The sequence below is a fragment of the Narcine bancroftii genome, chromosome 8, assembly GCF_036971445.1.
Source record: "Narcine bancroftii isolate sNarBan1 chromosome 8, sNarBan1.hap1, whole genome shotgun sequence".
NCBI lineage: Eukaryota > Metazoa > Chordata > Chondrichthyes > Torpediniformes > Narcinidae > Narcine > Narcine bancroftii.
The window spans coordinates 135,508,635-135,580,723 of record NC_091476.1 but is presented as its reverse complement, the minus strand read 5'-3'; the positions used below and the strand labels follow the sequence as shown (position 1 = coordinate 135,580,723).

The window sequence follows — 72,089 nt, the reverse complement described above, 5'->3', positions numbered from 1 at the left end:
AATCCAAAGGGGACCAATATCCTGGCAGGAAGGTTAATATAGCTGAAAGGAAGGGGTTAAACTAATTTGGTAGGGGGATAGGAACTAGTGTGTCAGGGCTAAAGAAGGGAGATACAGCAGTAAAGTGAAGATAGTGTGCAGTAAGGATGACAGGCAGGTGACAAGACAAAATAATAGCAGGAGGAATGACAGAGACACAGACATTCAATAACTAGTCTAAAGGTTTTATATTTAAATGATCTTGGTATACAGCTACAAGTTGGAAGCTACGATGCTGTGGCCATTACTGAGTCATGGCTAAAGGATGGGGTCATTGGGAGCTGAATGTCCAAGGATACACAGGGTATTGTAAGGATAGGCAGGAATGTAGAGGGAGTGGTATGGCTCTGCTGGTAAGCAACAATATTAAATAATTGGAAAGAAGGGACCAGAAGAGGTAGAGTTCTGATAGGATGAGTTAAGAAATGGTAAAGGTAAAAGCAGTTATATACAGGCCCCCAAACAGCAGGTTGGATCACAAAATGCAACTGAAAATAGATCAGGCATGTCAGAAAGACAGCGTTACGATAATCATGGGGGATTTCATCATGAAAGTAGATTGAGAAAGTCAGGTCGTAACAGGATCTCAGGAGAGAGAGTTTGTGGAATGCCTACAGGATGGCTTTTTGGAGCAGCTTGTTGATAAACCCACCAGGGGATTGGCAGTTCTGGATTGGGTGCCTGCAATGAACCAGAAGTGATTAGTGAGCTTCAGGTAAAGGCATTCTTAGGAGACAATGATCACAAGATGATTGAGTTCACTATGAAATTTGAAAAGGAGAGCTAGAGTCTGATGTGTTAGTATTTCAGTGGAGTAAAGGAAATTACAGTCGTATGAGAGAGGAACTGGCCAAAGTCAATTGGAAAAGCACACTAATGGGGAAGACAGCGGATCAGCAATGGCTGGATTTTCTGTTAGAAATTGGGAAAGTGCAAGACAGGCACATACCAAAAAGAAAGAAAGTTATAAATAGAAAAATGAAACATTTGTGGCTGATGAGGGAAGTTGAAGCAAAGGTGAGGGCAATACAGGCAAAAATATGTGGAAATATAGAGGACTTGGAAACTTTTAAAAACTTAGAGAAGAAAACGAAGAAAGTGATTAGGAATTAAAAGAGAAGTCATGGAAGGAGATTAGCAAATAGCATCAAAGAGAATACATCTATGATTGAGTGGCTTGGTAGGGCAATAACACCATCTAGAAATCTGTCGACAATATCACCGTAGTGGATTGTATAAAGGAAGGTGATGAGTCAGCATATAGGATGGAGATTGAAAACTTGGCTGAATGGTGCACCAACAACAACCTTGCACTCAATGTCAATAAAACTAAGGAGCTGATTGTTGACTTCGGGAAGAGACAACCAGAGTTATATAATCCAGAGATCATAGGGGATCGGAGGTGAGCAAATTTAAGTTTTTGTAAGTCACTATCTTGGAGGATCTTTCCTGGACCCAACACACTAATGACATCATGAAGAAAGCACGTCAGCACTCCTGCTTCCTCTGTAGTTTGTGGAGGTTTTGTATGACACCCGAAACCCTGGCAAATTTCTATAGAGTGTGCTGACTGGCTGCATCATGGTCTGGAATGCAGACATCAATACCCCTGAGTGTAAAGCCTTCCAAAAGGTAGTGGACATGGCCCAAGACATCACAGGAAAAACCCTCCCCACTATTGAGAACCTACAGAGAAGGCTGCCATCAGAGAGCAATAGCAATCATCAAGGTTCCACACCACCCAGCGCACTCTCTGTTCTCACACTGCTGCCATCAGGAGAGAGATATAGGTACCACAAGACTCACACCATGATTCTCAGAAACAGCTGTGACCCCGTCCCCATCAGATTCCTCAACACAAACTCAATCAGGGACTCATTAAGAACTCTTACTTGTACACTTTATTGATTTTTTTATTCTCTCTGTATTGCACAGTTATTTGTTTACATTCAATATCTGTCCATGGTTCTTTATTTGTTTATGCTGTGTACAGTTTTTTTTTAGCACTACCAATAATTGGTAATTTTGCCTCACCTGCAGAAAAGGAATCTCAGGGTTGTGTGTGATGTCATGCATGTACTCTGACAAGAAATCTGAAATCTGAAAATATTTTTTAAATGTATAAAGAGTAAAAGAGTGACCAACATAGACATAGGGCTGATAGAAAATTACATTGGGGAAATTTTAATAGGAATCAAGGAGATGTCAGTGGAACTGAATGAATATTTTAGATTAGTCTTCACTGTGGAAGATCTTAGTATAATATTGGACCCTCATGGCTCTTTCAGAAGAGAAGTGAGTGCAGTCAAGATCACGAAAGAGAAGGTACTCGGGAAGCTAAATAGTCTAAGGTTAGATAAATCTCCCAGAATGTATGGAATGCACCCTGGTTTCTGAAGGAGTTAGATTGTGGAGGCATTGGTAATGATCTTCCAGGAATCAATGGAATCTGGCATGGTTCTGGTGGACTAGAGGATTGGGAAATGACATTCTGCTGTTTAAGATAGAGCGAGACAGCAGAAAGGAAATTAAAAACCTATTAGTCTGACGTCAATGGTTGGGAAGATGTTGGAGTCGATTGTCAAGGATGAGGTTATAGAATACCTGGAGGTGTATGAAAAGATAGGCCCAAGTCAGCATAGTTTTCTTAAAGGAAAATCAGGCCTGACAAACCTATTGCAATTTTTTGAAGAGACCACAAGTAGGAAGGACAGAGGTGGAGGTTGTATATTTGAAGTTTCAAAAGGTCTTTCTACAAGGTGTCACACATAAGACAAGATGAGAACCCACAGAATTACAAGAAAGATACCAGTATGGGTAAACCATTGGCTGATCGGCAGAAAACAGAGAGTAGGAATAAAGGGATCCTATTCTGGTTGGCTACCTGTTAACAGGGGTGCTCCATTGGGGTCAATATTGGGGCCGCTTCTTTTTTATGTTGTAAATAAATGATTTGGTAATGGAGCAGATGGCTTTGTGGCTAAATTTGCAGATGATACCAAAATAGGTGGTTGGCAGGTGGTGCTGAGGATTCTGAAAGGCTGCAGAGAGTCTTGGATAAATTAGAAGAATGGGCACAAGATGGCTGATGATATATAATGTTGGAAAACATATGGTCATGCACTTTAGTGAAAGGAAATTCAAAATTTAGAGGTACAAAGAGACTTGGGAGTCCTCGTGCAGGATATCTTAAAAGGTCATTTCCAGGTTGAGTCAGTGGTGAAGAAGGTGAATGCAATGTTGGCATTCATTTCAACAGGAATAGCATATAAGAGCAGGGATGTAATATTGAGACTCTATAAACCAGTGGTGAGACCTCATTTGGAGTATTGTGTACAGTCCTGGGCACCTTATTTGAGAAAAGACTGGCATTAGAGAGGGTTCAGAGAAAATTTACTGGAATAATAACAGGAATGACAGGATTAACATCTTGTAGTAAACCACTGTATCTATATATTTAACTGTCTGGGCCCACCCATTGGCCGTCTGTACCTGTGGCCCCTCCCACAGGCTCCTGAGTAAAGGTAACTCACCCTCAGCACCGTCCTGAATTTGGGACAGTCGACCAGCAGGAATGTGGTTTTATTCTATTGTGAATAAAAGCTTATCAGTTTTGGTCATCTTCAGTCTTTTGAGTCATTGATAGTGAATCACCTATGAATACCAATTGTCAGCTCTTAGCCTGAATGCATTGGAGTACAGAAGGATGAGTTGAGCCCTCATAGAGACATTTGGAATGCTGAAACTCCTGGACAAAGTTAATGTGGCAATGATGCTCCCCATGGTGGGAGAAGATGGGCATAACTTCAGGATCAAAGAGCATAATTTTAAAACAAAGATGAAGAAAATTTTCTTTAGTCAGAGGGTCGTGAGTCTGTGGAACTCGTTGGCACAGGTGGCTGTGGAAGCGAGGTCATTTGGTGTATTTAAGGCAGAGATTGACAATTAGTCAAGGCATCAAGGATTTTGGGGAGAAAACCAGGGAGTGGGGCTGAATGGGAGGATGAATCAGCTCATGATTAGAATGGCAGAGCAGACCCAATGGGCCAATGGACCTAGTTCCACTCGTATATCTTGTGAACTCAGTGGGTTGAGCAGCATCAGAGGGAGACAAAAATTGGTCGACATTTCAGGCCAGAACTTCTCCGTGTCCTTTAGTAAAGTTTATTTTGCTGCCTCTACACGTGGTATCAATTCCAAAATCCTCTACATGGCTCTGAAAATTAATTGCCTTTTATGGTTGATGTTGTCTTCATTTTTTGCTATTTGATGTATCAGCCAAGAACCCCTTCAAAAATAATAGTTGCTTACTGAATTTGACCCTTTGAAATTAAAAGATTGCAGTACAAAAAGATTTATCGTCATGTCACTCTCCCAGTCGTGTCTTAAGAATAATGGGTCCTTTAAATCTTCTTAAGAAGAAAATGTGCTCTTACGAATTCATGGGAAAAAATTCAAAAGCACTTGATATTAAGCAAATTTGAGATCCAATACATCTCTGCTTATGTGTCACTGTATCAGTTTTCAAAAGAAAATAAGATCTTCATGTTGACACATACATTGTCATCAATAAAATGAGGGAACGAGGAAGATGCTGATTATCAAGCACTAAAATCTAGCAGCTTCTGAATTATTATTCTTCAATGATTAACCATTACAGGAAATTTACCTTTGATAGTTTCATTTCCAACCCTAAAGACAAGAAGTCTCTACGGATATGTATTATTTCTCTGATCAGTCCTAATAGTAACTAAATGGCATTGACTACAGAATGTAGCATGCTGAGGTCATCTGTGTCAGCACACAGAATGCACAGGATTAAGTGGTTGGAAATGTCCTTGTTCAGAGAAGATGAGAGGGGCATGGACATGGTCTTTCTAATATCTGAATCCAAACCCTTCACAGAGCATGGATGTGGTCTTCCCACATTTGAATCCCAACCCTCCATAGCACATGGATGTAGTATTCCCAATATCTGAATCCCAAACCTTTGTCGAGTATGGATGTGGTCTTCCCAACTGCTGAACCCCAACCCATCATAGAGGATCAATGTGGTCTACTCAATGTCTGAATTCCATCCTCTTATAGAGCATAGATATGGTCTGCCTAACATCTGAACCCCAACCCTTCATAGAGCATGTTTGTGGTCCAGGAGTGAAAAACCAAGCAACCTGTTGGTAAATTAAATTTAATTGAGTGGAATTGAAGGGAAAGATACAGTCAAAAACTTAGTTTTGTGTGCTATCCAGTCACATCAACCTATATATTGTGCAGCAAGTAATGCGTAAATAAAAACAAGCTTCAAACAAAAGTACAGAAAAAATAATATACCAAAAGATCAAAAAAAATTCTGTTAAATAATATAAAAGACAAAAAATTAGGACTAAAATTAGACAAACCCCAAATAAAATGTATTATGATAAGGCTAGCAGTATCCAAAAAATGTATTATAACAACCTGGAAATTGGAAACAAGCCTTAAAATGCAACAGTAGTATACAGAAATAAACAAGTATATTCCATTAGAAAAAAAATTACATGCAATCTGAAAGACAAATGTACATTATTTGAACAAATTTGGGAACCAGACATAAAATATGTCAGAGAACGCCAACCACAAACATCCATATAACCATATAACCATTTACGGACCGGAAACAGGCCATGTTGGCCTTTCGAGTCCGCACCGGTTCACTGATTTTGTGCGCCCTCTTCAGGCAATGGTCCCGATGGGTTTGGCCCTCGAATTCCAACTTCAGTGGCTGAATTCTTCCGTTATTCCACCTTGGCAAACTCCAAGAGTCTCATTTGCCAAACCTGGCAAGTTAAATGATCCCTCTGATGCATTGTCACGAGCTGCTGCCGGTGCTCAGCTTGAGGGGCTAAAAGAAATCCATAGTAGACTGTGCCACCCAGGCCATCTCGTAAAACAACATAATTATGAGCAGAATAAGATGTAAATATGTGAAAGTAGACAATGCAATTTTATTTCTCTTTTTTTGTGGCTATTTCTTTGTTTTAATTGCTTTTATCATTTATTGATTTTTGATGAGGGTGGGGAAGGAGAGAGAGGAAGTGGGGAAAAGAAAAAAATATCACTGTATATATTGTTGATCATTTGTGGATGTTGTTATTGATATGAGAGTGCAAAAATTAAAAAATAATTAAGTACTGAGAAAAGGTACAGATTAAACAGGTCAACGTATTATCTTTTTCTAATGGGAGCAGGAAAGTATCTGTTCTTGAATCTGGAGGTATATGTTACAGCCTCATTTATCTCTACCTAAAGGGGAAGAAGAGAGTGTGAGCCCTTAATGTTGCCAATGGAATGGGTGAATGTTTGGTAAAGTGCTGCCTGTCTGATACCCACTCTGAACTGCACTAAGGCATCCAGCTAAATAATGTGCTGGAAACCCATTCCTGACTAAAGTGTCCAAACATGTGACTTACAGACAAGAGTCTGACCATTACAGCAAATGTATTAGCATATAATATATAACATGTCACTGTCATTAGAATCAAATGAGATGAGTAATAAAGCTGAAATATTAACAGGAACCAGTGAAGACACTTTCAGGAAATGTGTAATTTATCCAGTCAAATGCAAAACAGAGAAATTTAGGCATCTCTTTTTTTTTGTTGATTAGCTTTATCCCTTATCATTCTTGAAGAAAAATCAGAGATATATGTAGTCCTGCCCCTCAGTTATCTTCCCTCAGTTCCTTTTATATAATTGGGCAGATTTTCAACTTCACACATGAGGGATTGCCCGATTTCACCAGAATGACTTCTCTTCAGGTGGTCTTGTACTAAAATCTTCCACTGCCACTCTAACCTCTCTGGCTTTCATCTCTCAGACTGCTCCAGTGAAGTCTGACATGCTATCATGGTTCGACGCCTCAAATGCCATCTGGGCACTTTGTCAGAGGATTTAACACTGCATTCAAATATTTCAGATAAACAGCCTTTCAAGTTTGTGACAGAGTTGACCAGGTCTCATGAAACCTCATCAACTGGTAACATATTTCATCTTCGTACATGCTGACTGGCTTGGTGTGCATTTGCTGCATGGTCCGTTATATTCTACATGCCCAATATTTGCACTATTTTATATGCTGCATTCCCCATATTGTTTTCTTCTTCTCCTTTGTCCTCATTCATTTCCTTAATTTACACCTCGTCTGGTCAGACTAACTCTGATGTCCTTCACTCCTTTGTGGTCTACACCCGACACACTTTCTCCACCCCTGCAACTTAAAACATGTTTGGTTTTTGAAATGTTCTGGTTCTGATGACTGATTATGTACAGGAGATGTTCCATTTCTCTCCAAAATCCCATCTCGCCTGGTAAGTATTTCCAGAATTTCCTGTTTGTAATTCATATCCCTAAAAATTGGATTTCACTTTTATTAACCCATCACTAGGTTTAACTGTATTTAAATTTTCTGCAAGAGGTACCCAGCAATCTTGGCCCATAAAGCATCTCAAACAATGTCTTAGTGGTTTAGACTCAGAGGTATGTGCTAACATGGGGCTGACAAAGTGCGCAAGGGGGAAGGACATAAGCTCAGCCATCTACCTGTGCATCAGTCTAAGAAGACATTTAGACTCTGCAGCCAAATTCACCATGGCAACCATACCCCAGCAACATACTGTGGATCTAGTAGGACAAGTCAAGTGTATTGTCATCTGATTGTTCAAGTACCACCCGATGAAACAACATTCTCCAGTCCTTGGTGCAACCCATGCAGACACACAACCAGACATACCACACATACAGATAAACAATACATATGTAAGACAAGTATTCATATATGCAAATAAATAAAAACATGTAGTTTCATAAATATGAGAGTCTCGGATGGTTAGTGTGAGCAGTTCATTTGGACATTCATCCTTCTCACTGCCTGTGGAAAGAAACTGGTGCTGGCTCTGATCCTCCTGTATCTCTTTCCCAAAGTGAGCAGCTAGCAACATAGAGCACAGAACTGTAGAGGAAAGGAACAAGCCCTATAGCCCATGTATCAACCATGATGCCAATCTAACTCTATAGCCCATTTATCAACCATGATGCCAATCTAAATCTATAGCCCATGTATCAACCATGATGCCAATCTAACTCTATAGCCCATGTATCAACCATGATGCCAATCTAACTCTATAGCCCATGTATCAACCATGATGCCAATCTAACTCTATAGCCCATGTATCAACCATGATGCCAATCTAACTCTATAGCCCATGTATCAACCATGATGCCAATCTAACTCTATAGCCCATGTATCAACCATGATGCCAATCTAACTCTATAGCCCATGTATCAACCATGATGCCAATCTAACTCTATAGCCCATGTATCAATCATGATGCCAATCTAACTAATCCCACCTACACATGATTACATCCCTCTTTCCATGGTTGTTCATGTGTCTGTCTGGATAGCTATTAAATGTTAGTATCACCTCCTTCCACCACCTCCCTTGAAATACATTCCAGTCACCTGCTAATCTGTGTAAAAACTTTCCTCACATATCTCTTTTGAATTTTTTCTCTCTCCTTAAACCTTTGACATTTTCAGCCTGGGCAAAAGACTCTGACTATCTAACCCCTCAATTTTATACCCTTCTATCAAGTCACCCAGTTCAGCCTCTGATGCTCCAGAAACAACTACCCAAGTTCATCCAGATAGTCCTTACAGTTACTACACTCCAATCCAGGCAATGTCTGCAGAATCTTTCTGCACCCTCTCTGAAGCCTTTGGTGTGGTTATCTTAACAAACTTGTAAATGTAGATGTGGCATAGATAATTCTGCTGCCACGCTCACCTTCAAGTTCAAGATCAAGGTTATTTGTCATCCCATTGTACCAGTACCATTTAACAAAGCAGTGTTCTCCAGTGCATGAACACACGTACAGACATAACACACAGCAGACAAACAATACATATACACACTTCATATGTAAATATATTAAAATAAATATTCTTAATAAATAGTAGAGTCACAGAAAGTTGCTTTAGCAGGTCATTCAGCAGCTTCACTGCCTTTGGGAAGCTGTTCCTCAGCCTGGAGGCTCTGGTTCTGATGCTTCTATGTCTTTTTTTCCCTACAGGAGTATCTGGAATATGTTGCTTGCGGGTGGTAAGGGTCTGATTTTGTAAGCCCGCCTTAAACAACAATCCCGGTAAATCGCACTGATGGTGGGGTGGGGCGAAGTGCATTTGATATTTCAAAGACCACCTCACCTTGGCTTTGTTTCATTCTCCTCCTCCCACACTCCACCCCCTCCTTGTCTCCTTTCCCGCTTTCTCCTCAACATTTCTGTGTGGTCTAATAACATTTTCCATGTAAAGGTTTATTTCCCCAAGTTGCTGGTATAAACATTGCTGATAGGTGTGAAGGGACAAAGATCAGGAGAAAGTATATTGAATGAAGAACTGCTATTTAAGGCTAATTGGAAACTTCTATTCTCCAGCACCAATCTATTTCTTATGTATGAATCAGCTGGCTGAGTTAATAATGGACTATGCATTAACAGGGTCATGGCGAAGCAAGTGTGCCATTTCTATTCCATACCTATCAAAAGAATAAACCAACTACTTTCCTCCAACTACTCACTTTTCTCTGAAACAATTAAACTTGCAGATTTTTTAGGTCAGATACTATCATTGCCATGTAATGAAACAGAAATGTCATATTACATAAAATTCCCTTTAGTCTGCCATAAGCAGACAAAGATTTGCCATGAACATTGCCCGATGCCCTTTACAGTCAGAGAAAGAGAAGCAAACGAGAGGCTCCCTCAGAGTCACCAAGCGTCCATGGATTCACCTCCCGTGCTTCTATAGACCATACAGCCACAAGAAACTCCAGTTCAGATCAAACCATCGGCAACCTGAGTTCAAATCCAGACCTCCAACACGATGAAGAAGGCTTCAACCCCCAGGACCCTTCGGGAGCCCACCTTGCCCTCACCATCCTCTTGAATCCCAGTTCGGACACCTGGTTCTCATGAGAGAGTTTCCACAGCCTGCAGTCTGATGGAGTCCTTTGACTTCAAGTCACCAGCTGCCCGCAGCTAGTGTGTATCCTTTAGCCACAGAGCCCCTTGTTGGCCTGCTACCGTGGACACCATCCTTAGGGCTGTCTCCACTGCTTCTTCTTCTCAATGGGGGTTGTTCTTCCTGTTACTGGTGCCCGCTTCCCGTCTGGAATCTGCAACCCCTGAAGGCCGCTGCCAAATATAGGTGCTGCCATCTTGGACATTAGTGAATTAGTGAGGCTGAATGTAGTCGTGCTGCCAGGAATTAATTTGTATGTAATTTCTCTGACAAGAAACAGAGAGGAGCATGAAATCATTGAAATAATGAAGAGATTCTTGGAAAGTGGTTTTATATTTTTACAGACAGTATCATTTGTAGATCAATAGCTTTAATTATGGACAATGACGTTTACACAGTCTTACAAGTGATCTTAATACACAGAAGCAGCAACTACAAAACTGAATTCATAAAAGACAAGGTATCATGAAGACATTAATCTGATCAATTTGTCACACAGTTTCTGCTCACAAACTAATCATCTTGATTAAATCTGAATAATCTTAAATTAAGGGATTAGGTTGGCAAATGAACTAGAATGTAGAATGAAAGATTTATTGTCATTCTGTATTAATGCCACTTGCTTTTTTGTAATCTTTTCAAGTATTTTTTTTCATTTTTAAATTTTAATTTGGACATACAGCACAGAAACAGGCCTTTCTAGCCCACAAGTCCATGCCAACCAAATTCCCCAATTAACCAACAACACTGTATGTTTTTTGAAGGATGGGAGGAAACTGGAGCGATTGGAGGAAGCCCATACAGACACAGGGAGAGCATACAAATCCTTTACAGACAGTGCCAGATTTGAACCCAGGTCAGTGGTGTTGTCATAGTGTTGCACTAACTGCTACGCTAACCACGACAGGCCACCAGAAATACCCAGAAACTCCCTGGGGAGAATGCACCTTATCTCCGCTGAAGAGCATGAGCGGTGTTCTCCAACACCCTGACTGGCAGCAGTGGGAGCAAAACTGCTCGGTGAGGGGGGAGGTGGGGAGGGGGTCGCGCTGGTCTCATCAATGTAGAGGAGGAGATCCGCATCCTGAAGAGCAGCCGCCAGCTGGGGGCGAGGAACCGGGTGAGCTCCGGGAAATTCCACGGGTGGCTGCATGGGGCTGTGCCCTGCCCTTTGCCTATGCAAAGTTTTGCACTGAAGGCGGGTGGGTGGAGCACAATAAATTATTTCGGGAAATAAATAACTTTACCTCTTTGATTGATCTAATCAGTTAAAACAGCCAAGGATTACCACATATCAGTTTGAAGCCCAAAACGTAATATAATTTTAATTTGCCATCTTTTATTTCAAATAATATACTGTAAAATCCCCGTTATCTGGAACTCCTGCGGTGTGTATTGCCCACAAATGCCCCCACCCCATGACATTGGGCATGCTGTAAGGTAAAGTTTTGTTTGATTTTAATGAAGTTTTCCCTCCCCTCCTCCAACTAAACACATTCCCAGCGGATAAATTTAGAATATGTGAGGGCATCAAGCCCAAAGGCTAATAAATGTAACAATTTCACTTTATTCTATTCAGTGAAGGTTAGGGCCCATGAGGCATTGGGTGGGGGGGTGGGGAGGCAAGGTCAGGGAGGGCCTTACTAAAGCCCATTCTAGGGCCCAGGAGGTAGTTAATCCGCCACTGTCCATAACTGGCTATAATAATCTAATAATCAGTTGTGACATACAATGTATTAGTCTCTCTTCCTGTCGACTGACTCTAACTGAAAAATGCACCTGCTGTATGATCCACAGATTAAAGTAAATTCAATTACCCCATAGCACTAAGCTAGCTGCAGATCATACACATTGAACACACTGAGATACTTAAAGAGATAAACAGTACATTATCAGTTTTGTTGAAGGAAATAAACAACATGGGGTTTGGGGTGGGGGTCACATTACATGCCGACGAGAATGATTTGGTGCTGATTCCTTGCTCAGCCGGATGGCCTGCGTCAGCTTTCTGGCTGCGTGGTGTCATGTTGATAAGCCCATACTCCTGCTTGGAACCCTGCATTATTTTACAATTTAATCACCCAATGAGAATAAAGATTTTTGTTCATGAAATGTTGTTTAATTCTCTAATATTGGCGTAGAATCCCAGTTTTTAAAATTGTTGTAGCCTGATGATTTGTTTTCCCAAATCCTTCAATAACTTTGCCTCTTTGATTGATCTAATCAGTTAAAACAGCCAAGGATCACCACATATCAGTTTGAAGCCCTAAACGTAATATAATTTTAATATGCCATCTTTTATTTCAAATAATATACTGTAAAATCCCCGTTATCTGGAACTCCTGCGGTGTGTATTGTCCACAAAATGCACTGTAGTTACTTATTTAGGATGCTACCCCCAAACCTGTCACCTCTCCTACCATCAAAAAGGGAAAGGATAACAGACAAGAGGATTATGACTACCTGCAGGTTTCCTTCCAAGTGGCATGCGATCCCAGCTTGCAAATACGTCACCGCTCCTTCACTCCTGCTGGGTCAGAAAATTTGAAGTTCCTTCCCAACAGCAGATGACCTTCATGGAAGGGCTGCAGTGATTGAAGGCGGCACCAATTTGGGATGGGCAGTAAGTGCTGGCCTTTCCAGCAACACTCACATCCCAAAAAGTGAAATGAAGAAATCGTTTCAACTGCGATGGTGGAAATACTTTCATCTAATCGGGCAGAACTGGACCTGAGATTAGATCCAAGTTCTAGTCCAACTTTATTATCATCTGATTGTACAAGAACAACTTGACAAAACAGCATTCTCCGATCCTCAGTGCAAAAACATGCCAACACATATGCGGACAATACATATACAGACAAATTATACGTATGCAGTACATATATAGTATAAAAAAATAAATAAATGTTGTGAAATAAATAGTCGGAACTTGGAGGGTTTTTTTTAATGAGCAATTCATCAGTCTCATTGCCCGTGTGAATCTATTTCTCAGCCTGGTGGTTCTGGTTCTCACACTGCTGTATTTCTTTGCCAACAGCAGTAACTGAAAGATGCTATGTGTGGGGTGATAGATATCCTCAATGATTTTGCATGGCCTTTTCAAACAACAAACAACAATCCCAATATATCACGTTTTTACAGTATGTTCCTGTAGATTGACCTCCAATCCAATCCTCTGCAGCAACCATACCACACTGTGATGCAACTAGCCAGGACGCTCTCGATAGAGCACCTGTAGAAAGTTGACAAGATGGTGGCAGTAGTCTTACCTGTCTCAGTCTTCTCAGGAAATGCAGTTGCCTTTCTGAGAAGTGAGGAGATGTTGTGGGTCCAGGATCGGTCATTTCTTTAGTGGACTCCAAGGAACTTGATGCTTTCTACTCTCTCCACTACCAAGCTATGAATATATAGTGGAGGGTGGTCTTCCTGAAGTTCATGATCATTTCCTTTGTCTTGTCCATGCAGAGACTCAGGTTGTAATTCTTGTACCATTTCACAAGATTTTCCATCTCTTCTCTGCAGTGTGATTCATCGCTATTGCTGATGAGGGCAATGACTGTCATGTCATCTGCAAACTTAATGACTCTGTTGGAGCTGGATCTGACGATGCAGTCATGGGTCAGCAGCGTGAACAAGAGCGGGCTGAGCACACAGTCATGAGGTGTGCCATTGCTCAGTGTGAGGGTGCTCAGCGTTCTGCTGCCAACCTGAACAGATTGCAGTCTTTCCATTAGAAAGTCCAGAATCCAGAGACATGGAAGGGCATGAGTCCGTGAAGCAAACATTCAGGAAAAAAAGTACTGCAACAAAAGAGTTCTTTTTGTATGAGAGCCTTCAAGTTAACATGTATAAGTGTGTTTATGTTGATCCTTGGCATTGCCTGTGTGGAATCTGGGACTGCATGGGTTTCTATTTAGTTGCACCAGTTTCCTCCCACATCCCAGTGATGTGTTGTAGGTTAGAACTAGAGAACATTGCAGTGCAGAGAACAGACCCTTTGGCCCTTCTAGTCTGTACCAAAATATTATTCCGCCTAGTCCAATTGACCTGAACCCAATCCATAGCCCTCAATATCTCTCCCATCCATGTGCCTGTCCAAATTTTCCTTAAATGTTAAAAATGAGCCCGCATTCACCACTTCAGCTGGCAGCTCTTTCACACTCCCACTACTCTCTGTGTAAAGAAGTTCCACCTGATGTTCCCCCTAGACTTTTTCCCTTTTTACACTTAATCCATGTCCTCTGGTTTGTATCTCACCAATCGTAATATGATAAAGGCCACTTGCATTTATTCTGTTTAGTCCCCTCATAATGTTGTACACCTCTAGTAAATTTCCCATCCAGGGAATAAAATACCTGGCAACATCCCAGTAAATCAGCTCCACACTCTTTTAATCTTATTGATATCTTTCCTATAATTTGGTAGAAAACTGCACACAATACTCCAAATTTGGCCTCACCAATGTCTTATACAACTTTACCATAAGATCTCAACTCCTACATTCAGTACTTTGATTTATGAAGGCCAATATGCCAAAAGCTCTCTTTACAATCCTATCTACCTGAGTCACCACTTTCAGACAATTATATATCTGCATTCCCGATCCCTCTATTCTACTGCACTCCTCAGTGCCCTACCAATTATCATTTATGTGCTCCCTGGGTCATTCCTTCCAACATGCAACACTTGACTGCATTAAATTCCATCTGGGTACTGTAAATTAACCCTCATGTTGGTGAATGACAAGAACCAAATGGAAGCTGATGAGTATAGGTTGCATGGTTACTGGGATATAAGGAGAGAGGGAATGGGATAGGTCAGATTGTTTTACTGGAAGCATGGTTGGACTGAATGTCCTCCCTTTGTGTCTGTGAATCAGTGACAGTGGCATGCATTTTTCAGTTCTGAACTATGGTGCTGGAGAAGAGGATGTTCCACCCACAATATCATCCTGGGATCCTTCTTCTCCCTGTCTCCTGCTCCAAACTTTCCAGCATTCTTCACATAGGAAGGTAATCTAAAGAGTTCCCAACTTTCAGAGAGGAGGAAAGATTATAAAATTATACATGGACTCTTCGACTTTTGATGATGCAAAGTTGACACAAGATGGGCTGTCAATCTCAAAACCAACCTTTAACATCATTCCACAAATCAAGCTGTTCAAATAACCCAGGACACAAAATCATCAAACTCGACTTTAAAATAAGCAAAGGTCCATCTAGGTTTGAGCATAATCTGGTCTCAGTTTGTGTGCAGGGTCATTTGTTACAATGAAAATAATTCAGAACACCAGAGTCTGCACCATGAATTGTGGTTCATTCTGTAGCACAGTCTCTTCAGTAATTCAGCAGGAGACAAGAGGATATTCCTAAAGAAAGGACAGCTTCAGTGAATAAAATTTAAAATAATTTGCCTGGAATATCCTACATTGATTTGTCTAGAGTTCCAGAGGCTCTGTGGTTATGTGCAGTAATGTTTAACATTCCTGGCAGAATTGATGGCTGTGAGCAGAGAGAGGATTTGGGAGGGAGGGCTGTGGGGGAGGGAGGGAGAGAGGATTTGGGAGGGAGGGTTGTGAGGGAGAGAGAGAGGATTTAGGAGGGAGGGTTGTGGGGGGATTGGGAGGGAGGGCTGTGGGGGAGGGAGAAAGGATTTAGGAGGGAGGGTTGTGGGAGAGGGAGAGAGGATTTGTGAGGGAGGGTTGTGGGGGAGGGAGAGAGGATTTGGGAGGGAGGGTTTGTGAGGGAGGGTTTGTGAGGGATTTGGGAGGGAGGGCTGTGGGGGAGGGAGAGAGGATTTAGGAGGGAGGGCTGTAGGGGAGGGAGAGAGGATTTGTGAGGGAGGGTTGAAAGGGAGGGAGGGAGAGAGGATTTAGAAGGGAAGGCTGTGAGGGAGGGAGAGAGGATTTAGGAGGGAGGGCTGTGAGGAAGGGAGAGGCGATTTAGGAGGGAGGGGTGTGAGGAGAGCATCACTGGCTGTGGACCCAGTTGATCAGCACCAAGCAGCAGGAGAATCAGATCCCTGAATTGCTTCACTCATTTAAAAATAAACAGCTGGCTCATACAAACACACAAATTAGTAAAACCCTCTAAACTGCAGATGCTGGAATTTTGAGCAACAATTGAGCTGCTGGAGGGACTCGATGGATCAGACAGTATCCACAGGTAGAAATAGTCAGTCAGTGTTTCAGGTCAGTGTTAGTTCTTGGGACATACTAGTAACATGAACCAGTCGCGCAAGTCTGTTCTATCAAGGACGAACAAGCCCTTTTGAACATCAACATGAACCAACCTTTATCATTAAAAAATCTCTATTTTTCTGTTTTGTCCATAATATTTTCCCATGTCTCATGTCTCGTGGGCTCATTGAGCGCAGTCATTCTCAACCATTTTTTTTTTGGCTCTGACCCCCTTAGGACTCTGCTCAAAGTTTCTGGGCTCCTTTCCCTGTGAAGCAGTCAAGTTTAGTTGGTTTCTTCTGTACCTCTCTCCTACTGACTACATAAAAAATACCTTTTTAATGTTTTCCATCTGTGGCCCCTCTTAAACATGCAGTGGCTGATTTCACATATCTATATCCCTTTGAAGCTTCTTGACATCCTCTTCAATTACATTCCAATCTAGTTTTGTATCTTCAACAAGCTTTGAAAATGAAAGCTCATGCAGCAGGGAAACAAGAACAAAAGCTCATTACCACTGGAATTTAGGAAAGGAGACTTTGAGACATGAAGCATGTAAGATACTGTAAGGTGTGTGTGTGTGTGTGTGTGTGTGTGTGTGTATGTTTTTATGTATGTGTGTGTTTTTGTGTATGTGTGTGTGTTTTTGTGTGTATGTTTGTGTGTGTGTTTTTGTGTGTATGTGTGTGTTTTTTGTGTATGTGTGTGTTTTTTGTGTAATTTTGAGTGTGTATGTGTGTGTTTTTGTGTGTATGTGTGTGTTTTTTGTGTATGTGTGTGTTTTTTGTGTAATTTTGAGTGTGTATGTATGTGTTTGTGTGTGTTTTTGTGTGTATGTGTGTGTTTTTTGTGTATGTGTGTATTTTTTGTGTAATTTTGAGTGTGTATGTATGTGTTTGTGTGTGTGTGTTTTTGTGTGTATGTGTGTGTGTTTTTTTGTGTAATTTTGAGTGTATGTGTGTGTTTGTGTGTATGTTTGTTTGTTTGTGTGTGTTTGTGTGTATGTGTGTGCGTTTGTGTGTTTTTGTTTTTATGTGTGTTTTTGTGTATATGTGTGTATTTTTGTGTGTGTATGTGTGTTTGTGTGTGTCCTTGTGTGTGTGTTTTTATGCGTATGTGTATGTTTTTGTGTGTATGTGTATTTCTGTGTATTAGTGTGTGTGTGTGTGTGTGTGTGTGTGTGTGTGTGTGTGTGTGTGTTTGTGTGTGTGTGTGTGTGTGAGAGAGAGAATGAGAAATGTGGAAATGATGTTTCTACTTATGGGAGAATCATGAATTGGTGCCATTTGTTTAAGAATAATTGATTGGCCATTTAGCACAGAGATTAGGTAAAATTATTACTCAGAGATGCCGATAAGTCTTTGGAACTCATCCTCCTCAAAGGGCAGAGGAAGCAGAATCCTTGAATACTCTCAAGGCATTCCTTTAACAATTTCTCAATCACAGCATCTGCAGACTTTTGTGTTTCAGTCCTCAGTCCTCTGCTAAATTTTATATGCTTATTTTATGCATGCTGTTACTTCAGCCAGCCTTCCAAGTCTCTTGATCTATATCATTATGTAATTTATCTGTATTTTTAATGGGTATAAATTTAATAGCACTTAGAACATATCCATCTTTTGAACATGGCTGGGTTACAATTGCTTTGCTAAGGGACTGTCCTGGGTTTGGATAGCTGGGCACTGTCTGAGAAATTCCTTCCAAATAAAAGGTGATTCAGGTTTTCAATATACTTACTTAAAAGTCTCAAATCTCCCTTAAATTCAAACATCGCTGGTTGTAACTGAACGTTAATGCTTAAACAGTGTAATTACCACATATAGCTGTTTATCAAAGTTGCGACACTTGATGCTGTGATTCCATCATTTTCTTTACCATGAAATGAATGGAGACAGTCCAATTTATTTTGATGCCAATACATTTTTTATTTCCTTATTTTCTTTGGAGCAGTTACTGCAAAATGTGGTTTCATCAACTTAAAAGCACATTTACAGAAAGTTAGCAAATCTGCTCCAAAGATGAATATTTTGACACAATCTATTTTAAATGTGAACAATTTCAGGGTCAGACATTTGAAGGACTGGAATGGTCCAGACTGTTTGCTTGAGTACGAGTATTAATTAGGAAAGCACATGATTATTATGAAGCTGTGATTCCATGGTAATAATATCCTCAGTATCTTGAGATACTGAGAATAATACATAGTTTGTCTGTGCTCACTAACATTAAATAAAGAAGCAGGGATTATTTTTCTGTTGACTGGGGAAAGGGGACTGAAACACAAAAGTCTGCAGATGCTGTGATTGTAGTAGAAACACAGACACTGGAGGAACTCAGCAGGTCTCACAGTATCCATGGGAGGTAAAAATACGTACCCAACATTTCAGGTCTAAGCCCTTCTTCAAGGTATTAAGGATTCAGAAGAAATCCTTATAAATCCTTATAAATCTTATAAATCCTGAAGAACATATCTTTCTTCAAATTCATTACAAAAACAAAATTATCTCCAAGACAAGATACAAAAAAGATCTGTTGTCCATGACATAAAATGTGGTGTGGAGAAAATCTGAAATTGAAATACATTCTGATTTCTATTTCGATAACACTGGACAACATTTTTTTTTTCAAAAGCGTTGCTTCCTGAGAAAGAATTGGGGATCATGATAGACAACTTCAAGCTGAACACAAAGGTAATTTGTGATCACATAGGATGCTGGAGAAATATTAAATTAACTATTTTTTAAATTTAGTATGTTGACACATTGAATTAGCTCAACTGACGTAAAAATGTTTTGCCGCTGATTTTTGTTTGTACTCAGCATCTGATGCCTCTCATGTCAATGTCCATCAGTCGGCCAGCATTGATGGATTCCAGTTGCCCTGACATCTCCTTTCCATTATCCCAATACCCTGATGAAACCTTTCACCACGTTTGTCACTGACTGCTCCAAGATCAGCAGTGAAGACTGATGCCCATGATGGTGCTGGCTGAGTTTACAACTCTCTATGACCTTTTCCTGTCCTTTTCATTGGCTCCTCCATACCAGACAGTGATGCAACCAGTCAGAATGCTCACCATAGTACACCCTGTGGAAATTTACAAGAGTCTTTAGTCTTTGATGACATACCAAATCTCCTCAAACTCCTAACGATGTATAGCTGCTGGCGAGCCTTCTTTGCAATTACATCGACATGATGGTTCCAGGATAAGTGTTCAGATATGTTGAACCCTCTCCACTGCTTACCCCTCGATGAGGACTGGTTTGTGTTCATCTGGTTTCATCATCCTGAAGTCCGCAATCAATTCCTTGGTTTTGCTAACACTGGAAGGTTAAGGTTGTTTTCGTGATCCAGTATGCTTCCTCATTGCAGTCTGCTGATAATCAGGGTGGGTGAAGTCAGTGATGGGATACCAGCAGTCTGTTTTGATGAGCCCGTGAGGGGGAGATGTTATTCTGACCACTCATCGACACATTACACACACAAATTAGCACGACCAATGATTGTATAACCTGCTCACCGACGGGACCAGCAGGAGGTAACACACAGAGAGGAAAGGAAGTACAGGGCCAGAATATGAAATCCCCGGGTAGACCAATGGCTGACAGGCATTCAGCTGTTCAGTGGTGTGGCTGGCAAGCCATTGCCATGCTGGTCAAATACATCGACGGTCTGGACACCCATGGAAAGAAGATAGGGAACCACATGGTCTCCCTCCTATATAACCATATAACCATATAACCACTTACAGCACAGAACAGGCCAGTTCAGCCCTACTAGTCCATGCCGTAGCAAATCCCCACCCTCCTAGTCCCACTGACCAGCACCCGGTCCATACACCTCTAGTCCCCTCCTATCCATGTAACGATCCAGTCTTTCCTTAAATGTAACCAATGATCCCGCCTCGACCACGTCTACCGGAAGCTCATTCCACATCCCCACCACCCTCTGTGTAAAGAAATTTCCCCTCATGTTCCCCTTATAATTTTCCCCCTTCAATCTTAAACCATGTCCTCTAGTTTGAATCTCCCCCTTTCTTAATTGAAAAAGCCTATCCACATTTACTCTGTCTGTCCCTTTTAAAATCTTAAACACCTCTATCAAGTCCCCTCTCAATCTTCTACGCTCCAGAGAAAAAAGCCCCAGTCTGCACAACCTTTCCCTGTAACTCAGACCCTGAAATCCTGTCAACATTCTCGTGAACCTTCTCTGCACTCTCTCTATTTTGTTTATATCTTTCCTATAATTTGGTGACCAAAACTGTACACAGTACTCCAAATTTGGCCTCACCAATGCCTTGTACAAATTCATCATAACCTCCCTACTCTTGAATTCAATACTCCGATTTATGAAGGCCAACATTCCAAATGCCTTCTTCACCACACCATCTACCTGAGTATCAGCCTTGAGGGTACTATTTACCATAACTCCTAAATCCCTTTGTTGCTATGCACTCCTCAATTGTCTACCATTCAATGTATATGACCTATTTAAATTTGCCTTTCCAAAATGTAGCACCTCACATTTATCTGCATTAAATTCCATATTTAAATTTGCCTTTCCAAAATGTAGCACCTCACATTTATCTGTATTAAATTCCATCAGTTCCTCCATCCTGGGTTTCCAGAGGCCAAGGGGAGTTGAAGGGAGTCCTATAGTTACTGATATCCCTACTTAAGTGCCAGTGGGGTATTACATCTGATTTAAGTAAGCAAGGCACCCAGAAAGATAGGGAGATAGAATCCGTGCAGCGTTGTTGTTGTGCACTGCAAGAGGCAGTACAGACTGCCCAAGTATGAGTGACCAACTGAGAAATTAAAGTCATGGAAGCAGCTTTCAAGCAGATTGAAACACAGCAGCTGCAAGCAGCTCGCTGGTCTGGCTCACAGCTTGACCCGGAAATTTCCGAGCCATTGTCCAGCGAGAGAAGGGGATTGACACATGGTTGAAGAATGGGGTATGTGTGGACGGTGATGACCATCCGCCCCCCCTATGTGCCTGAACCTTTGCAAGCCTGACCAGTGACTGCGCGGACCCAGACCTGCCACAAGGGCAACCAGCTGACCCTCCAAAACAGGGAGGTAGCTGAAGATGGGGGGATCTCAGGTGGGCATGAATGTGATCAGTGTGAAATTACGGAGTCCCGGGACTACTCTGCCAAAGATCTAACCAGGCAAGGGGATCGATACCACCAGTGGCCAGGTAAAAACCTAGCCATGCCGTTGCTTCAGCTTGGAAGTGAGCGGCCCCCAATTTTCTTCTCTCTCATCAGGATGAGAATGCCCTGGGCAGTCTGTCTGACCAACAGATGATTGGAAATGCCTTACGAGTGCCGCCAGAAGAGGTTGATGATTGCACCACCCTATGGGAACGGTGGTGACTCCAGTCTGAGCCAGATTACTTGCCCTCCTAGAATATGGCCTACATGGTCAGCTGCAGTGGCACACCATTGGTGTGGGGACACAGATTGTTAGGCACCCACAAGCACCACTTCCCAGGGTGACTAGTGCCTTGGAGGGCTATTTAGTCACTACTGTGCACTCCAACCTTAGAGGGGTGGACTGGCAACTAGGAAAACCGTCCAGGAAGCCATTACCTTCCTGGAGGGATCAGAGCACCCGCTCAAGTTTGCAGGGCTGAGGGGAAGCTCGGTGACATCGCCCTGCCAGTGACTCACAGAGACAGGTATGCTCTCTGGAGAGAACATTGCGGGGAGTACCCTCATGGGGATGGAGTTTCCTGTGTACTACCCCCTCTGACTTGGACCAGCTTCCCCTCTGGTGTTTCCCCTCCAGAGGTGGTCCCTAACTAATCTATCTTTTGATCTCTCCAAAATCACCCCTTCCCCCTTCCCCCACCCTCCCCCCAACCACAGTAGAAGACTACCCTTCAAGCTGTTCCTCTTCTTGATGTAAGTGACTATGAAACGCTCATCAAAACAGACTGCTGTTATCCCATCACTGACTTCAGCCACCTCACCAGCTCACTTAATCAGCAAGGAGCTGTTGTCACTTATTATGCACGAAACTTTCAGCAAGACAGGCAAGGGCTCTTGTCATGGAACCGTCAACATTGGACATTCTATTGTTATGTTCATTCTGGGTGCAGATTTTGTAATGGACCTTTTTTGTTTTCTTCATTTTTAACGACCCTGAGCCGTAGTAAAACGCCTTTAAATGTACTCAGGGCATTGGAGATACAGTTCACTGTTTCAAATTTACAGTTTATAAATAGCATGTCAGATCAAACATGAGAAAGAAACGTTGTATATATATTTTGTTTCGCTTGACAATGACAGCGTCACCAAAGCCCTCCCATTAACAGAAATAAATACCTCATGTAGCGGGGACTTCAGGAGCTTTCATTTAAAATCACAAATAGGTTAATTTTCATTCCCAACTCCTACTGGTTATTATTACAGGGATCTTTTCTAAACCCACATTTTTAAATTTATATAATCTTAGTAGGGGATAAAATAGACTCTACATGATATACACTACTGTTGGGGAAAAACTTTATTGTTTATTTGGATTTATACGAGTCTTTGAAAATCATAAATAAAATATTCCAAAAAAGAGAAGGAGAGGCAGAGGAGATTACCTTAAGGATGCCGACCATGGTGGCAGACCTCCCATGGGCTCTTGGGCTGAAGGGCAGAAACAAGCAGTGAGGGGCTGGTGAATTGTAGGGAGTGGAACCCTCACAGGCCACGGGCTGTTGAGGACTGAGGTCAAACGACTCACACCAGACTGTAGGCTGCTGGAGACTGACTCATGAGAACTAGCTCCTGGAACAGAGGTTAAGGGGAGGGCTGAGGGCAAGGAGGACTCCCCTGGTGCTAAAGGCTTCCTCATTGTGCCAGAGGTTTGGATCTGGGCTCAGGACACTGATGGTTTGAATTGAACTGGAGTTTTGTGCGGCTCCAGAGGCTGCGGGAAGGATCCACGGATATTGTGACTCTGAGGGGACTCTCTTTTGCGTCACTTTCTCTGACTGTAAGGGGCACCGGGCAATGCTAACGGCCAATTCCGTGTAAATTGTTTTTCTGTTTTATTACATGACAATAAATAGCACCTAATCTGATCTGATCTGATACACACTGGACAATGTAAATACACACTGAAATTCTTACTTGCTGCAGCCAAACAGGTACTTGTAAAGAAAAACTATAATTAGTAAAATAATTGAATTAAATTAAAAGAGGCAATAAATGCATAAGCTCGATAGATAATAAATAGTTACAGTAGACATATTTTCTTTAATGGAGATGATATTAATGATCCCTAATCAAATAGCAGGTGTATTGGCTATGGCGATTTTATTGGTATTACCTCATTAGGAAGAGCAACTGTTTACTTTTCACAATAATCATGTTATTATTAGCAGATAACAACCTGCTTAAGCTGTACAAATAAAAGACATGCCATTAACTCAGTTATAGATTACTCTGCAATGAAATATTGTAACCAAATATGAGGAATGCCCATCTTAATTCTTGTCAACTGTTCCCTTGGACAGCCTGCTCATTAACCAACATTGAGTGGTGGCCAGTGATTCTGTTGAGATTTCATTACTGTGAAGGGCTAGAAAGAAGATGGTAACAGCACATACCTCAGCTCCCACGATACGTGCACAGATGCACCAAGCACAAGTGAAGTTCCCAGTGGGCAAGTGCAATTTAAATGTGCTCCAAATCCACATTGTAATTTGCTCATGAAGCGAAGGACACGTTTGGAAAGGAAAGTGCATGCCTTAAATGAAATGGAATTGAATTGTTTGTTGTTACGTGTGCTGAGATATACTGTAAAGTTTTATTTTTCATGCTACCCAGGTAGGTCAATGCAGACTCGATTAGAGCAGGTATTACAACAACGAGGCAAAAGTGCAGGGTTCAGTATGGCAGTCAGTCAGAGTGTAGGGTGTGGTGTTACACAGTGCATCACAGAGTGCAGGGGGCAGTGTTATTGTGAGTGCAATGACAGTAGGGGTTTACAAATTGGTAACATGAGTTTAACCTGCCAAGTTGGCAGGTTTTCTACCCATGTACAGGCCAATTAGTGGGTAGACTTTTTGTTAAAAAACTGCACAGGTAGGCAAACCACCTTGGAGGAGGATGGCCAACCTGGGTACATGCACTGAGTAGCTGCTGCTGGTCAACTTGTAAGCAATTGTGGTTTCCTGAGTAGAAAATTACATCAGCGCTTGCATGCAATGGCTGTCTTCTTTACGCACACTGTTCCAGCAGTGTGGGGGATTATGATGGCGATTGCCCCTGTCTCAACTCCATTCTCCGCCTGCCCACTCTGTTCCACTCCACTCCCTGCCAGCCTGAGAGCGTTTGCCCGCTGACCCCAACAACATTCCCCTTGACCCCGACAGTGTTCTCCCCCGACCCCGATAGCGTTCCGACTCTACGCTCGGCCTGGCCACTTGCCTTTTGGAGGCCAACGTAGGGAACAGGGAATTCCCTGTGGGGCCTCCGGCGGTGCGGTTGAGTACGGGCTGTATTGCGGTGAGCCACACAGAGAGCAGGGTCCGGTATTACAGTGAGTCACAGGGTGCAGGGTGTAGGGCTACAGAGATAAGGTGTGGAGTACAAAGAAAAGTGGAGTTAATGCAGTTCAAAAGCATCATCTTTTAGCACAGTAATCCTACCTCAGTCAATGCAATCACAGAAAGCAACATACCCTATTGCAGAATTCAGCAGAGAATGGAGCATTAACTGCCTGATATCTCTTTCTGCTGCACAGGCAGGTCATCCATCATCATCCTACTGAACTTTCCGAGTTCCTGTTGATCAAACAATCCCATAGCAGACTTGCTGTCCATCAAACAGCTTATGTAGTGTAGTTATCATTAGCGAGCTTTGCTAAATCCTTGCCTTTCAAAGTATCTGAAGTACTGATCATTGGATCAGATTCACTTAATCACTGACAAAAATCAGGTACCATTTATATTCTGTTAAAATAATAGTCATGGTGTTACACAGTATTTAAACAGGCCCTTCAGCCCAACTCACCCATGTCAGCCAAGTTGCTAGAGCTAGTCCCAGTTGCCTGCTTTTGGCCCATGTCCTCTAAATCTGTCCATGTACCTATCTCAATTTAATTAATTATACTGACTCCTACCAATTCTTTGACAGCTCATTCCACAAACCCATCAGTTCCCCTTTAAAACTCCTGTTTCCCCCCCCACCCCCACAACCTCACCTTGAACCTATGCTCTCTGGTTTTAGTCTCTCCCCTCCCTGACAAAACAGCAATGACTATTCACCTTATCTACGCTAATCGGCTTGGCATATCAATAGGCACTTTCAAGCAGGGAAAACACCTGTCTGTAAAGGCGAAGATTCTTCACCTTCGCACCTAAAGATGTACCTTTCTGAATGCGCTGTGGTTGGATCCGAAGTACCAATTCCAACCCTTCTCGGGGAAGGATAATCGGCAGAGCGCTGTGCTCCACTGCCTGATCTGAATGTACAGCCATTGCAAGCAGCTGGTTAGGGGTGGGCTGATGATGCTGTCAGCCTGCGACCCATTTCCCCACTCACCCCCCTCCCTCCATAACCCCCTCAAGGCAGCAGCAGCCGGTGGGAGCCATCAGGGGGCGGCCAGTGCGGGAAGTGACAGCCTCACCAGGCCAATCTCTGTGGCACAAGACGCAGCAGAGCAATGGCCATCTTCCCTACCCATAATCCCCCATGCAGCAAAACTGTTTTGGAAAACACAGAGCGGTTCCAGCTGTGTGGGGGATTATGGGTAAGGAAGATGACCATTGCTCCGCCACGTATTTATGACAGGTGGCGCTACTGCACCAGTCACCCCACCTCCGTCAGATCCAGAGGGTGTAACGAGGTGGCAGTCAACATGAATGCAATGCTGGAGCAGCCTTTTACAGCTGCTGTCTGAAAGGTAAGTTTTATGTTTTCGATCTGTTCTTGTAGCCAGCCTCCAGGCGGAGGCCTGACATGAAATGGCCCAATATCTCTGTGCAGAAAGCCCTGAAAAAGGTAGAGGACACAGTCCAAAACATCACAGGCTAACCTCTCCCCACCATCAAGAAAATTTACATGGAAAACTGCTGTCAGAGAGCAGCAGCAATCATCAAGGATCCACACCACCCAGCGCACGCTCTGTTCTCGCTGCTGCCATCAGGAAGGAGGTATAGGTGTCACAAGACTCTCACCACTGGGTTTAGGAACAGCTGCTACCCCTCCACCATCAGACTCCTCATCAACAAACTCAATCAGGGACTCATTTAAGGAATATTACTTTGTACATTATTTATCATTGAATATTCATTTTCTGTATTGCACAGTTTGTTAACATTTCTTTGTTTACATATCTCTCTTTTGTATATGCATCTTTTCTTGAGTGCAGATTTTTTTACTGATAAGTAGAAATTCTGACTTGCAGAAAAAACAGTATTTCAGGATTGTATGGGATGTCATGTATGTACTCTGATAATAAACCTGAACTTTAAACTTTGAACTTCAGATATCATATACCGCTATCAAGTCACCCTTCTGCCCCTCCCCCCCAAGGATCTGGAGAAAATAAACCCAGCGTATCCAGTCTTTCCTTATAATGAAAGCCCTGCTAACACCGTAACGTTCTTGTGAGATTATTCTGCATCTTCTCCAACGTAATCACATCCTTCCAAAGATATAAAACTCCTCAGTATTTGCCCCTCTGTCAGTGGAGCACTCCCTCTGTACTGCCCCTCTGACAGTATGGCTCCCCCTCCGTACTCTGCATGTACTGTGCAGCACTCACTTTTCTGTCTGGCAGTGGAAACTCTCACAGACTCTGCCTGGAATTCTGCACTGAGCAGACATTCAAACATTGCTTTACCTCCTTTCCCAATGCATCATAAAGATCATCAATAATGTTATTTTGAAATATAGTCAATGCTTTAATGAAGATAAAAACCAATTCTTTTCCTGAATTCTTCTATGAAATGCATATATATGGGGGGTTTGATGGTGAGAATTATTAGTCAATATTCCAGGTAAATTCTCTCAGAAATACAATGGTTTTTTTCTTAACTCTGGCTCAATTAATGAATGGGCTCAACAGCCTTTGCAGACATGATAAATTCTTACCTTATCCCTTATCTCAGCCAATTAACACCTTTTGTTGGTCTGGATTCCTCCTCCTTTGTTTGAATTCTGAGACTTCCTGCTTCTGGTTTATTCTGCTTATTCCTCGAAGAAGGGCTCCACCCCAAAGCATCAGCAATATATCTTTGTCTCCTCTAGATGCTGAAAGACCAGCTGAGTTCCTCCAGCATTTCGGTGTGTTTTTACAACCATCACAGCATCTCTAGACTTTCGTGTTTCCTTTCCTCTCTTTCTGATTCACTCAGGCTCTCTCACCCCCTCCTCCTTTGTCCCAATGCTCTTCCTTGTCCCCTTTAATCCAGTTTTATTCCCCTCCACCATGCAGTTCCATCTGATTGTCCCTCATGTACAACCTACTGAGTTACCTGGGTTTCTGCACATCTACCCATTATCCCTCCTTCTCTCCTTCACCCAGCCTCTCCAGGAGTCTTTAACTCCATCATTTCCTCCCACCCCCATGCCACCATCATCCCCTTTTTCACTTGGTTCCACCAATTGCTTGCCAGCAAGTCTCTCCCACCACTTCATAATGGCTGTAGCCCCTCTCCACCCTCAATCTTGATAAAAGGTCTGGACCAGAAACTGCAACCTCTGTAGTTGCTGCCTTTCCTGCTTCATTCCTCCAGCCATTGGTTTGCAGCAATGGACCGACAGTGTTTGATTTATTTCCCGCCCCCCCCCCCCACCATGGGATCTACCCTGATAAAGTATATCTCCCTCAGTGCCTTAGTTACAATTGGATTTCTAACAGAAAGGCAATCATTTTGAGCTCTATGACCATGGAACCTGTCCATTATCCATTACCCCTTACTGGTTCACGCCTCCCATTCTCTCTTCATTATACCGGCTATCTCCCCTCTATTTTCTTAGTCTTGATGAAGAGAACATCGACCATTCTTTTTCTTCCACATATCCACTTGACCCACTAAGTTTCTGCTGTAGTTTGCTTTTTGTTTTTTAACCAAGTGCCGTCTTTTATTACTGGTGTTGCATTTGCAATGAACACATAGGGCTGTGTTGGTTGCTCTGTAAATTGTCATCAGAACTGATGATGTGTCCCTCCCCCCTGTGCAGACTCTCATTCCCATCTTACCATTTATTTTCCTCTGACAATGGCTGTGGTTCCAGGATCAGCCAACTAGACCTTGGCTTAAAATAAATCAAGAAATGCTGGCATCTTTGAGCAAATTACTTGATTCTCTTTGGAAGAATTGTGCTCTTGAGCCATAAGTTACTGGCAGTCAGTGGTATGTAAAACCAACAAAATAAGAAAAGATAACATCCTGGCCCAGGTGCAGGTTTGAAAGGGGCAGATTCCTGAACTCCGGAGCAAAGTTCACCGGCTGTTTCAGGCTCTCATATAAGTTTCTTTGGGACTGAAATTAGTTTATTAAAGTAGATCTTAATTAACAGGAACTTGCTGAGTTCACTTCACATAATATTCCTGAAAGTTGCCAAGTTAAGCAAATCAGGTTATAAATCTCATATCCTTTTGGAATAGAGAATAAGGCAAGAGGTTTATGAAAGTAATTTTTTATAGAAGAAATACGAAACTAATTGTAATATGTCATGAAGATTCGTTGCTAAGTGTTGGAATTGAATGAAACTGATGTTTCATCTTCAAAATTGTTCAAGCCTGGTCTCCCTTTATCGATCCTAACCAAATATTGTGAAACTCTGCTCTTGAGGTTGCATCATAAATAATTGTTTTTATCTAAATCAAGTCATAAACAACAACCTCGGCTACTGTACATTTGCAGGCACAGTACAAACTCATTTGCACTGTAATTATATTAAAGCCATTGTCCAGGAACACTCAAAATGCAGGGGGTCTGGAAAAAAGGTGTTGTTCCATAAGAGCAAGGCCATTGGGTGAGAAATCTCCCCTCACATGGCTGAGAATCTAAGTCTGACTTAATTTTTACCTGAAATAAAAAGCTTTTCTGTGCCATTTAGCTTTAACTCCACTGAACTTCATAGATATAAAACCCATCTCTCAGGAAAATAAAAGGGCACAATGAATAAATATTCTAAAATTATAACATTACCTTGCCATTAGTCACGGAGGTTGAGTCGTGGATGCAGTTTTGAACTCAATTGAAACAAAGCTGCGGGGACCAAGCAGAAGGAATCAATTTCCACAAACCACAGGTTTGCACAATCCATCTGCGGAAAATTTGGCCCAGTGTTCTATGACATTCCAAAACACTGTGCATCGATCTTGGTATTAAATCTATGAAGCGCTGTCCTTTCCTCAAATCATCCATTAACCAATAATTGCTCTTTCTTTTGGAAATTTATTTATAGTATCTCCATACATTCATTTCAAATTGACTTAGTATAATATTACATAATAGATACTAAATAATTTTCAAATTTTCACCCCCCCCCCACCTCCCCTAACCCCTTAGGAAACCACCTTGTGGTGGTTAATTCCCAAAAACCCAAATGGGTGTGGTATAAACCACAAGCGGCATATGACTTTCAGGAGAGAAGTACCACCCCTTCCCCCCCCCCAGGCAGACAAAATACACGTATAAATTGAAAAATCATCATTTCTTATCAATTTAACCAATCTTATTCATAAACTTTTTTTTGAAAATCCAAACTTGATATTAAATTTTGCACCCTTTCCACCCTCCCAACACTGAGTTAAACATTGTTTACAATCAATAAAAGTTTTTTTTAAATTTTTTTTTTCAAGTCTTCCTGAATTTCATCCACTGAATTAAAACACCTCTGAACATCCCAGTTCAACACCGAATCTTCCATTCTTCTCAGTCTCAAGTTGAATTTGTAACTTACTTTCAAAAAAAGTTTTTTTCAAATCTTTTAAAATTTTCTTGAACATAATTCCTTCGGTCTTGATCTTCTAAAGCATCAATGTTATTCATAAGTTCTTTCTTCTGTGTTTCCCAATTTAATACCAAATTTTCCACTTTGTCAATCTTCTCAATATTAAGTTGAAATTACTGTTTATTTTCAAGAAAAACTTATTCAAAATTTTTAACTCTTCTTGGACATTGCTCCTTCGACTTTAATTTTATAAATCATCAATCTTGTTCATAGTTTCTTTCTACTGAATTTCCAAATTTAATAATAAAGTTTCCGTTTTTTCCAATTTTCTCAATATTAAACTGATCTTGTTGTTTAGTTTAAAAAAAACCTTTTCAAAACTATTAAAATCTGTTTGCAATGTATGCATACTCACAGATAATAAATTCACTCTTCCAATATTCCATCCAAAAAAAAATCACTGATAAACCTTATTGCAGGTCAAGGAGTTCCATATATATGTTTATCTTCAGAAAATATTTCAAATATTTCAAATCAACATTCGTCGCCATCTTTCAAAAAGGAGTCCGAAATCAACTTTAATAAGTTCTGTTCTTGAGAAAATTCCAGCACCAACTCTGGCTCTGTCTGGACAAATAGGTCAAATTTCTTCCAAAGTCAAAGAATGTAATTTTGTTCTGTATTTATAGATAATAAATTCATCCTTCCGATATTCCATCCAAAAAAAATCACTAATAAACTTTAATGTTATCTGGATTTTTAAAACTCACGGGCAACCAATGCCAATTACTGCAATTTATCTTCATAAAACATTTCAAATCAATATTCATCACCATCTTTCAGAGGGGTGTCCAAGGCCAGCTTATCCGACAGTCCAATTAATGAGCTCCGTTCTTAAGAAAATTCCAGCCTTGACTCCATGGTTCTGTCTGGGCAAGTAGGCCAAGTTTCTTCCAAAGTTGGAGAGTGTAGTTTTGTTCTGTATTTGAACTCTATTTTCCTTAATCTTTGTTGCCATTTTAAACATCTTTCAGAGGGGTGTCCAAGGCCAGCTTATCCGACAGTCCAATTAATGAGCTCCATTCTTAAGAAAATTCCAGCCTTGACTCCGTGGTTCTGTCTGAGCAAGTAGGCCGAGTTTCTTCCAAAGTCGGAGAGTGTAGTTTTGTTCTGTATTTGAACTCTATTTTCCTTAATCTTTGTTGCCATTTTAAACTAAAAACAATTGATAAACAAAACAAAGACTTTTAACAGAAAAGAAATATTCTTAAAACGGGTATTTATATAACTGCCTGGGGGAGACCGGGAAGGCACGTCCACTCCCTACGCCATCTTGCCACGCCCTCCCCAATAATTGCTCTTCAACACTTTTTTTCCTCCATACTCAAAGTTAAGATTTATTGTTAGATTACATACATGACATCACATACAACCCTGAGATTCATTTTTCTGTGACAAGGCAGAATTACCTCTTACTGATCATGCAAAAAAAATTGTAATCAAGTAAACATATAAAGAAATGTAAACGATCTAACTACGCAATACAGATATTTTTTTAGAAGTGCAAATGTAAAAGTCCTTAAATGAGTCCCTGATTGAGTTTCTTGTTGAGGATTCTGATGGTGGAGGGGTAGCAGCTATTCCTGAACCGGGTGGTGCGAGTCTTGTGGCACTGACCCCTCTTTCCAGATGGCAGCAGCAAGAACAGAGCATGTGCCGGGTCATGTGGATCCCTTGATGATCGCTGCTGCTCTCCAATGGAAGCATTTGTGTCGATGTTCTCAATGGTAGGGAGGGTTTTGCCTGTGATGTCCTTGGTTGTGCCCACTACCTTGGCAGGGCTTTATGCTCAGGGGTATTGGTATCCCTATACCAGACCATGATGCAGCTGGTCAGCACACTTTCCACCACACATCTGTAGAAAATTGCCAGAGTTTCTGATGTCATTCCAAACCTCTTGGTTCAGGTCACTACTTTATCGACTATATTTGCTCAATAGTCTTCACACAGGTATAAAATTCAAACATTTCTTGAACCAGACAACCTAAGCAGCAACTGCCCATACTTGTGTAAAAGATCAAGAGTTTATTACGTACAACTTCTGCACTTAACAGTGGGAAATCATTGCCCTCTGACCTGAGGCTCTCTGATCAGGTGTTCTTGTCTTCATTGAGTAATTTTGTCAAGTTGTCCAGCACAGAAATAGGCCTTTCAGCCCAACGAGTCCACGCAGACCATCAACCACCCATTTACCCCAATGCCACATTCCCAAAATATCTGCCCAGGACACATCACTGATGTGTACACCAATTTACGATGGTTAATTAACCTGCCAAACAGCACATCTTTGGGATGTGGGAGGAGGCTGGGGCACCCAAAGGACACCCACAAGGAGACGCATGAGAGATTACAGATGCTAGAATCTGGAGCAGGATAAAACCTGCTGGAGGAACTCTGCAGGCAGCATCCTGAGAGGGAAAGTATGGGTATGATGTGGGTCAGTGCCCTTCATCGGCTCCGAAGTTGACAATTTTTTTCCCTCCCACTGATGCTGCTTGACATGCTGAGTTCTTCCAGTAGGTTATGGGAACACAAGTGGTCACAGGGAGAAAATGCAAACTCCACCCAGACATCAACAAAGGTCAGGATTGAACCCAGGGTTAACGAAGCTGAGAGACACTAGTAGCTTCATATTGACTGTTTGTTTCTTTTGCGCATCCTTTAAGCCTGTGTGAATCTTTCTTCCATTTGCCTAGCCTATTCACAATTCACACACCTAGGCCATTCAATGGTAGTTATACAATCAACCTGATTCCATTAGCTGCAGTGATCAAGCATGGCTCCGCCGCTGAGGACTTCTTCTTGAACAGAGACTCTGGACAATTTGGCCAATATTTACCATTATCTTCCTGACAGGAGAACTTCACTTTTAGAACAATGTACAGGCAACATTGTATTCGTGGTTTTTGGATCGAACGGCCAACTTGAGGTGTCTGAGGAGATTCCGTATGTGATGAAAGACTCGCGTAAACCACTATAGGTGTACCGGGTAGAGCATTCTGGCTGGTTGCCTCACTACCTGGTATGGAGGTGTCAATTCTCAAGACAAGAATAAGCTCCAGAGGGTCGTTAACTCAGCCCGCAACATCACTGGCACCAGACTTCATTCCATTAAGGACAACTACATGAGGTGATGTCTTAAAAAAGCAGCCTCTATCCTCAAAGACCTCTATCACCCAGACCATTCCCTCTTCACTCTGCTAACATTGAGAAAAAGGTATAGGAGCCTAAAGTTGAGCACTCAGTGGTACAAGGACAGCTGCTTCCCTGTGCCATCAGATTCCTGAATAATCAATGAGCCAAATACACTGCCTTATATTTCGTGCACTATTAATTTTTTTTATATATTAATGTTGTAAGATGGTTATAATATGAACGTTTACACTGTGATGCTGCCACAAAACACCAAATTTCATGACTTGTTCATGACAATAAATTCTGATTCTGAAACACATTCCAGGAACCTACCATTCTCTGTGTACATTAAAAAAAAACATGGCTCACAAATCTCCTTCAATGGGGACATTTAAAAGGCTCCTGGACAAGCACATGGATGCAAAAAAAATAGAGGGTTAAAGCTGTGAGGTAGGGAAGACTTGAATTGTTATGGAATAGATTTACAAAGGTCGGAACAACATCATGGGCCGAAGGGCCTGTACTGTCCTGTTATGTTCTATGTTTAAACTGTTCCCCTTGCCTGTTACTGTGCTGAACTTAAATTGAGCTATTTACAAATGTCAATTCATTATAGAGCACACGCTCTGTTCTTGCTGCTTCCATCAGGAAAGAGGTATAGGTGCTACAAGGCATGCCCCACCTGGTTCAGGAACAGCTGCTACCCCTCCGCCATCAGACTCTTCAACAACAAACTCAATCAGGGACTCATTTAAGAACACTTTTGCACTTTATTGGGTTTTATTTCCTCTCTGCATAGAACAGTTTGTTTACATTTTTTTTGTTGTTTACAAGTGTACATTGTGATTGTCATGTATGTAATCTGTTAATAAATCTGAAATCTAAAATCTGAAATCATAGTTCCAGGTAAAAATGCAATATGCCTTAGGCCAGTACAGTTTTCTCTGGGGAATCGGTACCAGGGGTCGAGGAGGTTTCAAGGACAGATGGCTGAATAAGGGGGCTCGAGTTTGGCATCTGCAGATCTCCTGCACAGGCGAGGACTGCAGTTTATCCATCTTTCAGAGAACACATTGAAGGAGGAAACATGATCACATGATCAGTGTTGATATATTGCAAGAGAATGTATCAATTTCATGGCACAATGAACATAAAGAAAGAAATGTTCTTATTGCATTTACTGCATGTATCATGAATAAACTAAATTCTGAAATTAAAAAAAAACAATAATTCATTTGTTGTCCATTGCAAGTGAACGCTGTCGATTGCCACATTCCAGGGTGCAGGAACATATGCTGAGGGACACAGAAACTTGGAGCAGTCACCCCCAGAGATCCAGAGAGAACGATCAGGGTCTCACTGCCTTTGAGCTTTGTGGGGGGTGGGGGGGGGGGGCACTGGATTCTGTGTAGTAACCTTTCAAGGGTTTCTCTGATTAAATGTTTTGGAATGAAATATTGACAGGGTTGACATATTGTAAGTGAAAGTATTGAATTTTTTTTGCTACAGTGACTGTTACTTAATATCTTTTGAATAAAGTACACTTTCAGGAAAAAAATCCTGTGATTGGATAGTGAAGCCAACCCACAAGGCTCGTTCTCATTGTTGAGAAATGAAATGTTCTCGGAGACCAATTATTATTGCCGTTGGCAATCGTGATGCCATGCACAAGTCCTGGAAAAACTCAGCGGGGTCTATAGGAAGTAAAAGGGGTTTTTTTTGCAGGGCAAGTAATTTATTGTTACATTACTTTCATAAAAGGATGCTTCTGAATTGGGATCTAGCCATCAAGACATCTCAATGTGATATCAGGTATATGTTCAGAATATTTAATTTTGTGAAAAAATGTAATTCCCAGCATTCCATTAATTTACATTTCTCTCTTTTGTATACATATTTCTTCCTGAGTAGAGTATTTTTGCCTTATCGATAAGTAGGAATCCTGCAGAGAACTCAGGATTGTATGTGATATCATGAATCTTCTCTGACTATAATTCTGAACTTTGAACTTCCAAATGTTGGTTCGAAGTGAGCTGTGGTATTTACAGTATATCTTACTATGATCCATATATTCTTGATTAGAAGTAAAACTGATTGTGTGTAGACCTAAATCCATGGCATTCAAAAATCAAAAAATATTAACCAGAGCAACCTTTGCATCCCCAGTGTGTACACTCAATAATTCTCCCCACTTCAAGGATAATTGTTGGGGACTTTTCAGAATTAGGGATGCAGTTTATTCCAATGTTGGTGTTTCAGGTTTCAAAATAATGGAGACAGCACAGGTTTTATAATCTTGCTTCTTCTACTTGGCAATTAAATTCTTGTCAGCATATTGCTCCCGTATGCAATAATGGTAAAATGTTCGGTTGTAGTGCTGGACACAGCCAAGAAAGGCTCAGCCAGCACATTGGAATCATTAATGAATGTTTTTATTCAAATTCAGTGCGCGCCCTTTCAAGGGCAGCCTGAGCTCAGTCACCTCGTGCATTGTGACATCATAACCGCCACCCCAAGCACGCGCTGGGCAGGAGACTTGAGGCAGGGAGAGAACCCCGACAGCGCCATCTTCTTCCCATGGCTGCCCTGACACATGGTGTTACACACGGGGCCGGTTCACCATGAGAGAGTGCGCCGCCACACAACCCCCCCCAGAACCAGCTACATGTCCTGTCTCTTGGGCGGGTGGCCCCGGTGTTTGGGCATGGCCGTCTGCACCGGCCGTGATAGGTCTAAGTGCGCTGCCTTCAAATGATCCATGGTGAAAAGTTCGTCTTTACCCCCTATGTCCAAAGTGGAAGTCCTGCCGGACCGCTGGAGGACCTTGTATGGACCTTTGTACGGGTGTTGTAAAGGTGCCGTATGTGGGCTGCACCAAACAAATACTAATTCTGCCGAGTCCAGCTCTTTGGGACAATGTGTCAGCCGGACGCCATGATGCAAGGGAGGTGGGGGGGGGCTAGGAAGGATAGTTTCTTATGGAGATTTCCCAAAAGATTCGCCAAAGAACTCACTGGGCAGCGAGACCGGCACACCGTAGACCAGTCCCGCAGAAGATGCCCTCCTTGGGTGCTGTTCTGATGCCGAGGAGGACCAGGGCAATTAGTCTTCCCAACCTGGGCCAGTGAGGGCAGATTTCATATGATGATGAAACCTCTCCACCAAACCATTTGTTTGCGGGTGGTAGGCTGTGGCGTGGTGGAGTTTAACCCCCAGGAGGTTCGCAGCTGAGCCCAGAGCGCGGAGGTGAACTGGGCACCTCTGTCACTGGTGATGTGCGCTGGGCCCCTGAACCTAACAATCCAATGACTGACTAGGTTCCTGGCACACGTCTCTGCAGAAGCCTCTTTGATGAGAACGGCCTCCGGCCATCTCGTGGTCCGATCGACTATTATGAGAAGGTAGCGCGCTTCTCTGGACACCAGCAGGGGGCCTACAACATCAACGTGGATGTGCTGAAATCTCCGCACCGTCGGGTCGAATTGCTGGATTGGGGCTTGTGTATGCCGGAGGACCTTGCAGGCCTGGCACCTGGTACAGTTCCTCGCCATGTTGGCCACCCCCTTTTTGAGCCTGTGCCACACAAACTGCTCTGCTACTATTTGCACCAAAGTCTTCACCGAGGGGTGAGCTAGGTCATGGACTAAGCTGAAAACCCTAGACCTCCACTGCGGTGGGACTACCGGGCGCAGCAAGCCAGTGGAGATGTCACAGAGCAGTGTGTTGGGCTGTTGGGCAACTGAAAGTCCTGGAGCTCGAGGCCAAAGATGGTGGTCCAGAGAGCCTGTGACTCTGTGTCCAGCTTCTAGGCTTGTGCCAACTGTGCGTAGTCAAGGCTAGGGGCGAGAGCATTGATCGCTGGATGAGAGACCTCATCCTCCACGATGATGTCTTTGGCTGCCCTGTGCCAGATGTTGGTAGTGAACTCTGACACATAGGAGGGGTGGCGTTGCTGGTGAGCCAACCATGGATCTTTGGCCATTGCGAGTGCCTGTGTGAGAGGCTTGTGGTCCGTGAACACCGTGAAGGGCCTGCCTTCCAGAAAGTATCGAAAGTGCCGGATGGCCAGGTACAGCGCCAGGTCGAAAGCACTATACTTGAGCTCTGGCAGGTACAGCTGTTTGCTAAAGAAGGCCAGCGGGCACCACTGTCCGTTGAGTCACTGCTCGAGTATGCCCCCTACCGCCGTGGCTGAGGCGTCCACCGAGAGTGCCGTATGTGCCTCTGGGCATGGGTGCACCAATAGAGTTGCGTTGGTGAGGGCCTCCTTTGTTGCGGTAAAAGCGGTCTCTGCCTCCTCCGACCAGGTCAGGACTTTCTCCTTAGTGGCGATCAACATGAACAGCATTCGCATGGTGTGGGCGGCGCTGGGGATGAACCAATGATAAAAATTCACCATCCCCATGAACTCCTGCAGGCCCTTGATGGTGGTTGACTTGGGGAACCACTGGACGGCTGTGACCTTCTCTGGGGCCGGGGCAGCACCTGCTGCCGAGATGGTGTGCCTCAGGAACTGCAGTGTCTGCTTGCCGAACTGGCACTTGGCCATGTTGATTATGAGGCCAAACTCCGCCAGTCAGACAAACAGGGTATAGAGGTGGGCCTTGTGCTCTTTGTGGTTACGGCTGGCGATAAGGATATTGTCCAGGTAGATAAACACAAAGTCCAAGTCCCTATCACTGTGTCCATGAGGCACTGAAAAGTCTGGGCCACGTTATTCTTGCATTCGCAGGAATTCAGAGGCCAAAGGGGGTGATGATCGCCATCTTGCTGATGTCCTCGGGCTGGACCGGGATCTGATGATACCTCCGCACCAGATTGACCTTGGAAAAGACTTGCACGCTGTGGAGATTGGCAGAGAAGTCTTGGATGTGTGGAACCGGGTACCTGCCTGGTGTAGTCACGTCATTCAAACGTCAGTAATCGCCGCAGGTTCTCCAGCCCCTGGAGGTTTGGGGACCATGTTGAGAGGGGATACCCAGGCATTGTCTGAGCGACGGATGATCCCCAACTCCTACAGTGGGGAAAACCCCTCCTTTGTCAGCTGCAGCTTCTCGGGTGGAAGTCGTCTGGGCTTGACATGCAGTGGGGGGCCCTGCGTGGAGATATGGTGGTATACCCCATACTGGGTTAAGGTGGTGCTGAATCGTGGTTGAAGGATGGCGGGGAACTCATGAAGTATATTCGAATACTTATCCTTGGAAGTGGCCTGCAGGCATTCGTGGCGTCCAGGCACACCGAATGGAAGGTGCGAGTGTTGACCAGCCTCTTGCCCTTCAAGTCAACCAACAGCCCATGTGCCCTCAGGAAGTCAGCCCCTAACAATGCAGTACCACTGAGGCTAACACGAATTTCCAACGGAATTTTTCTTTCCTGATCAGGATCTGCACCCTAGGGTACCAAAGGTCTTGATAGTGGAACAGTTGGCTGCCCACAGGGTGGGACCATGAGATCGGGTGTGTGTCTTGATGGCGGTGGGGGGCAGGACGCTCAGCTCAACTCCTGTGTCCACCAGGAAATGTTGACCAGTGGACTTGTCAGTAATGTGAAGGAGGCTGTCCACATGGCCAGCCGTCGCAGCCATCAACGGTGGCTGGCCGGGTTGTTTCCCTGGTAGTCACACGGTTGTCGGCACTTATGAGCTTATGTTCCCCAACGCTGATGGTAAAATCACCAGGTGGAATGGTGCTCCTCCGGCTTGTGCTTTGGGGATGTTGTAGCCAGCTGACTCTTGGTCACGCAATCTGACTGAGGGCTGCTTCATTCTCCCTCTTGGTGTGCCAGAGGGTATCCACTCGGGCTGCGACTCAGCGTGGATCCGTGAAGTCCTCATCCACTATGAGTAGTTGGAGGTCCCCGGGAATCTGCTCGAGGAAGATCTGATGGAATATGAAATGAGGTTACTGATCCTCCACCAGTGCCAGGATCGCGTCCATTAGGGCCGATAGTGTGCGGTCCCCAAGCCCGTCAAGGTGCAGGAGCCTGGAGGCACGCTGATGAGGGGAGACTGCAAAAGTGCCAAGGAGCAGGTTCTTGAGGGAAGGATATTTAACCTTGGCCGATGGGTTGTGTATTAGATCGTCCACCCTGGCTGCTATTTCTTCGTCCAGCACGCTCACGACATGTTAGAACCTCGTGGTGTCTGCTGAAATGTTCTTCAGTTGAAACTGCGCCTCTGTATGCGGGCGATGGGTCCAGAAGAGGGGCAGTTTGATGGCAACGGCATTTATCTCTGCTGGATCCATGTTCTTGAGACCAGAGAGGCGTCTGGGCTCAACAGGATCACCAATGTTGTGCTGGGCACAGCCAAGAAAGACTTAGCCACCACATTGAAAGTCGTTAATGACTGTTTTTATTCAAATTCAGCGCGTGCCCTTTTAAGGGCAACATGAGCTCACTCACCTCGTGCATTGTGATATCATAATCGCTGCCCCAGGTACACGCTGGGCAGGAGGCTTGAGGCAGGGAGAAAACCCTGACAGCACATGGCATTACATGCGAGGCCAGATCACTATGAGAAAGTGCGCCGCCACACGGTTTATCATTTTTCTCATGTAGGCAAAGGGATATAACCAATGTTTTGGGCCTGAGCCCTTCATCAAAGTACAGAAAAAAGCAGACAGGTGATTGAATAGAAATGTGGGGGGAGGAGAGGAGGGAAGAGGGTACAGAGGAAGAAGCACAGGCCAACAGGTAAGAGGTCATAGGAAGATATGGGTGGGAGGGCAGAAGAGAAAAAGCTGACTCAGAAGAGGGTAGCTCTCTGAATGGAGAAGGAAGGGGATGGGGAGCTGGAGGAAAGGAGACAGAAATTAGAGAGTGAGGGAGAGACCTAACAGAAACCAGAGAAGTCGATGTTAATACCACCTGGTTGGAGAGTGCCTAGGCAGAATATTAGGTGTTGATGCTGCAATTTGCAGGCGGGCTTGGCTTGGCAGTACATGAGGCCTAGGGCAGGCATCTCTGTGTGGGAATGGGATGTGGCTTATAAATGGTTAGCCACTGGGAGGTCTTTGCTATTGCTGTGGACAGAGTGAAGATGTTTAATGAAGCAATCTCCCAGACTAAGTTCAGTCTCTCTGTTGTAGAGGAGGCCACAACAGGAGCTCCAAAATCAGTAAATCACCTCTGCACCCTCACAAACAAAGTATTGCTTCACTTGGAAGGATTGTTTGAGACCTCGAATGGTGGCAAGGGAGGAGATGTGGCACAATTGTAGCATTTCCTGTGGTCATGGGGCAGGTACCAAGGGGGCAATTAGTGGGAAGGGGGTGAGTGTCTCAGAGAGAACAGACGCCCCTAGAAAGCAGAGAGGGGAAGATCTGTCTGGTTCTGGGATCACATAGTAGATGGTGGAAATTGTGGAGGATAATATGTTGAATGCAGAGGCTGCTGGGGTGGTAGGTGACAAGGGGAATCTTGTCCTTGATGCACCTATGGGCAGAGGGGCCCAGGGGAGATGAATGGGAAATAGAGGAGAAGTGGCTGAGCTGATGGAAGTAGAGGAGAAGCCAGGCCTTTTGAAGAAGGAGGTAATCTTCAACATGAAGATGCATCTTGTTGGGGTAAGGTCTATGAAGCCCCCATATCCCCATGAATCTTCAATTGAGCAGCTGCCATAGCACGAGGCACCATCCTTTGATTTACTGATGTCTGTCACAATGAATATTGTTGAATCACCAATTCTTTATCTCAAAGGTATAGCATCCTCACTTAGTAGAAATGGACTCCTCAGAATATTTTTCATGAAGATAGATTCATTTTAACACATGTTGGCCACTCTAGGTCAGGTTCTTAACACAGTCAATTGAATTAGTTGCTTGTTTAGTTTCCTATCACATCTTCAATGAAGATCAAAGCAGCAACACTGGTCTGCCTTATGTGAAAACATCTGAGTAATGTTGCTTAATCACCACAATTACTAGTTATGCAAAAAATATTGTTTCATGTAAAATATAGAAAGATAATTAATAACTTGTCCTCTAGCTGTCAGAAATCAAAAGGAGTCCAAAGAATATTTCTCTTCCTGAACTTTCACTCACTGGTACATTAGGTATACGGGAGAGATGGGATAATGATCGCCATATGGCCTTCACTCCATAATGGTCTTGAGTCTGGTTCAGTCCTCCACACAAGACTGACTCCAAACCTCACTCCAACTGTTGAAGCTGCTCACTTCAGGCTTCTGTTATACTTTGCACCATTGTGTGAGTTTTCTGATTCAGAATCATTGCTTGGATCAATAACCTTGTGTTCAGTGAGCTCATCGGCTAACCCTGAGTCTTCTCCATTGATCCCAGAATGAGTAGTGATCAACGAACATTGTGAATTGCAGTGGGGTACCTTGGAAGTCTCTGAATCTCATGAAAACAAGGGTTTCATTATTCACTGCATACACCATCACAAAATCAAGTTTATTCTCATCTGAATTGTATAAGTACAACCCAACAGAACAGCATTTTCAGGTCCTCTGTGCAAAACATGCAGACATTCTATCAGACATGACATGCATGCAGACAAACAATAAATATGCAGGACAATTAATTCATCTATACAAATAAATAAATATTCATGAATATTGGAGTCTTGGATGGTTAGGGCAAGTAATTCCTTTGATCGTTCAGCTTTCTCACTGCCTGTGGGAAGAAGCTGTTCCTCAGCCTGGTGGAGCTTGCTCTGATACTCCTGTATCTCTTTCCTGATGGGAATAGCTGAAAGATGTTGTGTGCAGGGATGAAAGAGGTCTTCAATGATCTTTCTAGATCATGTCAACGGAGGGGAGGGAGACTTCAGTGATCCTCTCTGCCACTCTTATGGTCCTCTGGATTGACCTCTAATCCATTTCTCTCCATAAACATACCACACTGTGATGCACCTGGCCAGAACACTCTCAATAGAGCTCCCATAGAAGGCTGATGTAAATGGTGGCCAATAGCCTTGCCTGCTTCAGTCTTCTCAGGAAGTGTAGTTACTATTGCACCTTCCTGACCAGTGAGAAGATGCTGAGTGTTCACGATAGGTCATCAGTTAAATGAACTCCAAGGAACGTGGTGCTCTTTTCTCTCTCTACTACAGAGTTGTTGATGTGTAGTGGAAGGTGGTCATTTCTGGTCCACGATCATCTCCTTCATCTTGTCCACGTTGGGACTCAGCTTGTTAATCTCACACCATTTCACGAGATATTCCACCTCTTCTCTGCAGAGTGACTTATCGTTGTTGCTGATGAGGCCAACTCCTCTGTGTCACTGTTGGAGCTGGATCTGGCATTGCAGTCGTGGGTCAGTAGTGGGAACAAGAGTGGGCTGAGCACACAGCCCACAGGTATGCATAATGGCCAGATCAGCATATTGGTGGTCAATATTCTGCTGCCAACTTGGATAGACTGTGGTCTTTCCATTAGGAAATCCAGCTATGGGCAGGTTCTCTACCAGCCTCTGGGGAATTTTTGTTTTAAATGTTGAGCTGAAATCCAAGGACAGCAGCTTGGCATATGAGGTGTTGCTCTCAATGTGGGTCAGGACGGAGTGAAGGGACAAGGGTAAAACATCATCTATGGGATGGTTTCTTCTATCAGCAAATTAAAATGGGTCCAGCGTCTCTGGGAGGTGTGCTTTGATATGTTCCATCACCAGATACTTGAAGCATTTCCTAATGATGGAGGTCAGCATAAAAAGGACCTAAATTCATTGAGACAATCCTTTCATTGAGATCCTCACCACATATATCCAGTGTCTTTGTGGGCTTTCCAAACCACATTCTATCTCTGTCAGCATTCATATCCTGCTTTTGTCAGCTATGATGTAAACTTAAAAAAACATATCATTTATTAATGATCAATCATCTGTATTTATTATCTTTTTAAATTCAATGTTTACTATTGAAGTTATTACATCCAATACCTGTTTGGCTGCAGCAAGTTAGAATGTTGGTGCATATGTACATTGTACAATCTATATGGCATAAACTCTTTGTCATTGACAAATGCCAATAATAAATTGTGAGCTGTTTCTTTACCTACTGTGGTAAAGGATTCTTCCTGATTCTCTGGATGGCCTGAGAGGTTCCAATAGTCAACACTTCCCTGGACACTCCTTTTTCAACTTCCAAGTGCTTCAGACTTATCCCTTTGAACAAATAAGAGCCACCAACACAACTACTAACCAGAACTGGGAGGTTAATCACGTAAACAACATTATCAGTTGCAAAAGGATGACATTTCACGCTGAACAATAAAATAATCAGGGTGTAGAATAGCACCAAAACCTCTATCAAGCATTGCTCTATTATGTGTGGAATTTGGGCTCCTTTGACCAATTTCTGACATCTCACATTCTCTTCCTTCAAGTTCTCCAAACTTCCTTTCAGAGCCAACCAGCAAAGGCTTGTATTTCAGTTCTCAATTGCTGACAGCCCATTCCATTGTGTCTCTTGCTGCCTACATATTCACTCACTCTAAATTATGTATTTCCAGTAGTGACAATGACAGTTCTTTTTTAAAAATATTTTGTTTACTATCTTCCAAACTTAAACTCAAATGGTTATCAATCTTATCGACGTTAATGTTGACAACATCAATATTGATTACAATATCAATCCAAATTTTACAGCACTTTGAATAGAAAATCCCACTCCAATCTGTCAAATGCCTTTTCTGCATCCAGGGCCAGAGCTAAACTCCTCTTATTTCTGGTTTGTGCCATATACATTACACTTAATAGCCTGCCAGTATTATCCGCTGCCTGTCTTTTTTTTGCACAAAGCCTGTTTGGTCTTTACTTATTTGTTTTGGTAGGTTTCGCCAATCTATTTGCCAGGGCTTTGGCAAGTACCTTGTAATGTTTAGCAGTGAAATGGGTCTCTAAGAAGATGGCATTAGCAGATCTTTGTCTTTTTTAAGGATTGTCAAAAAAGATTCCAGGAGGGTATGGGTCTCCATTGCCTGGTTTGCCACCTCCATAAAGAGAGGCATCAACAAATCCTTAAATTCCTTATAAAACTCCGGAGCAAACCTATCCCTTCTTACATGAAGGGAAGATCTAGCTCTTTCATTTCTTCTGGGTCTAAATTTGGTAACTCAAATTTGAACAGGAACTTGCTGGGTTTATCAGACCCACCCCCCACAACCATCAATTCTGATTTATATAAACCCTCATAAAATTCCTTGAAGGTCTCATTAATCTCTTTTGGCTTGTGTGAGATCCTGCCACTCCCATGACAGTGACGGTTCATTAAATATAAACCTTGTGATGATTTTACTTTGTGAAGATGGAGGTGCTGCCAAGGGCATTGATCATCAATCCCACAAATGTGGCAAGAAAATGCAAGTCTATCTTTATCTCACAAGGAGAGTGCTTCGGAAGCATGTCTCATGAGTAGCAGCAAGTGGGTTGTCATTACATAGTATCTTGGCATATGGATAGGCCACTGAGGACATTCCTCCAGTGAGCATCAGGAAATCCTGATGATTCAGCATCTGCTCACCAGTTTCTCACACTCCCTTTCAACTCACTGGGAACCCTGTTCCCACACTCCCTTGAAACAAATAATAAAAGGTAAAGTACTAAAGATTGTTAATAAATAGGTGTACCTTGGAGTTCAAAAGCCCATTGTTCCCCGAGAGCAGCAACACAAGTAGATAGGATGGTGAAGAAAGCATATGGGCATGCCTGCCTTCATGATCAGAAAATAGAATACAAGATTTCAGCTGTTATGTTGCAATATCTTGCTAAGCATTGGGGCACCTCAGAGCTGTGGGCTCAGCCTATTCCTGTTCATGCTACTGACCCATGAGTGCAACAGCAGATGGAGCTCCAACAGTCATTGATTTTCAAATGACACAACAGAAGTTGGCATCAACAACAGTAGCAACGAGTCGCACGTGGAAAATCTTGATGACGGTACGAGAGTAACAACTGGAGTGCCCACATGGACAGGACAAAGGAGATGATCATGGACTGAAGGAGGCCCAGGTATGACACACTCCACTACACAGTAATAACTTGGTAGTGTAAAGAGCACCAACTTCCTCGGAGACCACTTAACAAGTGACTTATCCTGGAGACACCACATATCCTCACTTGTCAGGAAGATACAATAGCGACTGCATTTCCTGAGAAGACTGAAGTGGGCAAGGCTGCCAGTCACCATCCTGCCAACTTTCTACAGGAGCTCTATCAAGAGCATCCTGCCTGGCTGAATCACAGTGTGGTACAGTTGCTGTCGAGAAGTGGATCGGATGTCATTCCACAGGACCATTACAAAAGCAGAGAGGATCACTGGCATATCTTTCTCCCCCATCAATGTGATCAACTGTGGTTGGAAGAGAGCACGCAAAATTGTTGAGGACTCCTACCACCCTGCACGCAGTGTCTTTCAGCTACGCCCTTCGGGAAAGAGAAACAGGTGTGTCAGAGCCAGCACCATCAGGCTGAGGAACAGTTTCATCCCTTGGGTAATGAGACTGCTGAACAATTAGATGAACTGCTCATACTAACCCTCCAAGACTCTACTATTTATTTGACAATATTGATTTATTTTTATATATGTTTGCATGTACTGATTATGTATCATTCTTCTGTATGTGTTATGTATAGTTGTGTGTTGGCATGTTTTTGCACTGTGGATTGTACATGTAGAATTGGATGATAATAAGCTTGAACTTCAAAAATGCTGGTTAGCCCACTCTTGGAGTATTGTGTGCAGTTCTGATTGCCACACTACAGGAAGGATTGAATTGTGTTGGAGAGGGTGCAGAGAAGATTGCCCATTTGAATCTCTCCATGTCAGTGAGTCCAATGTAAAAGGCACAACATGCCAAGTGTTCATTTTCCATGACTTTTTTTCTGTGCTCCAATCTTCACTAAACAAAATATTCTTGCTATAATACATACAAAAGAATTACCCCAAGCATTTATTAGACATCATTCATTGCATTGTCACATGCTGTCAACTTAATTTGTATTTGTAGGGAAAATATTGCACTGACAAATTGATTCCAATAGCAGTTTTAGTTGGAAGAAATGTTATCAAATACTGGTTGCTGCAGAACATTTTTTTTAATTTCTTCTTTTTATATCTTTTTGCATTTACTATTCCTGTGTTAAATATTTCCCTGAGGATTTTGTTTCAATTCTTTTTCTGCTCATGTCACTCCTTGTGTCCCTTGGTATTTTGGTTAAGTTAATTTCAATCACTGTTCAACAGAGCTCCAGACTTGACTTTTTAAAAGCTGGAAGCAATTTTATCCTACTGTAAAGTAAGCGTTGTCTCCGCTCCATCCTCAACATCCATTGGAGCGCTTACACCCCTAACGTCGAAGTACTCGAGATGGCAGAGGTCGACAGCATCGAGTCCACGCTGCTGAAGATCCAGCTGCGCTGGATGGGTCACGTCTCCAGAATGGAGGACCATCGCCTTCCCAAGATCGTGTTATATGGCGAGCTCTCCACTGGCCACCGTGACAGAGGTGCACCAAGGAAAAGGTACAAGGACTGCCTAAAGAAATCTCTTGGTGCCTGCCACATTGACCACCGCCAGTGGGCTGATAACGCCTCAAACCGTGCATCTTGGCGCCTCACAGTTTGGCGGGCAGCAACCTCCTTTGAAGAAGACCGCAGAGCCCACCTCACGAACAAAAGGCAAAGGAGGAAAAACCCAACACCCAACCCCAACCAACCAATTTTCCCTTGCAACCGCTGCAATCGTGTCTGCCTGTCCCGCATCGGACTTGTCAGCCACAAACGAGCCTGCAGCTGACGTGGACTTTTTACCCCCTCCATAAATCTTCGTCCGCGAAGCCAAGCCAAAGAAAGAAAGTAACAAAATATGCTGGGGTTGGTCAGGCTTGCAACATTCACATATTTAATTAGTTCTGATTTTGTATCATCCATTTTCTTTTCTTCCTCATGATTTCTGACACAAAATAATATCTGGATATCACTACCTATTCCCTGGTGAAGCAAAGAACAATTTATCAAATTGCAAATATTTCATAAAATTCTGCAATTATGTAAATATTTCAGGAAAATCAATGCCAATTAATGTAATTGCACATTTGTTGCTCAATTCCCGGTAACATCGTTATCACTGATTCTTCCAGCATTATTTCCATCCACCTGCTCAGAGAATCAGAATCAGACTTATTGTCATGAACATGTATCACAAAATTTGTTGTTTTGCCACAGCAGTATTATGCATTACAGGTGCAAAGTTGCTATTCACTATAATTACATAAATACAAGATATATATAAAAAAGAAATCATTGGTACAAAAAATAGAAAAAATGAGGTTAGGGTCCATAGTTTCATTGTCTGTTCTGAGGGGAAGAAGCTGTTTTTGTAATATTGGGTGTTCATCTTTGGACTCCTGTTCCTCCTTCACTGATGGTAGCAATGGGATGGTAAGGGTACTGGAAGATAGAGGCTGCTTTTTCGAGACACCTCATCTTGTAGATGCCCTTCCTGGAGAGAAGACTGATCCCCATGATCAGAGGGCTAAGTTAACAGCCCTCTGGAGCCTTTTCCTGTCCTGTGTATTGGTGCCTCCATAGCAGTAAGTGTTGCAACCAGTCAGAATGCTCTCCACGGTATACCTGCAAAAACATGCAAGAGTCTCAAACTCAAGTTTGCCATTGGCAAGCCTTCTTCACGATGGCATCGATATGATGGCCCCAGGATAAATCTTCAGAGATGTTGACACCCAGGAATTTGAAGTTCCTTACCCTCTCCAGAGCTAACACCTCAATGAGGATTGGTTTATGTTCTTTTGGTTTCCCCTTCATGCTATCTTTGTTGTTGGGCTACCATACTACAGCAGAACGCCTGGATCATCTATCTAAATTCCTTAACATCCACATTGAAGGGAGAGGGACGAGAAATCCTTGGGTCGGGCCAGTTTTTGTGAGCAAGACATAAATATGCACAAATCCATTCTCTACATTTATTTGTTAACCGATTACAAGCATTAGACTTATTAGCTATCCTTAATTGCCCCTGATCTGAGGTAATTAAGAGTCTGCATCGGTAGGTCTGGGATTGTATACAGGCCTGACCAGGTCCTCCCCTAAAGACAGTAATAGGTATGCTTTTGTTATACTGAATGTTTTATTAATTTTGTATAATTATTCATATCATTTTATTGAATTATATTATCTGTATAAGTTCAGTATTAAAAATCAATAAAAATATTTTAAAAAGAAAGACATCAATGAACCAGATGGGTTTTTAGAGGATGGAACTTTTTTTTTGAAATACACAATTTTTAAAAAAATTTAGACATTCAGCATGGTATCACTCCATCCTGACCCACCTGTAGAATGACACCTTCATTGATTTCAGCTTGGTGTTTAATACGATCATTCCCCAGAGGCCAGTGGATAAGCTGTTTTCACTGGAACTCAACACCCTTCTCTGCAACTGGATCCTGGACTTCTTAACTGAAAGACCACAGCCTGTCTGGGTCAGGAGCAGAATATCGAGCACCGTCACGCTGAGCAGTGGCGCACCTCAGGGCTGTGTATTCAGCCCACCTCTGTTCACGCTACTGACCCACAATTGCATCGCCAGATCCAGCTCCAACAGGGTCATCAAGTTTGCAGATGACACAGCAGTAGTCGACTTCTGCAGTAACAACGAAGAGTCGCACTACAGGGAAGAGGTGGAAAACCTCGTGACATGGAGTGAGAGTAACAACCTGACTCTCAACATAGAAAATACATAGGAGATGATTGTGGATTTCAGGAGAACCAGGAATGACCACCCTCCCTTACACATTAACAACTCTGAGGTAGAGAGAGTGCAGAGCACCAAGTTCTTTGGAGTTCACTTAACTAGTGACCTATCGTGGACACTCAATATCTCCTCATTTGTCAGGAAGGCACAACAGCAACTGCACTTCCTGAGTAGAATGAAGCCAGCAAAGCTACTGTCCACCATTATGTCAACCTTCTATAGCAGCTCAATCAAGAGCATCCTGGATGGCTGTTTCACAGGTTACTTCGGTTGGTACAGATAAATGGATCGGTGGTCAATCGACAGGACTATAAGAGTGGCAGAGAGGATCACAGGAGCCTCCCTTCCCCTATCAATATGATCTACTGTTGTTGGAAGAGAGGATTCAAAATCCTTGGGGGGCCCCTTCCACCCTGCACACAGCATCCTTCAGTTGCTCCCTTCGGAGAAGAGAAACAGGAGTATCTGAGCCAGCACCACCAGGCTGAGGAACAGCTTCTTTCCACGTGCAGTGAGAATGTTGAACAATCAAAGGAACTGCTCACACTTACCATCATTTGTACAAAACAATACTTGTTTATTTATTAAAATGGAATACTTGTCCTGCATATGTGTTGTTTGCATGTGTGTTATGTCTGGTTCGTCTGCATGTTTTGCACTGAGGACTGGAGAATGCTGTTTCATCAGTTGTACTTGTACAATCAAATGACAATAAAACTATCTTGACTTGGCAACAGGCAGACCCAGCCCACGAACCTAGTGCCATCCAAATAGCTCCACTGACCTACAATTTCGCTACATTTTGAGGGGTAGGAGGAAACCAGAGTGCCTGGACAAAATCCACACAGATATGCGGAGAACATACAAACCCCTGGTCAGGTTTGAACCAGGGTCACTGGTACTTTAATAGCATTGCACTAATTGCGCTGCCTATTTAAATTCTCCAGAGGCCATTGGTGGGGGTGGGGTGGGGAGGGGGGGAGTGGGGTACTTTCAAACTTATGTCTCTGGATCCATGGCCCAGAATTCTTGGCGCTAGTCCACTAATTTAAATATGATGCCTTTGTTCCCAAAGTTTGTTCAACAAATGCAAAGAACGGATAACTCCAGCATCCCACCTGACGCAACTTGCAGTTAACGTTCTTCCATCTCAGACGCTGATGGAAATGTTGGCCATGAGGAGAACAAACCCTACCGTGACTTAGTTAAAGTTTCAGAGTGGTGATTTCCAATGAAGTTCAGACCAGCTCCATATCCTCAGAATCCTTTCCAGCACAGGCAAGAAATATCTAAAAAAACGTGTTTTGTTATGTCGCTTTGCTTTCTAGCAAAAGTTAAAGTATATCATGCATGTTACATTTTTAATAAATTATTACAAGACAATAAAATGAGCCTTGAAACTTGAGGAACGATATGCAGCTTCGTATTTCTATCCATTAGACAAACACAATTGCAGATAATGCTAAAATCTCATTTGTTCCTTTGCTTGAAAAACAACCTGTTTGCTGTATTTTTGATACATGTTAAAAATAATCTTGAACTTGAACATTAATGGACTAGCAAATTTCATGAAATAACATTCCTTAATGTGCGTTAAAAATAAAAACTGATGTAAACTCTCATCAGGTAAGGCAGTATCAGTTGAATCATAATCAGCAATTCACATTTCAAACCTGAAGCGTTGGCTGTTCCACTTTCCACAAATGCCGCCTGGTCATCTGAGTGTTTCCAACATTTTCTGTTTTCATTTCAGGCTTCCAGCATCTGAAGGTTTTGATAACAGATGTGCAACATTGGATGGTCCGGCTGAGGTGATTGGATGATCTGGCTGAGGTGGTTGGATATTCTAGTTGGAAGGTGCCCAGATAGAATATGAGGTGTTGCTCTGGGTGACAACAGGATTTGACAAATTGGATGCTGAAAAGCTATTTCCTCAGGTAAAACAAAAATACATTTTCTTTGTGCTTGGGTGCTGATTCTGTGGACTCCACTAACATTGACTTGATATCCTCCATGGTGTGGATGCTGCTCTTGAAATGTTGCAGTGCCTGCTGCCTCCGAAGTATGGGCAAGGATTTGTTCCACACGTCCCAAAACTATCAGCACAGTTCTCCATTCTGCAGTTTACAAGCAGATTCAAGGGTTTAGGATTGCTACTGGCTCATCTCTTTGTTCAAGAAAAAAGCCTTCCTCCATACCTCAGGTGAATAATAAGTTTGAGAGATGTTGTTGCTGGTTGATGGACTCGTCTGTGGTAGCTATCACAGGTGCTTCACTCCACAGTCAGTGTATTCTCACCCATTTGAGATGATCATTTAACTAGCTTATTGGGGCAAGAACGGTCTTTATGCCTGTGACTCCATCACAAAGAATCCTGCCAAATCACTGCAAAATGTCATCAATAGTGCAGAAAAATAAAACCCTCAATAGTCAGTGCAGAGCAGCAGGCAAAAATTCAAAGGTTGCCGTGGCGATGACTTTACACAAGCCAGTGGGAGGGTTAGAAATATCAAAAATAGGAGCAGGAGCTGGCAGAGCAGTCCTTCAAACCGGCCCCATCATTCAACACTGACAGTCTGTATTTTTCAACCAGTGGTTCAAAGACCATTCGCAAGTCTGTAGGTTTGTTAGATGGTTTAAAAAAAAGGTTTGTTTTAGATGGTCCATGGGAAGTAAAGGATTGTTCTACATGTTCACAGTACATAGGCAGCATGGTTAACGTTGCAGTTAGCACAACACTATTACTGTGCCAGCTACCCAGGTTCGAAATCAGCAATGTGAATAAAGAGTTTGTACGTTTCCCTCATGTTTGCATGGGCTTCTTCCGAGTGCTCGGGTTTCCTCTTACCATTCAAAACATATCGGGGTTGTAGGTTAATTTGGGTATTTGGGTGGTACAGGCTCATCAGCTGGAAGGTCCTGTTACCGCGCTGAATGCCTAAATTTAACATTTCAAAACATAAAATTTAAAATAAGTTTAAAATTCAAAGTATTCCTTGGTAAGTAAAGGAATACTTAAATGATCTGTGGGTGAAAATCATTGTTCTATATTGTTAATAGTAATACTGAGGTTCAGGTTAAATTATATTTCTTATGAAAATGACTTAGAAAAGTAAATTATAGAATTAAAATACTGTATATGCATTCTTAGTTGTGGGCTGGTACAGGATGAGAGGGGATTGTAGAGTTATGGGCAAAGTGCAGGTAGGTGGGACTAGAGGAGATCACTTAGATTGGTATGGACTAGAGGGGCTGAGATGGACTGTTTCCGTACCGTAATTGTTATATGGTTATATTTACAGAGAACCATTGTACTCAGAGAAGAGTTCATTCTTGGAGTCACAGCATCTTGAAAAGACGGAGTTAATGGATTTGAAAGGGTTCTTAATTATTCAAGAACAATGGAGTGTTTTCTTTATTAAAAACTAAGTATCTAAGTACTCAATAAGAATTGCGGAGGAGGCCACCTGTTTTTAAACAAAACCACTTAAGCAATACAGCGATGAGGTCAGATGTTGTTATGGATATGGAGTGGTCTTGAAAAAAGGAATAGAGTTTTGGTTGAAATAAAGTTGATAGTCATGTGGTTTCCAAGAATTTGGACTGACCTTGCTGATGATTTGGAAAAATATATTATCGAAGTCAGACATTTTTGGATCAGTTCAGTTTGGAGAGTACAGAAGTCAAAACTCTGTGACACACACAGGGTTTGGAACCTTGTGAAAGATAGGGTTGAATTACAGTAACCAGAATAGGTGCTGTTGTGTGTTACTCCTGGGAAAAGGGAACACAGAATAAGTGGCTTTTGAAATACAAAAGACCACTTCGCTCTCTCTTTGGAAAAGAGGACAGAATTGGACTAGGTAAATTTTTGTATAGCCACTTTGTTTAACCCTTGTCTGGGTTTTGTAAATTCATCATGGAAGAAAATATCCACATTCACTGTCTCTTTGAAAAGAGGGCAGATTGCTCATGGGGAAAACAGATTCCAAAATTTTCAGTTAAAAGAAGATTTGATTCTGGGAAGACAGGAATTGTTCTCCTTTTCACAGGAGGTACATTGGTGACTCAAAAGATTATCACATCTATTTAAAACATATCTCTAGGCATCAAAATAATTGTGAGTAAAGAGGCCTGAAGATATGATGTTTAAAGCACTTCATAATTATTTCTGAACTGATAATTTAAGATGTTCAAGCAAGATTAAAATAATGCTGAAGTTTTCAAAATTGACTTTTCAGAGTGGGATTTTAATCAAACACACACACACACACACACACACACACACACACACACACACACACACACACACACATTAAATTTGCACATAGTGGGGTTTCAGATAGAGTTAGATTTAAAGATAAGTTATGTTATTGATAGTTTAATAAAAACTATTATTTTGAATTTGCCATTGTCTGGTGAATTTTCCATTGCTGTTCCTTTTGTTAGTGTTAACAAAGTCCCTTTAGTCCCAAACAAAAATTAAAAGGGTTATTAGTTCATAACTATCAATACCATATTCTTACTCTCTCCACATCTCTCTTTTCTGTCTCAAAATCCATGTAGTACAACTCCAGTTATCCAAAATCAGATTATGCAAAATCCACATTTATCCAAATTTTTTTTGGACCCAGAAGTGGCATCTGTTCACCTCCAAAAAATTTTTGGATAAATGAGTATATCTAAAAACAATCAGAAATCCTCATTTATCCAAAGTTTTTTCAGAGCCGAACTAACCTCGTAGGTTGAAAAAAAAATAACCAGACATGAAATTAGAACAATTGTCTTCATTTCTGGTAATTCCCTCCCTTCTCTCTTTCCATTTCTTTTTTTGCCTACCCCTATTGACTTTTCTCTCAAACTGTGTGCCACTGTCTCCCAGCCATAAATGGTCAGAAGAATCCCCTGTCCCGGCATCATAAAGGAGAGTGGCCTTCTGGGGAGGAGCAGGGCAGACATTCGCATTTCCCTGGCATTGGCCGAGCGGTTCCAGATGTGTGGGGAATTGTGGGTAACCAAGATGACCATTGATCCCACATTGAGCTGCCACCCTGACTGGGCCCATGAGGTCCTGGAGTGGCCAGGAAGCAGCCCCATGAGCTGCCGAAGCAGCAGATGCAAAGCCAGAATAGCCCCTGTCTGAATGAGCCCACTGGGAGACACAAGCACACTGGCTCACCAGTGAGTGTTCCACCAGCCCAGGAAGCCTCCCTAGGGATCACCGGGAGCAGTGGGGAAGTGTTGGAGATCAGTGGCAGCGGTTGGGAGGTCTTGGTAATCAGTGGCGGTGTTGGGGGTGAGTCGGGGATCAGTAGTGGCCAGCAATTTTTGGTGAGAATTAACTATTATTTTAATGCTTAAAAAGCCTTCCAATGCTTAAACATTGATACAAGTGATTTGCTATTGATACTAGGCTGTTTGGAAAAAAATGATTGGTTCTCCGAAATAGGCCCGGTCCCAACCATTTCAGATAATAAGAGTTGTATGTAATTTTTTATAAAACATAGACCTGGCTTCCACTGCCTTCTGTGGTAGAGAATTCACCCTCTGAGTGAATTCTGGGTTTTGTAAATTCATCATGGAAGAATCAATTCTAAGTGTCAACCCGTATATACTTGGAATTTAACTCTGGCAAAAAGTAGATGACACATTTTGGGAAATTAAAAGAGGGCAGAACATATACAGTGAATGCAATGCCCTGGGGATTGGTACAGAACAGGGAACAAGAGTACAAGTACATTGTTTCCTGTAAGCAGCAACAAAATTAAACCGGCTGCTGCAAAAGGCATAGATTGACCTCATTGGACGGGAGATTGTATACACAAGTTAGGACATTATATTAAAGTTGAATGAAATATTGTTGAGATGTCATCCTGAGTAATGTGTGTAATGTGTGTTAATGCTCCCATACCAGGCCATTCAGTACATTTTCTACTGTACATCTGTAGGTTTGCTAGGGTTTTCGATGTCACACCAAAGTCCGCAAACTCCTCAGGAAGTAGAGACACTGGTGTGTTTCCTTCATGAAGACATGAGTACGTTCAATCCTGGAACGCTCCTCCAAGATAGTGATACCCAGGTATGCCTCTCTGAGAGCTCTCTCTCTGCTCAGTTGCATCCACACTGTGCATTACTATACCTGGCATCCTTATCTGCCTGTTATGTGGGACAATGCGAGCAGGTCAGAGCTCTCAATTTTGCATGTCTTTCTAACATTGCTGCAGACTTCCACTTTGATAAATTGCATGATTTTTGGACAAAGGCCCAATTAGATATTGGCACACTAAAAAAAACATATTTTCCAGGCAAATATTTACAAACTAATATATTCATAAATCTCCCTGAAATAAGTCAGCTTTTTTTTTAAATGTCCTGGAACTGCTGAGACTACTCTCTTTGCTGCCACTCTGAATCTCCTCACCCTTTGTCTGTTGCCTTATACTCCTCCCCTTTCAATTCTTTCCTTCTACAAGAATTCTACAAGATATTTTCGATAAGGGATATAAACTCTTAACAGACATCTTCTACAATGGGAGACAAACCCTCGATGGACATCTTCTATCACATTGACTCCCATTCTTTACTTCTCACCAGCCTTTTAATTCAGACACCTGTCTGCTTTTTACTCATATCTTGAAGAAGGACACCTCCTTGTGAGACCAGCTGAGTTTCTATGTTTTTACTCCTCATTTGTCTCCTCCATTTAATTCTGCCAAGTATTTCTGCTGCATCACGGTCTGGTACGGGAACACCAATAATCCTGAGTTTAAAGCTGGCTAGAAGATAGTGGACACAGCTCAGAACATTCCAGGCAAAAACTTCCCCTCCTTTGAGAACATCTGCATGGAATGCTGCCATCGGAGAGCAGCAGCAATCATCAATAATCCACATCACCACCCCACATTCTGTTCTCACTGCTACCATCAAGAAAGAGGTCCAGGTACCACAAGACTCACACCACCAGGTTCAGGAACAGCTGCTACCCCTCACTATCAGACTCCTCAACAACAAACTCAATCAGGAACTCATTTAAGGACTCTTATTTGTGCAGTTCTTTGATTTTTTTTTCTCTCTCTCTGTATGGCACAGTCAGTTTGTTTATATTTCTTTACTCATTTACATGTATAAGTTGAGTACAGTTGGTTTTTTTTTGCATTTCCAATAAGTGGTCACTCTGCCTTGCTCACAGGGGGAAAAAAAAGAATCTCAGGGTTATATGTAATGTTACCTATGTACTCTGACAATAAATCTAAAATCTATTATCTACGCAATGTGTCATATACTGAAGAGCAGAATCTTGCTAATGTGTTGATAGTTGGGTCATGGTCTAATGTAACCATACATCTCCAGTCTATCCTTCATCCTACTTGTCAGAAATTTATTCAAACAACAGTGTTTTTTCAATATGACACAGCCGATAATGTTTGCCTGAATCCAGATCAAATGCTAGCTCAGTGATCACATCCGGGCGGATATTTCTCCCTTGGGGCACATTATTAGTTTTAACTAATGAGAAATGTTCTGGCAACATTCGTTTTGAGACCTGCATTTTGTTTCACTCAAAGAATTTTACTCAAAACAGAATTTTTAAAAAGAATGACTGAAAATTTATTTTCCTGTAAATATTGGTTTATGCAAATTGTGTAGATCACATCCATTATAATAAAGAGACTTTTCCAGTATTGTAGAAGAAATCCCATTTCTTTATCCACCAAATCTATTTTAAAAAATATTTATGTGCTGGTATCATCATCTGAAGCAAGTATGGATGAGGCAGCTGTCATGCAGAATTTAGTTTGCATGGCAAATGGGATCTCAGCAGGAGGAGAGTATTAATTTTAGGCAGAAATTATAGCTTTTAACTACTTTTTAAATCAGTGATGTTGAAAACTGCATTCATTATTTCAACTTTAGACTGCTTTCTCAAGACAACCTTTCAATATTTGGTGAGATATTCAGAGTGCACACGTGTCACACACCTGCACATCTCAGTTTAGCGGTGAAATATTTCCCTGACAAACAGTGCACAGATGCTGAGCATTTTATGTAAATTTTATGTGACTGCAGGTTTAATAGGGAAAATGTCAACTGACATAGAGATGTTTGTTTTATTTCTGAACCTTTGACATCTCCATTAAACTGTTTCTTCAGCTGACGGTGACAACCCCATTCAGCAGTCGACAGAGCTGATAAATGTGCAGACTCTGATCTCAGCCTGGCGCTGCAGCAGAAATCAGGCATGAGGAAAGAAAAAGCAGGAACCAACTAACCCAGGCAAGCACTTGTAGCAGCACTCAATTCTGCCTCTACTTCCTCTTACCGTTCCCAAAGATTCCACTGCCCATACTTTCACTGGTATTATGCCAATTGTAAGCTTACTTGGATGGACAATAATATGGAATTTTCTCAGATGCTAGAAGCTGGAGGAGCAAACAATCTGCTGGGGGAACTCAGTAGGAGAAAATGAATGGCTGACTTTTGAGTGGAGTATCCAAGGGCCACAAACTTTCTTCTAGAGCTGGCTTGTCCATAGTTTGACAAATTGTGCGGTCCTCCTGGAGCCCACTAGAGAATCCTGAAAGGACCATGTTTCCTCTTTCCCCATTGCTCCTTCATCCTTACCACCAATAAGGCCTGTCATTGGTCCTTGCTGACTGAGACGGCAGCCTCCTGCCCAGACGCTTTTGTCGTACCTGCCCAGAGAACTGGGCACTCACCCTGCAATTCTAGGGTGACACCAAAAGGTAATTCAAAACTACATCCCAGGCTTAGTTTTCGCCAATTGGCACAGTTTAAAGATGAAAGAGTAAAAAGCAAGACACTAATGGAAACCAGAGAAGTCATGTTAATGACATACCGCTGGAGAGAGCCCAGAGAGAAGTGAAGAGAGCCGATGCTAATGCAGCATAGGTACCGGAGATCCTTGTGGAGGCCAATCTGGGAGCCCCGGTACTAGAGCTGGAAACCATGTGGTACCAGATGGTAGTGGAGACACGTAGCCAGGAAGGGCCTATGGCTGAGGAAGCAAGTCTGCAAAAGTACGGCAGTGATTGAAGAGGGGGAGCAGTGAGAGAGACTGTCACGTAACTCCCTTTGGGGGGGGGGGGCAATGTTTTTCGCACTTTGGGTGATGGGGATGTAGAACATGTCAGAGGAAGTGGTGGAGGTGGGAATGATGCAATATTTAAAAGTCATTTAAACAAAAGAATGGACAAGAAAGGTTTAGAGCCAGAATAGGCAACCTTTGTTTTAAAAAACACATTCCACCTTGTATTCCCTATACCATAAGTGCTCTGTGATTGGTAAGGGTTTGCTAAAGGTGGTATGTGAGAGGGGAGGGAAGGTTGAGAACCACTGTTCTAGACCTAATTATTACTGAAATATTTTGCTTGAGAAAAATTGTCATTGGCCCATTTCCTTTGGAGTTACGAAACTGTGCACATAACGAGTCAATTAGGTACGATTAAAACTGTGGTATTCAAACTTTTTTTTTCCGTTAACACACCATGGCATAGGGACTACTTAAGGTGTAATGTGAATGTTAAAAAAAAGGTTGCCCACCCCTGGTTTAGAGGGACATGAGCCAAAGGCAGGAAAATGGGACTAGCTCAGGTAGGCAACTTGGTCAACATGGTTGGGATGAAAGGCCTGTTTCCATGCTGTAAAACTCCATAACTCTGAGATTGGTATCACATTAAACCAGAATTAGCTAATTTATCAGATTGATAGAGGATTATTGGGTGAATAAAATATCTGGAAAATACATCTGAATTTTATTTCAACAAATTGAAGGATTAAATAATTTTTCTCCTAATTTTTCTGCCCACCCTCCTTGTGATTTTGATTTTGGTAGACATTGGTGGGGGGGTTCAAAGGGCTATTCAAGTAAGAGCCTTCCATTAAGATGTTCAAGGTTCCCATCTTAAGATGTCCCATCTTAACAACCTAGCTCCCTGTCAATATCGAGGTCACATCTCCGAGAAATGTTCAGGAGCTGTTGCTTTATATGTGATTGATTTATTTCAGATGGACTTCACTTTGATGAAACTTGGGTTCTTTGAGTTCTGGACACACATCCTGCTTGCAAGCTGATTTACTTTGCTGGAGAGCTTCCTGTGGAGACCACAATTTGTAAGCTGAACTGGAATAAGGAACTCCTCCATTGTGCAAGCTCATGTTCATTGACTCCTGCTTCCCGAAGTGAAGGGAAATCAAGGAAGAGCTGCAAGATCCAAAATCTCTCCAGAAAACATTTAGTGTAAATATCGACTGGTCCAAGCTTTACTCTTCTCCACCAACATCAATCAATATTCCCAGGTCAACACGAAACACATGTATTTACGTTTGTACTGTTGACAGCATTCAGGAGCCAGAATTAGACCAGCACATGCACAACGCATTTTAAACCTAGTGATTTTTCACCTCTTCATTTTATGTTACCAAACAGCTTTTATGCATCTTTATCTGTCATGATATGAACACTCTTAACTATACTTTAGCTCTCCAAAGAAATCTAGTTACTCAGAAAGATGCCATATAAAAGAAAAGTTTGGGCTAGAAATTTACATTCATCATCCCCACCTCAGTTCAGAGTCGATCTCAAAACACACAAATGCTGGAAGAACTCAGTCAGGGACACAGAGTTCATAGAAGGTAAAGATAAAGAAACGATGGTTATGTATCTTCATCTTTGCTATATAAAGTACATTGTTTGACCTGCTGAGTTTCTCCAGCATTATATTTTTACATCAATCACAATGTCTGCAGGCTTTTGTGTTTTACTCTTTAACTTATATCTTGTATGATGTTGCGTGACCGGTTAAGTTTTGACTACAATCACAACATCTGCAGAATTTCATGTTTCTCGTCAGAAAGGACCACAATATGCCAGTATTCTACATTGCATTGAATCTTATGTAGATGTCCTGGGAGCATGACAGGGGTACCATAAAGAATGATTGCAACAGAATTGCCCCAGTGCCAATGCACTTGATTCACAGTGCAAACAGCCAACAAGAACACTTCAGTGGCACCATTAAAACACTTTGTCCACCTGAAGTCACCAGTTTACACTTTAAAGCTGCAGGCAATTTATGAACATCTTTGACCCATAACCAGTCTTTGAATGTTAATTCTGCTTCTCTTCTCACCAGTTGTATCGTAGATGTCCAGCATCTCCAGTTTTTATTGATTTTTACTTACCATAACAGTAATTTAATTAAGGTACTATTGTAGCTGTTTCTTTTTATAAATTACCTGTTCGGCCTCATCAAGTAAGAAATTTGGTGCATTTGTACATTTCATAATGTATATAGAACCATAGAACCTTCAGCCCTTCTCATCTGTACTGATCTCTTATTCTGTCTGGTCCCACTGATTTGCTTCTGGACTATATCCCTCCATGCCCCTCTCATTCATGTATCTGTCCAAATTTTTCTTAAGTGTTAAAATCAAGCCTGCATTTACAATTCAGCCGGCAGCTTGTTCCACACTCCCACAACTCTCTGAATGAAGAGGTTTCCCGCTCATATTCCAGCTAAATCTTATCCCTTTCACCCTCAGCCCATGTCCTCTGGTTTTTATTTCACCTAACCTCAGTGGAAAAAGAAATTATCTCATCATAATTATCAGTAACTTCCAGTGCATGGTCCCAAAGCATAACAAATGTTGCAAGGGGTTGGACAGGAGAAATGGCAAAATAAAATGAAAGCCAATTTACACACAGAAAGATAAAAATCTTGGTCATAGTTTCCAAGGCCCATTTAAGGTGAATCATGAAAATGGCATATGCTGGAACCTTGAGCAAACACTGAGGAGCAGGTCAGGCAGCATCTTTGGAGAGAGGTGAACAGTCATTGTTTCTGGTCTTAAAAACTGTCTTGTAAAAGGGTCCTGACCTGAAGTGTTGACTATTTATCTCCCTGGATGGTTCCTGATTCTGTGTGTGTGTGTGTGTGTGTGTGTGTGTGTGTGTGTGTGTGTGTGTGTGTGTGTGTGTGTGTGTGTGTGTGTGTGTGTGTGTGTGTGTGTGTGTGTGTGTGTGTGTGTGTGTGTGTGTGAGTGAGAGAAAACAAAGAGGGAATTCTTAATGGAAACCAGAGAAGTCAGTTAATGATGGCATTAACGTCAACTTCTCCACTTTCCTTTAAGAACCTCTTTCTTCCCTGTCTCCTTCCCTCTAGTCTTCTTTCTTTCTTTCTCATCCCTTTTCCCTATGTCTCCTTTCACAGAGTCAAAATCAATTCTCACCTTTCCTGTTATCATATCTAAATAACATCTTTTGGTTGTTGGTCTGGATTTCTCCCCCTCCCATTCGTCCCCCTTAATCTCTAGTCTTTAATTAAGATGCCTGCCTGCTTTTCACATACCTTGAAGAAGGGCTCAGGTCTGACCAGTTGGTACTATATTTTTACCTCCTGTGGGCATTGCAGCTGAGTTCCTCTAACATTTCTGTGAGTTTTTCATACAATCTCAGCATCTGCAGACTTTTGTGTTTCACCTCATGAATGTTCTATAGAAAAGGAAATCTATTGTTCTTGCCTGGCCTAGTAGGTGAGTGCTCAACACAGTGAACTATTAAACATCCTGTGCAAAGGTCCAGCAAGTCACTCAGTTGAAAGACAAGTAAGGATGGGCAACAATTGACATGCCACAAAATGAAGAGCATTCCGTACTTAATATCATGAAGAACGTAGACAGAGCAAATCGAGTAAAGCAGTCCCACATGGCTGAAAGCATGAGGAAGCAAGAACACAGAATGAAGTTCATTGGGAAAATAATGCAAAGTGTTGTTATTTTTCCCAGTGGAAGGAAAACAATTTTTTTTACACATGGAGTGGCTGGGTCTTGTGTGAGCTGCCATGGGAGCCAGTGCAGGCTGAAGAGTATGTGTTGGTTTTGCATTTATGAGATGTTTAGACAATGTGCTCACAACTATGGAACAGCGAAGGTAAAGATACATAACCAATGTTTCAGGCTTGAGCCCTTCATCAAGGTTCGAGCAAAATGTAGCCAGCCTACTGAACAGTGGCCAGCAAGATGAAAAATGGAAAGAATAAAGCTTATGTTGGTGGCAAGAGGCAAGTTTAGGGAAAGGGAGCAGAGTGGGGTTTGCTGTGGTGATTGTAGGTGTATCACCACACATTTGTGTGTAGGGATCTCAGTTGAGGGTTTTGTTGGGTTAGTTTCTGATGAAAACCAATATGTCTGCACCTTGAGATACTTGGGGACATAAAAAGAAGTACTATGGATTTTGGAATTTTCAGCAAACATGAAAAAGTGAAGGGATTCCATCAGTCAGGCAAACCTCATGGAAAGAAATGGACAGTTAACATTTCAGGATAGGGACCCTTTTAGCTAACCTGCAGTTTCTCATTGTTTGTTCAACATTGCTCAGATCTTTGCTTGGAACCTAAAGCCTGTTTAAGCAGTGTGGGAGTGGTGACCAGATGCCTGTCAGGATTCTGACTGTCCCTTCAGCTTGGTTGCCCCCTCCTTTCAACCACCTTCCATGCCATCCTTGCGATTCAGCCAACAAATGGCCTGGCAAAATGCCTGACCTGTACTTAAACTGAGCCAATGTAGAGGTGGTCCATTAAAACATCAAAGTTCTATTTTGATGGTCTCAGTCTGAGATTACTTGGACAATAGATTCTCACCCATTCTTGGCCAATAAACAGAAAATCTCACCTCCAGTGAATTTTCACAAGTAACAATCACAATAATCAGCACTCATTTCTTTTTATCCTGGAGAGAATCTAGTTCTCTTCACTTTACTGCACCATAGAATGTTAGAAAAATGATTATTGCTGTCAATTCTTTTTTGTGTGATTAAATATGCTGGCAATTGAGAAAAATCTTCTCATGTTTACTGAAATGCTGTAATATAGTTTGTGAACATCTAACTTGGTGTTTAAGTGTGATGTCTCAGAAGGATTCCGAGCCAATGAGAGACAAGATATTCCATAGAAAATCATCTCCAAATTGAAAGGAACCAATATTATTTACTCATCCAAATTCAAGATAAAATTATTGAATACACTATAACTCTAATAATCCCATGTTCTGATCATGGCAGGCCAATAATTTTTTTACAGAGTGATTGAAGGTATTCCTATAAATTCCCCAACACATTTTTGCTTTTTTTATGATGGATGTCATGCATTATTATAATAATTTATTCTCCCTTGAATTCAAATTTAAATTAAGGTTTTTTTAATTTAAATTTAGACATTTAGCACGGTAACAGGCCGTTTTGGCCCACGAGTCCGTGCCGCCCAATTTACACCCCCAGTACATTTCGAATGTGGAAGGAAGCAGTAGCCTCCAGAGAGAAAACACAGAGACGTGGAGAGAATGTATAAACTCCTTACAGACAGCGCAAGATTGGTCCCAATCTTTGGCATTGTAAAGGCATTGCTTAACCCACACATGTCAAACTCAGGCCCGCGGGCCAAATTTGGCCTGCGATATAATTATATTTGGCCCACAAGATCATTTCAAAAATGTATTAGAGGTGGCCCGCTGGCCGCCGCGCCGGTATAGCGCATGCACAGTAATACAACAAATCCCAGAATGCATTGGCGTCAGCTTGCTAATCGTCCCCACCTCCTCTGTTTACGTTGCAGGGTCTCACCGTGGACTCTGGTTTTGGGGCCTGGCCGGTGTCAGGGAAAGCCAAGGCTGCTTCCCAGCGCCTGGAACCGGAGGCCTCGGGCCTGACCACGCCAGGACCGTTGCCCACTCCCCCTCCCTGCCGCAGGCCGACCCACGACTCACGGTGACGGGGCCGCTGATCCGCCAAGATGCCGCCCTGCAGCGAGAGCCGATGCCCCCGCACTGTCGTAGTCCAACCCGATCGCCCGCAAACCCCGACCTCCCGCATACAGGCCTGAGTAAGGATTATGAACTTTAATCTCAGGATAAAACGATCTTCCAATAGTTTCATGTCACAGTGATAAATATATTCCTGGTTAAAAATGGTCCTGCACCTGGATACAAGCTCATTAGGCATAAAACTTGAAAAGTGTGTAAATCAAAGGACCAATGGAAAAAGGGCATGGCAAATAACCCTGCTAGAGTTCATGCCCACAATCAGTCACCCATTTGATTGTTTCAGGAATCATGTTATTCTCCCACATTCTCAATAGCCCTCAGATTTTACTATTCGACAGCACACTAGCAACATTTGACAAATCCTCTATAGAGAAATATTATTTATTGAATATTTTATTTCTCATTTGTTAATGCTTCTGGAAAGAGTTTATCCAAAACTATTATTAAACATTTATTTTAATAAGAAAAAGTTTAACATTACATATGTTGAAAGAAGAGAAAACATGCAGATGTTGTTGAAAATTTTCAATAAATATTTAGTTCGGCCCTCGACTTAGTCCAAGTTTTTAATTTTGGCCCTCCGTGAATTTGAGTTTGACACCCCTGGCTTAACCGCTTAACTCACCATGCCGCTCAAAAGTTTGAAACAATAAATTTCAAGTGAGCATGGGAACTGGTCTCTTGTGAATTGGGCAGTAAAGGAATCAGGTCTCCAGTGAGTCATAGGACTACTAGAACCAGGGGTCATAGCCTCAAGATCTGGGGGAGAAGATGCATAGGTTTAAGCCAGAGGTGAGGAGGAAAGTAGTGTGTCTGTAGAATTCTCTGCCTCAAGAAATCAGTAAAGAGTGCCTCATTAAAGAGAAAAAAGATACATTGTACAAGAATTAAGGGTCATGGGGAAAAGATGTGCAAGTGGAGCTGAGTCCACGGCCAGATCAGCAATGATATTGATGAATGGAGGAGCAAGCTTGATGGGTGACTCCTGTTCCTAGTTCTCATCTTCTTTATTATGGCACCCCAGTGAGTCTCAGAACAGTGTTGGACCATAGGGTCCAGGTGGGTCTCAGGGCAGTGAATGACCACAGGTTTCCAGGTGAGTGTCAGGGCAATGTAAGATCCAAGGTAAGTGCCGGGGCAGGGTAGATCACTGGGATCTAGGTGAGTGCCAGGGAATGTGTGAACATGATCTTATGGTCATGTGTGGATGGCCAAGTGGAATGTAGCAATTAAAAGGGGGTTACTTACCTTTCTTGGGTATCAGTGGTGTCCCGTTGAGCTAGCTGTGGGCTTCGACAGCATCCCAGGGTCGAAGCTGCTGTTTTGCGCATGTTTCATCTGCACATGAACTTTTCTCTTCTGTCAGTTGGTGCATGCGCAGGTGTTTGGGTGTGAGAGTCTCATAGTCCAATAGCCCATCTACTGGGGTGGCGGGTTGTATAAAAAAGGTGAATGAGGCTCGATATGTTTTGTTGGCCATTATTTATAGACATTTCAGATCATTAAAGAAGATCGTTACCAAGTCATTATTATCATTATTATTATTGAGCCATTTCGTTATTATAGATCACTACAAGTCTTTTATGTGTTAATAAATAAACCATTTAAAACTAATCTGGACTTCCTGGTGAATCAATCAAAATGCATCGCAGACAAGAGCCCCACCTGACCTCCAAGTGTCTTTTATAGATAGTAGTCACTAAACTTAGTCAACAAAAAAAATATTGTTGGAATATAAAATAGAAAAATAAAAGATATAAAATTATCCTTCTTTGGTTTGGAGTGAAACTATATATATAAAAAATATGATGACCATATTGGAAATGCTGAGAATAGGCTGCTGACAGTAATCCGTATCCATCGGTCCGAGAATCAGCCAGAGAGGACTCCAGACCTTCTTGTACTAGAAATGAAGGTCCTATAGACACATTGGTGGAGCCATTTCCTGAGAATCAGCAATATTATTGACGAATGCTGCAGTGGAAACTCATGTGTTCACAACAGCACATCACAGCCATCAGAAGCGGTAGGCTTACATGTGTGGACTCCTGTATATTTGTTGCAGTTTGAACATAGTTTGGACATGCTGCCACGTCCATTGGGGACTGTTGATTTGGCTTGTGTTGTCCATGCTTGGTGCTCGAGCTTAATGGACAGTGGATGAAGACGTGTAAAATAACCACCCCTACCGCCTGCGTCACTGCTGAGATACGATGTATTGAAGACATGTGGGTCACAGATCTCAAAGCAGAACTGAAGAGAAGGAATCTAGATACAAGTGGTGTCAAAGACGTTCTCATTGCAGGACTGAAGCTGACAATAGAAGAAAAGGTGGCTTTGAAGATTTGAAATTTGAAGACAGCAATTTGAAGGTTTGTCACCAAATGGTGGTGAAGAGAATTACAATGTAAAGGATATGCAATTCAGATGGGAGAAAGAGTCAAGTATTAAGGCAACATCAGACATGGCATGATGAAATACAACCAGATGATAGTGTGCCAAATGTTGGAAGCAGGACAAACAAACAAAGTTCATCTGGATCAAGCTCCAGAGTCTACAGTACAACATTTGCACATTTAAAGGCTAAGGCTGAAGAGGCTGCTCTTGTTGTACAACAAAAATTGCTTAAGAATAATCATGCTTCGGAAAAGGAGGAGCAGGTAAGGAGGGAAATGAAGCAGCAGGAGGAGCCAGTTAAGGAGGAAAAAAAGAGCAGCTGGAGCTGGAAGCAAACATTGCTTGCTACTTGGGCCAAATGGAGGAAGTAGGAGCCTCAGAGGTATCTGGTGTTCGAAGCAGTTTATCTCAAGTGAGGTTTATCCTAGGTGAAGCCAATCCTTTCTTTTTCTTATTCTTTCTCTTTTCTTACTTTTTTACTTTCTTATTTCTTGAGTGGGGGGAGGGTTCCCTTTATTTTGTTCTTCTTTCTCTCTCTATTATCTGTTTCTCCCTATGGTTCAACATGGACATTGAATTTGCATTTTTGCAGTATTATTGTAATTTTTGTTTCTTTACCTTAATTGAATCACATGTTGACTCTTTTCTTTTTTCTCACTTTCTTTAATATCCACATGTAGATTGATATTTGTAGTATTTTTCTAATATTATGGATATTGATGTTTTGATTATTCCTCATTTTGATTTAAAATTCTCAAAACAAAATATTCAAAAAAACTTATCTGAGGTGTCCAATGGCATGGAGTCATATCTTGAGAACGGACAACAGGAAAAGAAAACATTCAGAGTTAAGGCAGATCCATTTGTAGCACAGCTACAAGTCATACATACACATGGACAAATCCTCCCAAGGCAAGTTTTTACCAATCCACAAGCACCAGTGGAAACAACTGCAGACAGAGCCACTGCTCAGGTCTGGTCTTTCACCACAGCTCCCTTGACTCTTCAGTCAAGCATCAGAAACTCAGGTGAACAAGCACATGTGACATCTCCAGCTACATTACCTGCTACGAGCAATGGTGAACAGAGCAACATATTCTCAGTCATAGAAAGGCAAAATGCATCATTTTTTCAGCTACAGTGTTTCTCTTCCATCTCCAAGAGGTTCAAGTTTTTGAGAGTGACCCACTGAGTACCAAGCGCTCATTAAATCCTTTGAACATAATATTAAAAGCAAGAACAAAAATCACAGAGATTGACTCTATTATCTGGAACAGTACATGAGTGGACAGCCAAAGGAACTTGTAAGGAATTGCCTACATATTGCTTCAGACAGAGGATTTACAATGGCTAGGTTCTTACTACAAGAGCATTTTGGCAACGAGCATAAAATTGCCGCAGCTTGTATGGAGAAGGCTCTTTCATAGTCATTAATAAAACCAGAGAACATAAGGGCTTTACAAGTATGTACCCTGCTTCTAAGAGGATGTTGTCATGCCATGGAAGATATCAACTACATTCATGAGCTTAACCTGCCTACTAATATGCTAGTCATCATAAGGAAATCACCATTCTGACTGAGGGATACATGAAAACTGTGGTCTGTGAATTCCAGGAAAAACATAATCGGAAGGTTACCTTTAAGGATATGGTGGATTTCCTTTAAAAGCAAGCAAGGATTGCAACAGAGCCAGTATTTGAAGATATCAAAGACACTCCAACAGTGAGCAAATATGTAAGGAGGTCCAAGTTACAGTCTCATCAAATATTAAAAGGAAGTATCTTTGCTGCCAGTGTGACAGTTGTAGATAAGGAAAATGATAGAGGAACTAAGGAAAAGGGGAGTTTGCTTGCTGTGAAAAGCTGCTTGCTTTGTGAGGGTGAATATGCTTTGGAGATGTGTCCACAGTTGGAAAAGAAGACACAGTGAGAAAAATTGCTTTCCTAAAAGAAAATGGAGTATGTTTTGACTGTCTGTGTAAAGGACACATCAGCAGCATTTGCAGGAAGGGACCCAGCTGCTAAGTATGTGGTTTAAAGCATCCCAGAATACTGCATATCCACCAAAGAAAGAAGGAAATGGAAAAGGAGCAAGCAGAAAGAAAGGAAGCAGCTGAAACAGTGCTGTAGCTTCTGTTCAGACAAGTGGTCTTACTGGGGCTGGTGAAGATAACTGCAAATTCTCAGTAGTGCCTGTACAAGTCAAGGCCAGGAAGGGTTATGCATCCGTGCATACTTATGCATTTCTTGACACGGGTGGCACTGCCTCAATTTGCACAGTGGGACTAATAAACAAGCTTAATCTAAAGGAAGAAGGTCACATATCCTATTGAGAACTATGGGTCAATGGAAAGTCATTGAAACCAAATTGTTTCAGGATTAGAGGTCGCTGGAGTGGACAGCAGCGATTTTTTGTGATCTCCCAGGCAGAAACACCGAAGGTTATGCCTATGCACAAAGGAAACATTACACATCAAAACAGTATCGATCAGTGGTCTCATCTGAGAATGGTTCATCTACCTGAAACTGACGCTGAGAGAGAGTTGCTGATTGGTTCAGATGTACCAAAGGTTCAGGAACCATGAGATGTAATACGGAGTGTTGGAGATGGACCTTATGCTTTCAAAACTATGCTTTGCTGGACAATTAATGGACCACAAGGACGAAAGGGTGATAACACCCAGGAGAAATCAACAACAAATGTCAACAGGATATCTGTGGTGAAACTTGATGTGCTGTGGGAGAGGCATTTTAGGACAGACTTTCCTGAGTGCTTCAGTAATGACCAAGAACATTCAAGAGAAGGCAAGTAGTTCTTGGATTTAACATCAAAATCTGCCTGGTTATTTGATGGACATTATTACATTGGATTACCTTTAATGAAAAGAGAAATATGACAATAGAAGCATTGCTGAACACATACACTGAAACTAAAGAGAAGATTCAAGAGGGATTCTTCCTTTCATTTGGATTACACCAACTTTGTTTTTTTTTGGTTTTTTAAATTTTTTTATTTTTCACTCTATAAACCACATTGATCAAGATACATACATTTTCCCTCTTGAAAATATACAGTGTCGTTTTCTTCCCCCCCCTCCTTCCTCCCCTCCTTCCTCCCCTCCTTCCTCCCCTCCCTCCCTCCCTACCTCCCCTCCCATTCATTTAAAGTTCAGAAAATAGGATATATTAAACCCGTCAAACAATGTTGTCACTCAATAAAAACAAACAAGAAATTCCACTGAGTCAGTTCTTTTCATTCTCTTCTCCTTCTGTCATTTTAGGTGTTGACGTGATATCCAAAGGTTAAGTAGAAAAAGTACCAGACGGTGTATGGGAACAAAATTATGGCAAAAAATGGTATCTATTACACCATTGGGTTTGCATCCACAAAACAAAAAAACTTCAGGTAGTGTTTGACTATGGAGTGACATTTCTCAGCTCTAACGGGGGCCAGTCCTGACAAGCACATTCATGGGAGTCTTGACTAGATGTAATTAAAAACCTGTTGTCATCACTGCAGACATTGAAGCTATATTCTGCCAGGTGAAAGTACCAAATGAAGACCGTGACTTGTTACGGTGGCCTAATGGAGACTACAATCATAACATGGTGGAATACAGAATGACAGTGCACCTACTTGGAGCAACCTCATCCCCGTTGTGCAAATTTTGCCCTTAGGAAGTGTGCTGAGGACAATATGAAACAGTTTAGTCCTCAAGGTGCAAGCACCATTGTGAACAACTTCTACATGGATGATTGTTTCACTTCAGTAGCTTCAGAAGAAGATGCAATAACTCTTTATTGTGAGCTATGAGCTCTGTTTCAAAGGAGGTTTCAAATGGATAAGTAACAGTCATCTTGTTTGGCTGCCATACCTGAAACAGAGAGGGCAAAGAAAATGAAGAATCTGGGCTTGGACCATGACCACCTTCCTGTGGAGAGGGTGTTAGGTGTACAATGGTGTGTTCAGTCTGATGTTTTTAAGTTCAAAGTCATCTTGAAGGACCAACCACTAACAAAAAGGGGGATTATTTCAACAGTCAGTTTCAATATAAGATCCCCTAGGAATATTGGCACCAGTAGTCCTGATGGCCAAGAAGATCCTGAAAGATTTGTGTAGGAAAAGGGTTGGTTGGGATGATATGATACCAGACTACATTGTACAGGAATGGATGTGTTGGATTCAGGATCTTCATAAGCTGGAGGACTTCAAAGTTAAAAGATGTTTCAAGCCCACAAACTTTGGAACGGTGACATCAACCCAGTTGGATGATTTTGGTGATACATATGAGGACAGTCTCAGAACTGTTAGTGACCAGTCACTACATAATGTCTATGGACGGCACCTCTGTGACCACAAGGTTCTGAACTTTCCAGGCCAACAGAGTTGCTGAAATTGACAAAGTCTCTCATGCACCACAGTTGGAGATATATTAACACAGTTAACAACCCAACAGACATGGCTTCCCGAGGTTTAAAAGCCAAATCTTTTCAGAAGAAGGAAATATGTGTGCCTGGTCCTCAGTTTCTTCTTTGGCCTCAGGAAGTGGTCTCAAAATCCTAATTGACTGGAAGAAATCTCACCAAAGTACCCTGAAATCGGGAGTATAACTGTAAATGCTGCCCTTATAATTTCCGAAGCAGTCTATCCAGTAACCCATCTAATCCATTACCTTTCATCCTGGAATTGTTTAAAAAAGGGCAGCAAATGTGAGGGATTGCTTCTGCATCATAGCAGAAAGAGGAAATAAGCAAGTGGTGGTCTTGCTCAGCTTCATCCAGATAAAATCCATCAGGTAGATACTCTGCAGAAGGAGACAGGAAGTTTTGAGACTCACGAAAACAGTGGCCTCACAGATGAAGAACAGGCCAATGCTGAGATGGGGATAATCTGCTTTTGCCAAAGGATGAGGTTGGCCAACGAAATCTCAAGTTTGAGAGAGGGAAATAACATTAAGAGGACTAGCCACATTCGCAAACTCAATCCCATTCTGGAAAATGTCATGTTAAGAGTTAGTGGGCGACTTAGCAGAGCATCAATGCCAGAAGAAATTAAACATCCTGTCATATTGGCCAAAAGATTTTGTAATTCTTTGACATATTCATGTAGCAATGGGTCATGGTGGTCATAACCATATGTTATCCAGACTATGCCAAAAAAATATTGGATTCCTGTCTCACTGTGACAATCAGGAAAATTGTGTAAAAATATGTTGTTTGTCAGCATATAAATGCTTCTCCTGGACAACAGCAGACGGAAGATTTGCCCCTGGACAGAGTGCCTCCCGATGAACCTCCCTTCACATTATAATGGAGTCGATTATTTTGGAAACTTTGTAGTGAAGCTTAGACCTCTGCCGACTTATGACTGTACAGCAAAATACAGCTTGAGCCACATCATCAAGTTCGCTGACGACTCGACCGTAGTGGGGCTTATTAGTAAGAATGATGAGTTAGCAAACAGAGATGAGGTGCAGTAACTAACAGACTGGTGACAAGCCAACAACCTGTATCCAAATGTTAATAAAACAAAAGAGATGGTCGTCTACTTCAGGAGGGCCCAGAGGATCACTCACTGCTGAACATTGACAGCTCGACTGTTGAGGTCATCAAGAGTATCATGTTCCCTGGAGTGCACATGATGGAGAATCTCACCTGGTCCCTTAACACCAGCTCCATTGCCAAGAAAGCCCAGCGATGATTCTACTTCCTGCGAAAGCTGAGGAAAGTTCACCT

The 72,089-nt window shown here is 42.2% G+C and overlaps 1 long non-coding RNA gene across 5 annotated transcripts; it reads left to right on the top strand.

The window, feature by feature from the left end:
- The first annotated feature begins 39,848 nt into the window (after positions 1-39,848).
- Positions 39,849-63,038, top strand: LOC138741208 (uncharacterized). Of its 5 annotated transcripts, none has more exons than XR_011343395.1 (7): positions 39,849-40,015; positions 50,197-50,399; positions 50,875-51,058; positions 51,167-51,324; positions 55,070-55,200; positions 57,273-57,395; positions 59,148-63,038. It is a non-coding gene; the product is annotated as an uncharacterized lncRNA (long non-coding RNA). The 5 variants fall into 5 exon arrangements; XR_011343391.1 differs by having other exon boundaries at positions 39,849-40,957; XR_011343393.1 differs by lacking the exon at positions 51,167-51,324 and having other exon boundaries at positions 39,849-40,957.
- Positions 63,039-72,089: the final 9,051 nt, after the last annotated feature.